This window comes from Hippopotamus amphibius, chromosome 2, assembly GCF_030028045.1.
Source record: "Hippopotamus amphibius kiboko isolate mHipAmp2 chromosome 2, mHipAmp2.hap2, whole genome shotgun sequence".
Classification (NCBI taxonomy): Eukaryota; Metazoa; Chordata; class Mammalia; order Artiodactyla; family Hippopotamidae; genus Hippopotamus; species Hippopotamus amphibius.
Genome location: NC_080187.1, coordinates 102,449,250 through 102,521,338, shown reverse-complemented (window position 1 = coordinate 102,521,338; position 72,089 = coordinate 102,449,250). Strand labels below are relative to the sequence as shown.

Genomic DNA, 72,089 nt, shown 5'->3' with positions numbered 1-72,089 from the left:
GAAGATATTTCCCAGATGTGATTAATATTTTAATCAGTAGATTTTGAGTAAAGCAGGTTGCCCCCCATAAAGTAGGTGGGCCTCAGTTGAAGGCCTTAAGAAAAAAGACTGAGGTCCGCCAAAGACAAAGGAATTCTGCCAATCACCCTGTCCTCAACCTGCTCCCTGCCAGACTGCCTTTGGACTCAAGGATGCAACATGAACTGTTTCTGGAGCTACCATCCGGTCAATCTGCCCTGCAGAATTTGGACTAGCCAGTTCTCTCCCTCTCTCTTTCTCTCTGTGTACACAAGCACACACACACACACCCACACACACACACCCACCCCCTATTGGTTCTGCTTTTCTGGAGAACCCGAACACATATTTATAACAACTGACTCCAAACCTTAGTGGCTTAAAGGCACAAATATTTATCATCTCACAGTTTCTGTAGATTAGGAATCAATCTGCTTAATACCTCTGCCTCAAAGTCTCTTCAAGGCTGCAATCAAGGTGTAAGCTGGGGCTGAAGTCTCATTTGAAGGCTCAGCTGGAGGGGAGGGGGTGCGGTTCTGCTTCTAAGCTCATTCACCTGGTTGCTGGCAAGATTCAGTTCCTCATGGTTGGTTGATCTGAGTGTCCCAGCTCCTCACTGGCTGTTACCTGAAGGCCTCCCTCTGTTCCCTGCCACGTGGGTCTTCCACAGGGAAGCTCCCAACACAGCCGCCGGCTACCTTAGAGTGAACAATTGAGGTAGGAGGTCAGCAGAGACAGAAGGCAGTTTTTTAATAACTTCATTTGGGAAGTAACATAGCATCACTTCTCACGCATTCTATCCTCTGGAAGTCACTAAATGCCAGCCCTCCAAGGGGAGGGTATTGCACAAGAATGTGAATATCTGGAGGGGGAGTGTCATGGGAGGTCATCTTGGCGGTCACCAGCACATTTAGCTTGTTGGAGAATCTGACAGTTGAGGTTTTTAAATTCTAACTTAAAAGCATAATTAAAGAATTGATTTGAACTTGTGATGTATGTTGCAAAACAGGAGAGTTTTTTTTCTAAGATTGTAAAGACTACTGAGATGCTTGAGGGAACTTCAGATTTATCATATTTATGAATTTAATACATTAGGTTTACCGTAGTAGTTTAAATACTTGAGAAAGCACCTGGGGGGAATTTCACTTGTCAGGTCAGGTCAGATCAGGCAACAAATGTATTAATCTTATGAATGCATCCAAAATGTTAAAGGCAATTAAATTAACTAATTTGTAAGAAGCCTGGTTGTTTAGTGAGTTCTATAATTTGAGTGACTCCAACAGCAATCAAAGACCAATTTGAAAGTGATTGTTAAATTCTACTAAATTTATAAATACAAGTATATGATATATATATCATATCATATATGGTATATGATATATGTTACATATATAATAAAATCAAGGGCTTAAGGAAAACTAAATTTTAGAATTTTTTTACTTTAATAAAATTGAATATCAATTTAAGAGAATACCAGTAGCTATGATTTGTCCTTTCTTTGAAAAAAAATTAATGCCCTCAGAGAAAATGAAATCTGACGTTGATAAAAGCAAGTCTTCAGAGAGAGAAAAAGAGAGAAGATTCAAATACATGAGAAGAAATGGGCAGTGTTGATCTTTTGGAGATCTTGATCCCCGGTGTTCCCACCTGCCCTCAGCTGTAAATTCCTGCCCTTGAGTTCTGGAAGATCCTTTGGTGTCCTTATAAGTTTTTTTCTCTTGAAATCAAGAGCCTGAACTCACGTGTTTCCCTAAAATCTCTTCTGCAGAAATGTAATTTGTGAAACACAAACTAGAGACACTATCATCTCTAATACTAGTAACTACAAGAATCAGAAAAGCTCTCCAGGACAGGAATGATGAGACAGAGTTTTATTCCTGAACTGCCATCCTTTTTTTTCCCAGATCTGCCAATTTCCCTATTTATTAAAAATAATTAGATTTGATATTGGGGCCCTGACTCATGTGGCTATGGAGGAAATAAATAATTGACTTCGAAATGTGTTGAAAAGAATGAATCTGGTTCAAGGTTGCTGATATTACTGTTGCATTTCAACGATGCTGGTGATGCAGTTTTAAATTTTGTGGTTTTTTAAACTTTGAGTTGTCCTCCTTGTCACCGCTCATTTCTCATGTGGTCCTGCTGATTCTGATGCCTATCTGTGCCCCTATCTGTGTTTACCTCTCCATCTCCATGGTTACCGCATGTACTAAGGCCGCTATCATCTCTCCTACGGAATTTTCTGATATTTTCCCACTTAGTTACCCAGATTTTCAGGTCAGCTTTTATGTGTTCCATTCTGAACACACTCCAAGATCATCTTCTCAAACACAAATACGTCCATATTACTTCTTCTCAACATCCATGAAAGGTCCCCTACTGTCAAAATAAAGTGCCGACTTCTTAGAATGACACACAGGATACCAGCTTTCAACCTTAAGTTTTATGCTGAACTCATAAGGAACTGATTATAGTTCGTTGAACCAATTACACACTTTCCCTCTCCCTGGGACATCTTCCTTCAAGTTCTTAAGAATCTGTCAAGGCTGGGCGCCAGTGTCTCCTTTTTATGAAATCTCTCCTTCTCTGACCCACTCAAGCAGAGTTTCCTTTGTGGTTTTCCCATCCACCTTGTACATAAATCTGTCACAATTACATGGAATGGTAATTTTTTCCTCTATAAGTTTGTTTCCCAAAAATGATGTGAGCTCCTTGAAGACAGACACATAACTTATTTATCCTTGGCTGCTTGGTATCTAGGGCTGTGCTTGAAACAAGGAGGTTATTCAATAAATGTATGTGAACTGAAGGTAAATCTATTAATATTCTTGGAATTTACAACATTAAAGGTAATTTAAATTTAAAAATTCACTCAGGAAATATCCTACTCCAGAGCTCTAAGAAAATTATTAAACTTTCCTTACAAATTTCTCTTTTATGGGGAGAAAGGACTGGTTTAGACTGTAACAGGGCACTAAATTAAAGTAAGTTTGTCTCTTTCTTGAGATAGAGGGACAGGGAAGAATAGAAAAGTACTTTGCTTTAGTTTTTTTACATGCAGGTTGAACATCATTAAAGTAAGATTTGTCATAAATAAGCTGAAACACAATAGGGTTGATTGACTACATTTAAGTTAAACAAGGGGGAGTTTAAAGAAGGGCTAATGTTCCCCTTTATTTACGTTTTGTTTCTGGGTAAAGGGAGAGAACACCAATGGGGATAGACTCGGATTAGCTTATGATTGAGAATTACCCTGGGGCTGACTGAGGCTCTTCTCTTTTCTATAAAAGGCTTAAGGAGCCAAGAGGAGGTCCATGAAACAAGATACTAGCATTTTCCATTGAAACCCCTAAAAATGAGTAACGTTTTAAAAGAGAAAGCTTTAGAAATAGAGTCACAGATGTAGATAACAAACTTATGGTAACCAAGGGGGAAGGGGGAGGAAGAGATAAATTGGGAGATTGGGATTAACAGACACACACTACAATACATATATAAAATAGATAACTAATAAGGACCTCCTATATACCACAGGGAACTCTACTCAATACTCTGTAATGACCTATATGGGAAAAGAATCTAAAAAACAGTGGAGATATGTGTATGTATAACTGATTCACTCTGCTGTACAGCAGAAACTAACACAACATTGTAAAGCAACTCTACTCCAATAAAAATTATAAGAGAAAGAGAAAGTTTGATTGGAAATCTGCCATTTCTCGTCTTTCTGGCTTTTTTGCCCAATCAAGTTGTGCATTTGTGTGTCTGTGTGTGAAGAGCTCTCCAAATAGTGCTATTCTGCTTAGTTTTTTTTTTTTTTTTTTAAGTTTTGAATATTTTACAGCAATGACAAAAAGAAAAATAGGATTGCTTGGAGTTTCAGCAGTCCTCATTAGTCACTCACCACAGCTGGTAATAAGATGAAAAGATAATGGGAAGCAGAGCTCCAGCAGGACTCTGTCATCCTGTGTATGAAATGATGCTGAGAGACAGAGCAACCCCATAACCCTGGCTCCTGGCTTGTAGATGTTTCAGAACACAAGAAGAAAGAATCATCAGGGATAAAGTCCTATGGTGGATGAGAGAGTTTGGATTAGGACTGATAACCTCACCAACACCCCACAACCACCACTAAACAGTTCAGGTGAACCAGCAAGTTATAAGCACTTAACTATGGGACAAGCACTTAACCAGTGAGGTATTGGGAACCGTGGGAAAGCCTGCTCTTCTGTCTTAGGTGCTGTGATTATAATAAGTAAAGCTTTTTCTTGTTCAATTGCATCTGAATCAACAATGATTACAAACATCTGTATGCAGACAATAAGATTCAGGAATCTATTCCTTATGCTTTTATACTAGGCTAAATATGAAAACCATATTTCTCTGAACATTTATCCAAATTTTTTCCTAGTATCTTTATCCTAAAACTTCCATCATCCCCCTCCCCCCACCCCCAATTTTAATTTTCTTCCACTTGCAGGAATTCTATCCGAAGCATCCCCCTGGAACATTCTCCTACTTCTTTCAATATGGAGAAGATTTACAGATGAGGATAAAAAGGAAAGAGAATAAGCAAATGCTGGGGTGGGGTGGGGGTGGATTTGGGGAAGCCTGTAATTTAATAAGGATGAGCTCAGATAAAGCAGGACTGATGAGTGGTGGTCTGATTGGGAAAGATCTGGAATGTTTGGCTGGAGGTCTGGACTTCATGCCTCTGGAAACAGGAGGCAGAAGGTTCTGAGCCAGGGAGTGACCCAATTAGAGCATGTGTTGCATTACATCAAATCAGTATTTAGGGTTAATAGACTAGGACAGACACTGGAGATGCAGAGCGGTTAATGAGAAAAGTAAAAATGCATTAGCACCTGTGAGATGTTATGAAAACTTGATTTTGGGCAGTGGAAGTGGACCAGAGGGATGAGAAAAACAAAAGATCAAAGACTAGAAAGATCCAACTTTCTGACTCAGTTTCATAAAAGGCAGCATGTTCATCCCCATAAAACTCTAGGTGCCTGCTTCTGTTTTTCCTGTAAACTTATGTCCCCTCACAGATAAGATATAGAAAGAGGAAGTGACAAAAAAAATCATTTTTACCATAATACTTGAGCAGCCATAAGATAAGGATGATAACGTTTACTTAGGAAAACGATGCTCAAAATATCCTCCTTGCCAAGGAAACCTCCCCACTCCCATCCCCGTGGGCAAGAAGAATGGAGCAGGCCATTCATCAACTCACATTTGGTGAATCTTTTGGCACACAATCTGAATAAAATAATCTTTGGATCTATCCAAAATTAGGTGTCCACTGTGATTCATTTAAAAAGGCTCCTGCCATAGGCTGAAAGCAGGCTCCTGGCTGTATGATGGGGTGGAAGAAAAGTAGGGCTACACAGTTCTGGATAGTCTCCTACCAAAATGCTTCATATGTTAAACAGATGGGGAAAACCAGACATTAAAAACAGAAAGGAAGCAAAATAGTGCAGGAATGCCCCAATGACTTTTGACTAAGGAAAGTATCGATATTTTCATGGCTGGTGTTTACTTTGTATAAACTAAACAGCAAAGACTATTATATAGTGCATAGAATAGAAACAAAGCTAAAAGAGGTTTAAAGTTCTTTTGTTCCAATTTCCCACTTAGGTAGAAATGTTGTGCACAGGATCCCTAATAGGTGGCTAGGGAGTATCAGCCTGGATCATCTCAGTGAGCAATGAATTGTCTGTTTCCAGGGAAAATATATTTCATTTGGAGTATCCTGATTCTGATGGTACCTTATACCATATCGCATGGACTTCCACTTATTCACAGTTCTGTTCCTTGGAGAAAACTACGTCTATTCTATCTTCCTTACAATAACGCAACTGAGAATTTTTGTCCTAACTGCAGTGGGAAACCAATGGAGCTTGTAAAGAAAAGTGTAGGATGACAAATTACGAGTTGCTCACTCAGATATCTATTTGTGTTCTATTGGGTTCACCATGTTTTTTCTTCTTTCCTTTGGACTCATCAGCTAATTATTATTATTAAAATTTCTTCACAATTCGCTTGCTAGTTCTACATGATTTTTCTTGTATATTACCCTAGGCATGCTTGATTGATTGATATCTAATATTAATTAGTTGTTTTTACCAAATTTTAGAAACTACAAATACCTTAGAACACCTTCACTGTATTTACTCCCTCTTAACTTTTGTGCTTTCATATATGTTAAATCCTGGAAGTCATTAGCTTTATTGCTTAATAAAATAAATACTAATTTCTATTTCCTCACCTCCCTTTCCTTTTCCAACACCCTTTGTAGCTCCCTGCGTTTCTCTTTCTCCATCTGGGGAACGCTTTCTGCTGCTTGAAAACCCCCTTGCTTGTATTTCTTTGAATGTGGATCTGTTGTGATAAATTCTCCCAGTTTTTTCTTTTTTCCTGAAAATATCTATTGCACCTTCAATTTTGAAGGATGTTTTCCACATTATAGAACTCTAGTTTTTTATTTGTTTGTTTTGAAACTTTGAAATATCATTTTGTGGCCTTCTGACAGTTTCTGTTAAAAAGTCAGCTGCCGATTTTATATTTTTGCCCTTTTGCTTCCGTCTGGCTGGTTTTAAGATTTCTTCCGGCCATTGGTTTCCAGTGGCTTTTACTATCATTTCGCAAGGCGTTCTTTTCTTCTTCTCATCATTTATATTGATTCTTGAATCAGCAGCTTGAATTACTTTTGGAAAATTCTTGAACGTTGGTTTCAAATATTGCTCCTAATTCAATTTCTCTTTTCTTTTTTTCTAGGGCTCTAATTGTACCTGTTAGACTGTTTCTAGGTCTATATCTCTCTTATACTGTTTTCCACATTTCTCATCCCCTTTCTCATTTTGTTCCAGTCTAAACATTTTCTGCTGACCTATTTTCTGACTCAGGTCACACTTACAAATCCGCTCTTCAGTTATGTCAATCTTTCATTTCATCTATTGCTTTCTAAATTTCTGTTATTGTATTTTCAGTTCTAGAACTGAACTCTTCTTGCTAGTTTTTTAGCAAAATTCCCAATCGTGTCATCTAATTTTTAAACATACTAATCATAATTATTTTAAAGTCTGTGATGACTGCGATATCTGGCCCTTGGGGACTGTCTTTAAAAATACATACTATTTTGTCACTATTTTTATGTATATTAATTTGTATTGGAACACTAGAAATGGTGTATGAAAAATTATAGAAGCTTTGGCTGATAATTTTTCTCCAGAGAAGGTTTTTATTTTTATTTTTATTTATTTTTATTTATTTATTTTTTTATTGGGGTATAGTTTTACAATGTTATGCTAGTTTCTATTGTACAGCAAAGTGGAGTTCCCTGTGCTATACAGCAGGTTCTTATTAGTCATCTATTGTATACATATTAGTCAATCCCAATCTCCCAATTCATCCTATCCCCCCACCCCCAGAAGGGTTTTATTAGCTTATGGCAGACAAGGAGAACAGTAGTATATCAGTTAAATCTAATAAGAGATTAAGCTGATTTGAGTCTGGGTTTTAGTCTTCATAAGTCCTGGTCTCTATTTCTGGTTTGCCCTTACTTATAAAGTATAACATTTTGGGGGCCTCAGGTGAAAGCCTGGGCTATTTTCTATGACCTTAGCAGAATAATGGGAACTGACTCTTGTTTGTTTCCGCCTTACCTGTGATACTGATGAGAGCTATTCTTAGCTTTCACTAAGTTTGCCTGCCTCTAAAACCAAGCTGCTTCTGGGTTGTTGAATGGCTTGGTGGTGGGGGTGGCGGGGTGGGGGGAAGGACTGTCTCAGATCTTTGGGCTTTCTTTTCTGTTTATCCTTTCTCTCCAGAGTCCTTTCCTCTTAAATTCTTAAGTCCTGGCTGTTTGGTAGTCCTAAACTCCATTTCCCCCTGCCATGTAACATTTTAACTCTGTTCTATTCTACTTCTCTGCAATTTGGCAACCACACTCTGCTTGGTAAAAGCATCTCTGTGCTTTTTATAAATTGGCGGTATCTCAACAGAAAATGGCAAAAACACCATGCTCATTTCAGTGTGTTTATCTCCTCTCCAGCATCTTGGTTCCTTAAATTCTGATTGCCGGGATAGCTTTCCAATGCCATCAGGGAGATTTTTTTTTGCATTCAATCAAGTTTTTAAAAATTTTCTTCCTCTCTCCCTCCCTTCCTTCCTTCCTTCTTTCCTTCCTTTCTTCCCTCCTTCCCTCTTTCCTCCTTCCTTCCCTCCCTCCTCTCCCTCCTTCTCCTTCTCCTTCACCTTTTTCTTCTCCTTCACCTTCTTCTTCTCTTTCTCCTTCTCCTTCTCCTTCTTTTTTCTTAAAGCCTGTCAAAGCCAGAGGCCACTTGGTAATTTTTATGCTTTTGAACATACTGTATTTATTTTTTTCTGTTTTGGGGAATTTCTCATATTTTTCTATACTCTCTTTGTTTTCAGAGACTTCCTGCATTAGTTAGCATTTGTTGCATAACAAAGAACCCATACATTCATGGATTAAAACAAGAATTTACTTATCTTGTAGTTCTGTAAATTGGATACTTGGGCTGGGCTCAGCTGAGCAGTTCTGCTGCTTTGAGTCAGGCTCCGCTAATCTCTTGGTGGGGCTCACTCACGTCTCTGCTTCCGGCTGCAGGGAACAGGGTAATTGGGGTGTTTTGGCTCCTCCCTATGTGAGGTCTCATCCCCAGCAGGTTAGCCTCAGGCTTGTTCCTGAGGTGGCTGGATTCCGTGCACAAAAGCAGAAACAGGCAAAGACCTCTCCAGAAATCGCACAACACTGATTTGCATTTTTTTTTTTGACAAAGGAGGTCACAAGGCCAACCCATATTCAAGGGTTGGAGAAATAGACTCCACCTCTTGTTGGGAGAAGCTGCAGAGAATTGTGGCCATTTTTCGGTAGTCTACAACACTAAAGTCATCATTAATTCTAATAATTTAAAGTTCTTAGACTTTTGTATATTGATCGTCACATCCATTGCAAACAATGATAGTTTTAGTTTTTCCTTTCCAATTTTTCACATTGCCATTTCCTTTCATTGCCTGATTGCACTGTATAGACCATTCAATACAATTTAAAATAAAAGGAGAAAGAGTGGACATCCTCAATTTTTTCCCAATTGCAGAAGAAAAGATTTTGAAAAACTTTTCAACATTAACATGCTGTACTTTTTGTGAGCACTTTTTGTGAGACTAAAGAAGCACTCTTCTATTATTAGTTTTTTAATATGTTTTTGTGGTCACAATTAAGAATGGATGTTGGGTTTTATCAAATATTTTTTCTGCATATATTAAAATGATCATATGATTTTTAAGATCATTTTGTTAATATGAGAATTTCACTGATTCAATTTGCATATTAGACCAAATTTAATTACTATATTAACCATTTGGTTGATTTCTGTTATTTTTTGATGTAGAAGAATTTTTTTTATTGACATTTAGAATTGTTGTATTTATGTTTATTATGGCACAAGTGTTATTGGTCTACACTTTTTAAAATAATGTCTTCAGCAGGTTTTGGTGAAAATTAGTAAAGAAAAACTTCACTAAGATGGAGTCAGGAAGCCAGAAGGGGGAGCTCTCAGGCAGTACCTCCTGATGTCACTTACAGGAAGCATTGTCCCCAACAGAAGAATCATCAACAGGAAAGAATCATGAATCACAAGCCACAACAGGACAAGATGCACATGGCATCTCCTACAAGGAACTGACTACCCCAGCAACTCAGCCAGTGAGAAACCATTATCACCCTGAGCTCTCACTTTCCTCCAATGGACTTTTATTTGAAATAACCCCTTCCATCTTACTTCTTTTCTCTCTGTAAGATAACATTCTTCTTTGTTGTGTGTTGGACTTGCCTATGGCTTTTGCCATAGCTTGCTTTTCCTGAATTACTATTCCTCTGCTATTCCCGAATAAACCCATTTTTGCTGGTAAAATAACCAACTGTTTTATTTTTAAGGTCAATAGTTTGAAATCAAGCTTATAAATTGTGAATTGGCTCCTTCTGTATTCTGGGAGAGTCAATGTAACATTGGAATTGCTTCCTCCTTAAATATTCGAGAGAATTAACCAGAGAAGCCACCTGCGTAAAGACTTTTTTTTTATGGGAAGTACCTAATTATAGATTAAATACGTTGGCTAGTTTGCAGTCTCTTTAGGAGTTATCTGACTAATCCAATTTTTTTTCTCTACTTGTGTCCATTTTAGTAAGTTGTATATTTCTAGGTATTTGCCCATTTAATGTAGATATGCAAATTTACTATTGTAATTTGTTAATAATATCCTTATACTATCTTTTCATTTTCTACAGAACCTGTTTTTATTCCTGAAGTTGTTATTCATGAATTCTCCTTTTACTTCCAATAGTGTTAGGTGTTTTACCCCAGTTTCACCTAACTTAAACTTCATTGGCAAATGCTACTATTAGCTCCAACTAATCGTAGTTGATAAGTTTGAGTTTATTGGTTATACTTCTGGCAAGAGAGAAATGGCACTCCCAAACTGGACCATCTGAAGAGAGTTTAGTAAAACAGTTATTTATAAAGTTATGTGTGGTGTTCAGGGAAACAGCAAGGGGGAGTGTAGGACCCTGGGGTAGTAACAGCAGGAAATTGTTTGCACCCCTGGACCTGGAGGAGCATAGACGAGAACGGTTATCAGCACATATTGTGAGTAGCTATAAGGAAAGGACTCCCTGACACATGCTGATACCAAAATGAAGCCACGGAAAAATACCTTGACCTCACTTTCCTCTGGTCCTCCAACCTCTTTTGACAGCCTCCTGTTGACTGAACCAAATCAGGTGCTGACAGTCTTTATATATCAACAACCTGGGAGGGCAAGCACAAGATAGTCAACACATTTCGGATAGCCATTTTGTGATACTTCTCAGCAGTTGAGAAACTCATAGACTCCAGGTGAAGAACAACAAATACTTTGGCGAGAAAGCTGACCTTTCTTTGCTTTCCAAGAAATTGAAGGAGGAAATAACAGAGTTGTCACTTAAAATATTTTTTAAAAAACCCTTTATTTGAGGACAGATTACTGTGTGCTTTTGAAATAAAATTTAGAGGGAGTTCAAAGAAGACAACATAATTCCTTTCATTTGCAGCTACTTATGTGAACAAAGTTCCTTAAGTCTTAATGTTATCATAGTAATAGACTTGATACCTTCACTTATTTTATGAACAAGTAATATTTATATCTATCCCTGAATACATGAATAATTTGGGAGAAAATCTCCCTGTATATATATATTTCTAATGCATTGTACTTTTAAGAATAATTACTTGTAAAAATTTAATATACTTGTTATTTTGTTCAGCTATGTATTAATGATTTCAATATTACTAAATCCAAAAGAAATTTTTTTTATCATTTAAAGCTTTATATGCAAAACAAAAATTAATTTTAAATTTGTGTGTGTGTGTATTTACACTGATACAGAGAGTGATGATCGTATAATAATTTCCAAGAAAACATTCTTTAGGGATAAAATTCTGTAGAGGATGTGTGTGAGTTAAACAATAAAAAAGAACAATATAAAAATTTTGACTGTTCCAAAAAAATTTATTCTTGAATTTTAGAGCAGATGATATGTATAAAATGGTTATGGTATTTTTCTCATTCGATATTTTTAAATGCCAATATTTAAAATATGCAAAAGTACATATTTTGTAATGGTTAAAGCTTATACATAATACATATATTTTTCACTACTAACGATTACTGGTTTATTATAAAAAAAATACAACTCAGGTACAGCCAGATGGAAAAGATGCATAGGACGTGGGAAGAGGAAGGGGTGCCGAGCTGCCACGCTCTCTCCAGGTGGGCTCTCTCCACATCTCCAGGTGTTCACCAGCCTGCAAGCCATACATCATATGTTTTTGTTTGGTTTGGTTTATAAATTTATTTATTTATTTTATTGGCTGTGTTGGGTCTTTTTTGCTGTGCGCGGGCTTTGTTCAGTTGTGGTGAGAGCGGGCTACTCTTTGTTGTGGTGCGTGGGCTCCTCATTGCCGTGGCTTCTCTTGTTGTGGAGCATGGGCTCTAGGCACGTGGGCTTCAGTAGTTGCAGCACATGGGCTCAACAGTTGTGGCTCACGGGCTCTAAAGTGCAGGCTCAATTGTTGTGGCGCACGGGCTTAGTTGCTTCGCAGCATGTGGGATCTTCCTGGTGCAGGGATCGAACCCGTGTCCTTGCATTGACAGACGGATTCTTAACCACTGCGCCATCTAGGAAGCCCCATACATCATATGTTTTAACTTTAAAATATGAGAGCAGTATAGCAGAAATAGCTAGCTCTTATACTCCCTTTCCAGAGAGTAGAGTTGTTACTGAAAAGTGGGTTCTCCTGCAGGGGTTACACTCCCCCAGCACTGCACCCCCACCCCTTGTATCTAGGAGTGGGGCATCTGAGTGAGTCTCCAAATGGCTTGTGGGTTGGGGTGGAGGAGAGGCAGGTGCACCTGGCCACTCTGTGAGTAGACTCTGAGGCTCCCAAAGATGTTGGAGATGGAGGATGGGACAAACTGGAATCCTTGACTCAGCCCCTGGGAATTCTGCCCACTCTACACCTGTATTGAATTCTTGTGTCTGGGAGAAATTCCATTTTGCCAAGCCCCTGTGGTTTGGGGATTTATCTCTTACAGCCCCAAATATTACCTTAGCTAATTCACTTGGTACCAAAAATACAGCTGCCAAACACAACAGCAACAAACCAACAAACCTGACATATGTGACATTGGCTTAGTAGGTGGATTCTTAGTGAGGTTACAAAACTGGAGGACCCTGTTAAGCAAAGAGAAAATATTTGACAAGTATATTGTTTTCCCTGCCTTCTCAGGCTGATTTCTAGTTGAAGAGATTGGAAGATAGAATGCTAGTGGTGTCTTTTGGTGTTACCCGGTTACATTTAGCAAGGAATAGAACTTGGAGGTAAGCTCAGACTGGGTATAGGCTAGTTTGCAGTAAAAATGGAAAGAAAAGGACAAGAGAGAATCCAGAAATTTGGAACCTTTTGGGTTGAAAATTCAACTGGTTTTAGGCTCCAAACGTGAAAAGGTAAGATTCAGAAATGTTTTCTGCACTAAAGATCCATTAAAGTCTGACATAAGTCTCGAGTTCTTTCCAAGCTGGCTTACCTCAATGTAACTGCCCTTATGTTGAAAGAAGAGAAGGAACTGGGGGAGAAGATTCAAAGAAATATATCAGGCTTGAGGATTATGACAATTAACTATGACTATTCAAGATATTTGGGTGTTTTTCAGGCAAATGAAATCAACTGGAAGCAAACAGATCAGAAGCCCACTCATTCTCCCGAATCTCAGCTAAAGAAATCTCAAGCCAGACTGAAAAAGCCTTTAACTGTTTAAGACTTAAAAGAAACGCTGGGTTTTTAAACTTGCATTGACAAAATAGTGTGAGTGAAAACTACACCAGTTTCCAGAAGATCTGGTTAAAAAAAGAAAGAAAGAAAGAAAAAAGAATCCAAAAACAAACCAACCATGGAGGATAACACAGCAAAAAGAACTTCCTCGGGGGCAAAGCCGGAGTCCCCCTCCCCTCCCCCTTCTAGCACTCTGGTGGAATTATTAATCCCAAATCGAAGACTGCAGGAAAGTCAAGGCGGTTCCCCGCTTCAGGGCAGAGACATCACAATGCGTACTTGTAGAGTCAAACAAGTGATCCCATTCTTCCCTTTTCCGAATGAGAGATTTGATGGTAGATTTTCTCTCTGCTTGTGACTATAGAGTGTGTGCACAGGCCAGATGAATCGTCCCTTGATCATAAGAAGCCACAGTGTCCTAATGGAGAGGGCAGTGCAACTATTGGAGATCTGGATTTGAGTTGGGTATGGAAACTGCATGGGATTTTAGGAGGTTTCCCTGGAGTGGAGTGAACCTATTCAATGTGATGAACACAAGATTTATAGGGATGGTAGATGTGGCAAAAACAAAAGATGTGTTTGTCCCTCAAAAATCCACACTCCCTTTCCATTGCGTAGAGTGGTTTCTGGGAGGCGTGTACATGTCTACAGCTCCCAGCATCCCTTCGATTTATTAGTAATGTGTATATGGCAATCCCAATCTCCCCATTCATCCCCCTCCCCCGCTTTCCCCACTTGGTGTCCATATGTTTGTTCCCTACATCTGTGTCTCTATTTCTGCCTTGCAAACCGGTTGATTTGTACCGTTTTTCTATATTCCGCATATATGTGTTAATATACGATATTTGTTTTTCTCTTTCTGACTCACTTCACTCTGTATCCCTTGCATTTAGATAGGGCTTTGCCACTAGTTCTCACCAGTGGGCTATGAGTAAAAATAATGAATGTTATTTCCGGGCTGAAATGTTTAAGAAGCAGATATACCTTCTCCATTTTTTCTTCTCCAGTCCACTGGGTAGAATTGAATGACTCCAAAGCTCTATGTGGTGATGCTACAAGGCAGAAGCAGCCTAGACCACCTTGTGGAAACATGCTCACTGAATACCAGCACTGGACTCTTGTATGAGCAAAGAAAAACAATTCCATTGTGTTAAATCATGAATTTCAAGGTTTATCTGAATCTTCTGCTACTCATACTCATTGATTACAAAGTACACATAGTTCTAAACATTACTTTGTGGGTACAAAAGCAAACGTATATCTATATGTCTCTCTATATGTACACTCGAGGTGAGTCAAAAATTATCCGCGCTCTGGCTCTAGAATTTATAGAAGTTTTAACATAACTGGAGCGCGGGTAATTTTTGACTCACCCTCTTATATATCACACATATATAAATTTGAGGGCAAAGAAATAAAAATTTCCTTAAATTTACACATTTAGATTTTCGATAATCGTGTCTGATTAGCAGGCAATTGCTTTAGGGTGACCTAAATCTGGAATTTACCAGTTTATCCTCTTACAATTTAAGCTCAGGAGGTTGAACCTAAAAATGTGATAGGATTTAATAAGACAGTCAATGTGTTTTAATATCATTGTATCTTTCACAGCATCTATACAGTGATGGAGAGACAGTATTTCTTGAGTATAAGACAAATAAGACAAATGCTCTTAAGGATTAGTGATAGGAATTCGTTATAAATCCATACATCCATATGTCTAAATGCATAGGCTGTTAGGTACACATGCAAGATGACTGCAGGGTCACTAGCTATTGTGGAATTGGACCCTAGAATATCACACCATTATATTATTATGGAGGTAGAGTGATATCTTTACATGACTCTTAAAAACAAGCTTTAATTGGTGCTAAGTGATAAGCTCAAATCTATGACTGTAGCAGGGAAAATATCAGATGTATGTCATGCTTGTCGTTCGCCTGTTTATTCTCAAATCCATTCCTTTCCACTACGCTACTTGGCTCTGTATCACAGGGCACTGACCCTGCAAACGACATTTTCCCAACCCCCTTCTCAACTGGGAGACACTGACAGGATATTGAAGGGCAGGAAGATGGGAAGATTTCCTCCCACTCTTATTTGTGGTGGCATCCTTGACAGCAGCTGCCTCCTTCAGGGTTCTAATGCCCAAGGGACAGCCCCTGCTCTGTAGTCCCAACTTTGCGTGGCAGCCTCCTTGGTGGTTCTTGGTGATGCCGATACCCTGTGTCCCACCTGGTCTGGAGGTGGTGGTGCCTTCCTGCTGGTGCTGGGCTTCTTCATCATCCCATGTTTGGCTCCTCAGTTCTTCCAGTACCATTGTAACTAGTTCCTCATATTAGATTCCTTCAGACTTGAATGCTATTTTCCAGACCAGACCATAAGCAATACATGTGTTCACTGATGGCTACATAGAACATGATATATAATATATGTATATAAACTTACCAAAAAAATAATTGTTCAGTGATTATTTGTTGAATGACTGAATATATGTATGGAAGTGTTCCTTGAAAACTGGGGGATGAGGGAGATATTTTAATATTTCAAAATTAAACCTAGAAATCCTTATTAATATTTAGTGTAACTATTATTGAGTCCAAGCTCACACTGCTCGCTGCATGATAGGCCAATAAATCAAGAGATGAGTTATTGGGGCAAGGAATAGTGCCTTTTTCAGAAAGCCAGCAGACCAAGAAAATGGTAGTCTAGTGTCCCAAAGAACCACCTTACCTGAATTAGAATTCAGGCTTCTTTTATACTAAAAGGGGAGAGAGTGTGGCTGGTTGCTGCAAACTTCTTGGTGCCAGAATCCTTTGTCCTTGCAGCTGTCCATGTAGGTCGGGTCACAATGTTCCTATAAGCCTCCAGCAAAGACAAATGTTATTCTCTGTTCTGCAACTTTTTCTTTCTAAATGAATGTAGAAGTGTCACAACTTTAAAGATCAGAGTCTTGAGAATGCACTCTCCTGTATATTCTTTTCCAAAAGAATATACTTTCTTTTACAAAAGGTGCAGAGCCAGCATGACTAAGAACAGGCAACAGAGCACAAAGGTCAGAACTAAAGGGACAGATTTAATACAGAGTCAGGTTTGTTCTTCTCCGTTACGCAACTATATGCTGAGGATGAAAGTTTAGGAAGAGGTATTAGAAATGGTGCTAATACATTTGAATGGAGCTGTAAGATTAAAATAGTAATATAGTCAGAGACTCAAAATGAAAGAGATCTATAGGCAAGAGTTGCAGCCATTATTAAAGCAAATAGATTAGAACCCTTTTACACTTCGATTCACAATAAGAAATATATTTTATATTGAGAATGAGTGCAATCTTATCTGCATGAGATGTCTGCTATATTTCCTGTTCATTTTCTTCTCTTTTCTTCTATCATATCCTACCCAGTGTGACACAGTTCAAAAAACATGGGTCTCGGCATATTACAGGAACCACGATCGTCTTTGAAAATGCATCCGAAGGATTAAGGCATAACTCATCCTTTACTCACTCTTTGTCTTCCTCCATAGTGGCCACCTATTGTTTTTGTTATCTCAGCGTGTGCTCACCCCTTTCCTCTTGGAAGTTATCCCTCTCCTTTTCTTAGTTCCTAGGGCCCAGGTCAACTTCCTGCCCACCAGTCTCCAACTCGACCAGCTCTGGGGGAAGCACGTCATCTGGTTCTAGTCAAGCAGAGCAGCCATCTCTCTGACCACAGGAACTATCTCAGTAGTTAGCACATAAGCTAAGAAAGGCCAATGAACACTGTCACCAAAAACAATTTCTTGTTGGGCCAGAATGGAAGCTGGTGAGAACCAGGCAGTGGATCCCGGGAGCCTTCACATGGGGAGAGCTGCCTAGGAGAGCAGCTACCAAGAGGGACAGGATGGAGGGGTGATGATATTTGTGACCCTGGCTCTGGTCATTTTTCCTGAGCACCAGTAAACTGAGTTCTGAAATTCTAATGTAAGAAAGAAGCTATTTACAAATGATACTTAATTTGTGAAATGACTTAAATTTCATTAGAAATGTACACTTTCAGACCTCCTCAGTGTCCTAAATTCATAAACAGACAGGACAAAATAAGACAGAAATCATCACATGATCACTTGTATTTTAAATGGTACTACAAATATCTAAAATTATGTTTATATGGAAACATTGTGTTGGATATTTCAATGTGATTATCCAGTCTCCTAATCTTTTTTCAGTGCCAACATAGTTTTAGTTTTGCTGCACTGGGAGCCCTACTTCATTTATTAAGCAAATTATGTTTGAAAAAAAATATTTACATTAGGGTTTTCACTGAAAAACTTAATTGAGGAAATTAAGACTCCCTCCCCCCTCCCCCACAAGTTTAATATTTATTTTTTCTCAACCAGTATATAGAGATACCCTAATAACCCTATAGATTTATTTAAAGGTATTTACTAGGTTGGCCAAAAAGTTCCTTCAGGTTTTTCCATAAGATCGTACAGAAAAACCTGAACAAATTTTTGGCAACCCAATATATGATACATTTTAGTGTAAAAATAACTTTTAAAAATATAACACACATTTGGTTTTAGTTCTACTCAATATTTGGTTTTAAATGTCCGCATAGTTTATTGATTTTAAAATAATAATTCAAAGCACAAAGTATATTGAAGGCTGCCAGTGCAAAGACTTATCCACAAATGAAAAGTTCAAGCTATAGCTTTGAACGTTATAGTAGAAAAAAGAATTAAGATAAATGATATTCCTCAAGCCTATATCATCGACTGGTTAGTTACTGCCACAAGGTATGAACAAGTTTGTGTCTAATTACACAACTTATTTCTCTTAGATGTTCACTGATGTTCACGTCTTGGTGTTTTTCAAAGACATTATGTGGGCATCTAGATAACTGTTACATTCAATTCACTCCTTAAAAGTGAAGGCAATAGTTCTCTATGGCAGAATTAAAACAGAGCAAGATCTGACAACCCGCCAATATCTCTAGAAACTCCTTATTAATCTCACATGGATGGATTTTGCTCCCACCTGGGAGATTTGGAGTTAGCAGGCAGAGTGTGTTACTTCTACAATATTTCTATGAAGAAATGATTGATTTGGAAATCTTGTGCTTTCACTATTATTAGCATGAATTATTACTTGCAAATAGTGTTACCCAAAGCAGGTGCATTTAATGATCCTATCTTAAAATACCTGACAGGGAAAATGGCAAAACATCACAGCTATTTTTACCTCTGGTTATTATGGCTTTGAAAACACAAAATCATCTGCAGTGGAGGCTGTGACAAAATTGGTTTCTCCTCCGCAGCTCCACACAGAACACTAAGTAGCTTCTGAAGATTAGGAGAACAGTTTTATTGAAAAGTAGGCATTTTTGAAATTGGTACAAATAAACAAAGAAGTAATCGGAAAAAAAATTACATATGTATTTTTTTAACAAGCGTGTCTTAAATACAACATTTTAGGAGCGCTAACTATCCGTTTTGCTATCACTATTAAAAGTTTCATTCCTGAGATTTTTGGAGTCAAAACTCTTAAAGTAAGCAAAGAAGAAAGAAATGTTTCCCCCAGATGGGAAGCTGAACTGTGGTTTAACATGTAAGCCAGTTAATTTCTGTCACTTTGCCATACATTAGATTTTTCATTTGGGATATATTCACACTGTAATTTATTCCTTACCTACCGGCCCCCTAAGGTGCCACATCTTCAAAGAGCTGAAATATTCAGTTGAAAGATGGCATACAAGTAAAAGTTATTATTCCTAAATATTTGCCATTGCAGGTAGCTTCCTTCTTTTAAAGTGAGAACATAGAAACAAAATGAGTTTTTTACATCTGGTTTGATATAAATAACAATTCAAGTATCTCCTTTAAAATGATGTTCCGAAAAACATTAACATTTATGAATCACAAATTTAAATATATTTTCTGAAGGGCAGAATATTCCTGGAATATCCTTTGTTTTAATCATTACTTAGACTATAAAGATCAAAACCTAGCTTTGGTCCACGTCATATTTTTGAGAGTTCCTCATTTTTTTAATCTATATATTTAATCATTTAGAAAAAAATGAACATCACATGCATGAAAGGAAAGCTTCGAACGATAACATTTCATTTAAAAAGCTATATTCAGACGAAGATATGGTCTAAGTCATTTGTGCTTATTTTCAGTTAGAGCTGACATATAAGATGTTCACTGAGTTTTTGTGTGAAATGGGGTTGTATCATAATCTTGAAAATGAATTCCCTTAGAAGTTGTGATCTTCATAATAGCGCCATTCAAAGCATCATCTTCAATGAGTGTTATTAATCCACTGGCAATCATTGATGGGCTAAAAATAAAGGAAACATCAATGTTTTAAAATTAAAGAATGAAGCATAATTTTCACATCATTCTTGAGTTATTTCTGAAGCATCTATCACCTTTAACATGTAATAGGGAAATGTATATCATGCAGCTATTTTTATCTCCGTTTTTTATTCAGTTAGATATTAACTAAACTGTAAATTTAGAAGTACCTTTCCACACCTAACCTTCTGTTATTTTGATAGGAAGGATTCACAAATTTATATTTATTATTTACACTGAATAAATAATTTTCCCATCTTTAACCTATCAGTAGAATTTAGACTTATCAGATAGAAATGTTATTAGGGTAGAAATTTGAAGAATTGTAGCTAATATTTATTGAACGTCTATTATTTATCTGCTGTTTTAAGTACCTTACATATATCAGTGTATTTGTGGACTTTCCAAAGTCCCCTAAATTTGTTTTACTATTATCTCCATTTTACATGCAAGAAAATCGAGGTACCTAAAGGTTGATGGATAAGTTTGTAGTCGGTGGTGGAGTCAGGATTTGAACCAGATGACTCCATCCCGTGAAATGCTAACTGCCCTTACTCAGTCATGGTTCTCCAAACATGTGTGTTGGTCAGTTGTTTCTTAGGAAAGTGGTTGAAGTTAGGGGGCCATATAAAATTTCACAAAGGGTATACTTGAATATTGTTTGGAATTTAGGCGAATAAGGTATCATTACTTCCAAAGACAACTAAACATCACCTTTTTAAAAAGCATCTGACTGTGGTTGAAGGTATTGATGCATTCTTTATATTTAAAAGCAAATTTCATGATGTATAAACATATTCTATTCAGAAATTCATAAAAAGTATTTTTTTCAGAGATTTTGCCAAACCAAAACTTTGAAGCTTGCATGAGTTTCTCAGACTTAAAAGCTAATGTTTCCCTTTTAATTGCTTATGTCTAGATTGCACTTCGCTCCATCATATAAAGGAAGATAGGTAGAGTTTTACTTACTCCAAAACTCCGTAGTATTTCATCATGTCCTTGATATGATCCGTGTATTCTATATATTGACCCATGTTTTCTTCTTTTTCAATGGATTTGAGGATGGGTGTATCAACGAAGCCTGGGCAAATGGCATTCAGTCTCACACCGCTGTTCATGAGATTAGCAGCCATCTGCCAATTGGAAGTAAAAGATTGCAGGTTTCAGGAGTTTTGTAAATGCATAACATAGGACAAACTGATAATTAAAGCTAATTAAAAGACTCTGATGTGAAAAGTACTAGACAGCTATCCTTCTAGTTATTTAACGATGACAATGGTAAGGCTGACTGGTGGCAAAAAAGTAAAGTGCTGAACTAATTTCCACAAGCCTCACCTAAGTACTTTTTTTAAAAAATCAATATTACTGGGCAACTCCTAAAAATACTTGATTATCTAAAGTGCTCTTAACTACTGAACCCTGTAGGAAGCCGAAGGTAAGAAGCCGAGGCTTAGAATTGATATCCCAAGTTTTCTTTGAAATTGGGGTTGTATTAAAGAGAATACTTACTTAAAAAATACTGTTAGTGGAAAATTTTAGGACTTCGATCAATTCTAAAGACACTCAGTAATTTGCACTATCTGGAAGACAATTTTAAGTATTTTTCAGACTAACATTCTTTGACTCAAGTTTCAACTTGTGGATTTTATTTGAACTACTTGTAAAACAAAATGTAAGTCAATTATTTGTGGACTCCATGTGCTTTCTTGCTAAAATTTATTCATAACCCCCAAATCAATATTTGTGGTGCTTTCAAGGTTTTTGTGGACAAGCACAGAGCAATAAGAAATTTGAGTTGCCTGATGCGGACTAAGGTCAAACAAAACGATGTTCTGCTTTCTTGTTTCAGCTCTTATACCATAAACAACCATCCTTTTTGTGATACTTGCCCATGTTTTTCTCATTTTTGTGATTTTGCTATTTGAAATGCCCACAAGGCATAGTGCTGAAGTACTGTCTAGTACTTCTAAGTGCAAGAAGGCTATGCAATACATATTAAACACAATATATATTAAATAAGGTGTCTTTAAATAGAAATATACATAAAACTAGTCTATGTGTTGGCTGGTTGATCAGAATGACCAGAGGCTTGCAGGAACTTAACCTGGAATTTCCCTTAGGAGCAATAGTTCAGTATCCTTTAATTCAATGTTTGCAAGTGACTTTATAGAACATAACTAATAAATAACGAGCATCAACTGTACAGGTTTCCAGCCTCATAACTGTAAATGCAACATTTCTGGTCTTTGCTTTGATTTACTTTATTTTGTTGTAGTGTTATATGTTCACTGAAAATTGAATTAAAATTGTCTTTACAAATTAAATTAAAATTTCCAATCAATTTCAGTTAAGAGTGTGAGAGCTGCCAATCCTCATTTGTGACTGAACATTTACCATTCACCACCTGCTTTCTCTATCCTTAGCATTTCTTGTTAGACTAACCACTGCAGAGTTCTCCCAAATGTTCATTCTTCTTCTACACTTGTCCTCTCTCATACATTCTTTCTCTCTCTCTCTTTTTGTTTTGTTTTGTTTTTTCGGCCGTGCCACATGGCTTGCAGGATCTTAATTCCCTGACCAGACATGGAACTGGGCCCCCAGCAGTGAGAGTGCTGAGTTCTAATCACTGGACTACTAGGGAATTCCCATACATTCCCTAAATAGCAGCTAGAATGGTCTTCTTCAGATAGAAATATAATCTTGTCACTCCTGTGCAGAAAAGAGCCATTGATGGCTGCATTTAGAATAAAATCCAAACTCATGACTCTGACCCACGAGTCACCTTTGGTCTGACTCCTGCTAACATCTCCAGGCAATCGTCACCCCACTTTCCCCTTGCTCATCAGGCTCCATTCAAGCTGCCCTTTTTTTCTTCTTTTTTTTTCAGTTATTATAAAAAGGGACTTCATGCTATCAATGCATGTGGTCAATTAGGTCTAAAATAGTTTTCTAAGCTCTGTACACTTTCACCCTAAGTCTCCATGGAGACAGCATCCTTGACAACCCTACCAGGTAAACGCTGGGCATATCCCTCCTTCCATCCTCCATGCTCTCAATCATTTCCTCTCTCTCTCTCTCTCTTTATCCACTGGATGAACAATAAATAACCTATTTCAAGCTACAAAATATTTTCAAATCATTTGATTATTTAAATTTCTTTTAAAACATTGCGATCTATGGATCAGTGTTAATGACATATACATAAGAGGAAAGAGCTAACAGAAAAAAATTCTGAAACCCTGAATCTCAATGGTATTATCAATAAAATGTCAGTGGTGATATTAAGTTCAAGAGATAGTGGCAAAGATCAAATACAATTAAATCCCGAACATATCCTCACACGTTTCAGGTGCTGAACTACGGAGATGATCAACAAAACCCCACCCCTTCACTTCCTCTTTCATGTAGGACAGGGCCAGATTAAAGATTTGTGTTTTGCTCTCACTCATTTTTACCATATCTTCAGGGACAAGTAACACCTGGAGCATACTGCATATTCCATTTAAGGAAGTCTGAAGTTAATGACTTTTAAATTTGGAGTCAATTTCAAAAATAAAGAATATCTTCCCATTTTTTTTTCCTTAAGGATATTTTTCAGTAACCTGTCTGTGTTTAGAATCTACTCCATTTTAAAATTATTTATGCTATATTTGGTCCTTTGCATGATCTGAAAACTACTTTTAATAATAAATATTGAAGTAAAATTTACTTCTCTATCTTAAATCCAGATGTACTGAATTCTGATTCTGTTCCCCTCTACTTTATAGAACTCATGTGCACAGAAAGAGAGAAAGAGACACTGCGGTTGTTGTATCCTCACCGCTGCCGAGCGTGTGAATCCAATTATGCCATGTTTTGAAGCACAATAAACAGGCTGCTGTGCAACAGGCATCAGCCCTGAAACAAACAAATAAAAAACAAAAACAATTTTATTAAAAAATAAGCAGACAGCCTAAGGAGGCAAAAGAGCTGTATGCAGAAAACTTTAAGACATTGATGAAAGAAATCAAAGACGACACAAACAGATGGAGGGACATACCATGTTCCTGGATTGGAAGAATCAACATCGTGAAAATGACTGTACTACCCAAAGCAATTTACAGATTCAATGCAATCCCGATCAAATTACCAATGGCATTTTTCACAGAACTAGAGCAAGAAATCTTACGATTTGTATGGAAACGCAAAAGACCCCGAATAGCCAAAGCAATCTTGAGAAGGAAAAATGGAGTTGGTGGAATCAGGCTTCCTGACTTCAAACTATACTACAAGGCCATAGTGATCAAGACAGTATGGTACTGGCACAAAAATAGAAAGGATGATCAATGGAATAGAATAGAGAACTCAGAAGTAAGCCCAAACACATATGGGCACCTTATCTTTGACAAAGGAGGCACGAGTATACAATGGAAAAAAAACAGCCTCTTCAATAAGTGGTGCTGGGAAAATTGGACAGCAACATGTCAAAGAATGAAATTAGAACACTTCCTAACACCATACACAAAAATAAACTCCAAATGGATTAAAGACCTACATGGAAGGCCAGACACTATCAAACTCCTAGAGGAAAACATAGGCAGAACACTCTTTGACATACATCAAAGCAACATCCTTTTTGACCCACCTCCTAGAATCATGGAAATAAAATCAAGAATAAACGAATGGGACCTCATGAAACTTAAAAGCTTTTGCACAGCAAAAGAAACCATAAACAAGACAGGAAGACAACCCTCAGAATGGGAAAAAATAATTGCCTATGAAACAACGGACAAAGGATTAACCTCCAAAATATACAAGCACCTCATGCAGCTTCATACCAAAAAAGCAAATAACCCAATCCACAAATGGGCAGAAGACCTAAATAGACATTTCTCCAAAGAAGACATCCAGATGGCCAACAAACACATGAAAAGATGCTCAACATCACTCATCATCAGAGAAATACAAGTTAAAGCCACAATGAGGTATCACCTCACACCAATCAGAATGGCCATCATCACAAAGTCTGGAAACCACAAATGTTGGAGAGGGTGTGGAGAAAAGGGAACTCTCCTGCACTGTTGGTGGGACTGTAAGTTGGTACAGCCACTATGGAAAACAATTTGGAGGTTCCTTAAAAAACTACAAATAGAACTACCATATGATCCAGTAATCCCACTCCTGGGCATATACCCAAAGAAAACCATAATCCCAAAAGAAACTTGTACCATAATGTTTATTGCAGCACTCTTTACAATAGCCAGGACATGGAAGCAACCTAAATGCCCATCAACAAATGAATGGATACAGAAGATGTGGCATATATATACAATGGAATATTACTCAGCTATAAAAAGGGATGAGATGGAGCTATATGCCATGAGGTGGATAGAACTACAATCTGTTATACAGAGTGAAGTAAGTCAGAAAAAGAAGGACAAATATTGTATGCTAACTCACATATACGGAATCTAAAAATGGTACTGATGAACTCAGTGACAAGAACAAGGAAGCAGATACAGAGAATGGACTGGAGAACTCGAGGTATGGGAGGGGGCGGGGGGTGAAGGGGAAACTGAGAAGAAGCGAGAGAGTAGCACAGACATATATATACTACCAACTGTAAAATAGTCAGTGGGAAGTTGTTGTATAACAAAGGGAGTCCAACTCGAGGATGGAAGATGCCTTAGGGGACTGGGGCAGGGAGGGTGGGGGGGACTCGCGGTGGGGGGGCATCAAGGAAGGGAGGGAATACGGGGATATGTGTATAAAAACAGTTGATTGAACCTGGTGTACCCCCCCAAAAAATAAAAAAAAATAAAAAAAACCATAAAAAAAAAAATAAGCAGATAGTCCCCAATAATGGCTATGAAAACGAAAAATTTGTGCCTGTTCCATTTTAAGATTAATCTAGAAAATACACGAAGGTAATCACCCCAGACAACTTCGTAAAATTCACTAGTCCTAGCACAGTTTATTCCTCCCATAACCTTTATTATACTGTCTAGAATTTACGGTTGGTAAGTTACAGCCTAGGGACACAGCCAAGGGTAATATGTAAGTTCTTCTGCTTCCCTGACAAAGTCAAGAGAAGTTGATGTTATCTAAAACTCTGAAAGAATCATCCTGGAATCCAGTAAGTTACTACCTAATTTTCAGTTTTTACGTCTGGAATTTTAAAAAGTGTATATTCAACATTTTTTAAGGCTTCCAAATGGCTGAAGGAGTTTAAATGGCTTAAGTGGGATTTGGAGGCTATTATTTGTCTTCATTATAAGTTGGAAAGCATTTCCCTGTCACAAATTGCACTAAACGATGCCTCTAAGTGTTTAAGAAACTTAAAAGTTAGCTTCTTTTGATTCTGATCTGTAGCAGAATTCTCGACCTTCTCATCCCATGACTTGGGAAAAGAAACCCAGAAATAAAAATGCTTGGTCCCATTTTATTTCCTTTCACAATTATGTACTCAACAACAGAACTTAAGCAATTTTAGAATTGGCTTAATTTTCCATGTTCACACAATAGTAACTGCTCAAAATTATGGTTAAATCCATGGTATGGAGGAAAAGGAGTATTGGAGCATGTATAGCATCTTTTCTCCCCTTCCACCCAGCCCAACATCACCCTCTCCTCCTACCCAAAGAAACAAAACAAGAAAAACTCATTTTACTGTAATTATTATTACTAACAAGCTTATTTCTCATAATTGTCAATTCTCTATCTCAAGCAACAGTGAAACTTTCAACTAGAGCCATGTGTACATCTTGGCTTTTAACTAATTTCTTGGCTTAACACGTTCTAACGTTTTTAAAGTTTTTGATTTCTCCGAGTTAAGGAGCAGCGATCCCTGATTACTGTAATGTTGTTAATATCAAATGTCATGCTAATACTACTAAATGATTCTGCTAAGACGTGGTCATCTCCACCCAGCTAACTAGTCCCAGAACACCACCGATCGTGAGTGTGTTGTGCCAAAGTTCAGGAATAAAGACGGACTAACCACTCCCTGGGCGCCTGCCAGGTCTCAATTTATGAAGTATGTTTGCTCAAGAGCAGTTTAAATCCCTGGGGATGGTAGATCACACAGAGTGCGTCCACCCAAATGATCTCAAAGTATGTAACATGTGGTTCTCTTTTTGTTTTGTTTTTTAGGTTCAGTAACATGCGTAAGTTAATTAAGTCCGTCAGTGTCAGTCAAAAAGAATTATGCCTCCAAAGGGTATACAGATGTATTAGGAGATTAAGATAAAGAGAATAAACAGGTGCAGCCAGACATTGCTGCTTTCTTGTTCTTGTTAGTCCTTGTTATACCCTCTCCTTCAACGTTTATGAGATCAAGGCAGTGGTTGTTGGTGGCATTCACGGAAGGCAGGAAATGCAGAGTGAACCTGCATCAGAGATGAGCTAGTTGACAGCTACAAAAAACACAAGGATGTCAAAGATGAATGCGCAATGAATTTCTGTTACGTCTGTGGAGGGACTGAACTTCTGAACCCAAACTGGTTCAAAGTGTCACAGCAGTGAAAGAGATCAAATACTGTTGTGTTGGTTCTAAGAAGCCAGCTGCAAAACACATACTTTTCTTTAAAGGTAGAATTGCAGATGCAATCAGAATTTGTTTGCATTTTTAAAGTGGCACTTGGTTTTACGACTCTCATGGCATTCGGATGACATTTTCACTGCAATCCTGCAAAATGTTTCCTCTTGCATTGCTTTCACTTTCTGGTATTAGATCAAAGCCTGCATAAATCCATTTCAGACATTCAGAAATCAAACATCCTTTTAAGATATTTTTACAGCTTTTTGGTATAACAGGCATACAATAAACTACATATATTTAAAGCGTGTGGTTTGATAGGTTTTGACATAGGTCTACATCCACGAAAGGACAGCTATAATCAAGATATGAACTTTTAGCCACCCCCTAAAAGTTTCTGCCTTTCCCCTCTCCCTAAGTAACCACTGGTCTGTTTTGTGTCACTATAGATTAGTTTGCCTATTCTGGAAGTTTTATAATGTAATCATGCAGTGTAAACTTTTCTGTCTGACCTCTTTCACTCAGGATAATTCTTATGGGATTCATCCATGTGAATGTGTATCGATAGCTCATTTCTCTTTTTTCCCTTTTTTTATGAATAGTATTACACTACAAGGATACACCTATCAATTGCATATACGTTGCTCTTTTGATAGATATATTGAGTTTGGGGGTCTTATAAAAAAAGAGAATTCTATTTTTCAATTATCTTATTTAGGCAAGTTGTAGTTAATTTAGTTAAGTAGAGAATTTTTCTTTATCTCCCCACTACATGTAGATTTTAACTGTTGCTTCTTATTTTTCAAACAGGTAAAGATCTGGGCGGCTTTGTCCCCAGCTTGCCAACTGACTTTCAACATAGACATTTGCTTTCTCTCCCTCAGCTTGCTGCTCTAAAGAAGGTGGCTAAAGGGAGAGAAAAAAGCTTTTTTTTTTTTTAAGGCTTTTGTTTTTCTTTCTGACAATGATTTTAGTTGGGGTGGAAATGTTTCAGAAATCCAACATTTTCTATTAGGTCTCACGACCCATTTTTCCCTTCCAAGCGTAACGTCATTGCTCTTGCGGTCAGCTTCAGTATTGGTTAGCTATACCTCTGTTACTGACCTTAAACCCACAGCACCAACATGTAATGTTTCCATGTGCTTCAAATAAAAACCTGTTCTGAGGCTAGTCATAAGGGTCAGTGCAGAGAATAATTCAGGGTGTGTCTGGGATGACTCTGGGGACAACACTCGAATGGTGGTTTGTGGAAATTATGCCACATAGAGCTCCTGCAGTTTGCAACCTGCACAACTATACATGGCAGCCCTCCGTGGTACAGGAGGATGATGGAGCAAGAGGCTGAGAAGGATGAACCAGTGGAGGTGGGAAGAAAACAAGCTAAGCAGCATGTCTTGGAAACTAAAGATGGGGAAGCCTAGAGTGGTTATTCTTATCAAGTGCAGAGTCCAAAGAGAATCACCTTTCTTTGAAATATTAACATCTCAAAATCACTCATCTAAAAATAGGAGATCTCTTGGTTTCACCTCTTTCTCCAGCTACCTCTCCACTGCTCCACAGTGCACCCTAACCAGGCTTTCATCCGACCAGTCCACTCCAACAGATCTTGTTGAGGTTGCCAATGACTGACGTCTGCTAAGGCTAAGTCCTCATCTCTCTTGATACTTTCCTCAGTAGCAACCAACACAGTGACTTATGCTCTCCTTGAAACACTTCCCTCCTAATGCTGGTGTCCTTCCACTTCACACTTACTAGCAGCTCCTCCTCCATGGCCTTTGCTCCTCCTCCTCAACCAGACCCAGACGTAGGTTGGCGGACCCGAAAGCTGGCCCTGATCCTCTCTGCTTTCTATGCACACTCTTTCCCTAGGTGATCTTATCCACTCCTGTGGATGAAATTCATTCTCTCAATGTCTCTTTCATTCTTATTCTCATTCTCTCTCTCTCTCTCTCTCTCTCTCTCTCCTCTCTCTCTGTCTCTCTCTCTCACACACACACACACAATTTTCAAATTTAAATTCCGGATCTTCAGCCAAGATCTCTACTCTGTCTCGAGATTTCCCATTAGTTTTCTTCCCTTAAAACACAGTATGTGCTAATTCAAAAGGTTTTATAGGAGTGAATTCATTTTAGAAATATGTGTTTGGTAACAATTAGGTGCCAAATACAATGAAAACATGTTTTAAATAGTTAGTTGAAATGTATAAAACCAAGGGGAGGATCACCATTTGACCAGAATGTTACTTCTTATACTATTTAACTATTTAAAAGTGTCCTTTTAATTGCATTTGTCAAGAGGGATTATAGCACAGTGGTTTGGATTTTGGGTGCCAGACTGGCTAAACTCAAATTGTGAATCTACCACAATGAGCTCTGTCACCTTTGGAGAGGTTACTGCCGTGTACCATGGTGTTTTTCTTCTGTGAACTAGAGTAGTAATAACAGCTCTCGTGAGTCCTGAATGAGCTAACTTACATAAAATACTTTAAAATTGTGCCTGGCACATAATAAGCCTTACAATTTGCTGTAATTTTTATATAAATACAAATTAAACATTTTTCCTTAAGATGAAACATCTCAAAGTCTATATTTACCAGTTCATCCACATTGCACCTTTTTATGAAAATGTTTCATTTGCACTAAAATGCCACAAATCTGGTGCAACATTCTAACTCGGTTTGGTTTCTGAGCCTTGGCAAGCTGTGGACTGTTGCTAATCCTAATTCAAAAGTATTTACAGAAGTGCATTCATTTAAGAACTATGTATTCAGTAACTTTAAATACAAAGGATAATGAAGTAGTATTCTAAATATGCTCTATTGAAATGTGTAAACCAAATGTGGGGGGTCGGGGGTGGGGGGGTGGGAGCCCGGTGCAGGGGTAAGGTAGAACTGCAGTATTCGACCAGCCAGATCACCCCATCTGACTTCACAGGGAGTTTTTTTTTTTTGCCAGGACAGTGACGACAGGCCCCGTTGCTAAAATGAATTCAGATGTTTTAAAATCTTGCAAATTAATTCCCATATGCACAGCAAAATTATTTTGTATTCATGTTAAAGGAATTAAGAATGACAAAACAAAGGATTGTGACCATGAGAGAACAGTCTCTAAAGAAATGTCATTTTGTTTGATGTTGTGACAAATCCTGAATTGTGCTTAAAAATGGATGCCTTATATTAAAAAACTTTGGAATAGATTTTCAAAACTTATTTATTCCAGGCCCAGCACTGTGCAAGTTTACTTAACTGCAAAATGGCTCTCTCCAAAATACAACACATTTAATTAGCAGCAGGTATATGTCCATCATAACTGCAGATTAAGAGAAATAATATCAATAGAGGGAGAAATGCTACCCACGAAACAAAGAAATATTTTCTACAACCACTCAGGCTAATGACACCAAATGGCACTTACCGATGAGGTAATTATCAAATTTTTTTCAAATACCAGAAAACAACACATGCAATTATAGAACAAGTAAGTCATTCAGAAAAATAAAATATCACTTCCATTTCTACATTAGTTCTTCTATCTCTAATATTCTTTCTACCCATATTTACAAAAGAGAACTGTAATATCTACATTTCATAGAAGGTAAAAAGCTCAAAATTTTGGGTGCAAAAAACTGAAATCTGCTCAGACAGCAACTGTACTGAATCCTCGAACATATTTGCTTTTAAATGGAGAGAAACCACGTAAAACAGACTATCCAGAAGTGCTAAAGAAATTCAGCTTGGGAAAGTAAATTGAGACCTAAGGATACTGATCTTTGCACGGTAAACATGAGCTCAGCAGCTGTACCAAAAAGCAGGAATTGAAATTCCTCACATTTTCTTTATAATCAGAAAAGAAACTGTCTACCCATCTTTCTATGTTTAACCACCACTTCTCTAATAAGGAAAAAAAGAGAACTAGTGAGAAGCCATTTATCTATGTTTGTGCAGGAAGATGACCCAAATAACTGGTGGGCTTCCTCCTTAGACGCTTTTCCACATGATAGAACACCTTATCTGATGCTGGTTTTCTCCCCCTCGCTCTCAAGCTTGCCGTTAACAAATTATGTTTTCAAGTGTGCCATGACATAAAAGTGGCACAATTACTCACAGAAGGACTACATCTTCTGTGATAAAAATCTTCCCAGAAAGGGAATCCCAATAGCACTTTCCAGGGATTGTTAAGTCTCAGAAAGTTGTCCCTAATGTCCCACCAAAATTCCCCATCCTAGGAAACTGAGACGAAGCGAGAGAGTAACACAGACATATATATACTACCAACTGTAAAATAGTCAGTGGGAAGTTGTTGTATAACAAAGGGAGTCCAACTCGAGGATGGAAGATGCCTTTGAGGACTGGGGCGGGGAGGGTGGGGGGGGCTTGGGGGGGGCGTCAAGGAAGGGAGGGAAGATGGGGATATGTGTATAAAAATGGATGATTGAACCTGGTGTACCCCCCCAAAAAATAAATAAATAAATAAATAAATTAAAAAAATTCCCCATCCTAAAAGTTCAGTTCTCACTTACGTTGAGATCAGAAGAAACTGAGATGAGTTTTCTTAGCCACTCAAAGAACGTCCCTGTACAAACTAGAGGCTGGCTCCTCAAAATGTAGGCCAAGGACCAGCATCAGAATTGCAGGATTCACGCCAGATGTACTGAGTCAGAATCTGCCTCTAAACAAAGTTCGTACGTAATGCCTCTCAAGTAGAATTCTAGAAGACTAGAATATTGTTAGTAGTCCTTTACCCGCCATGGCTAAGAAACACTAAATCTTTTATCCATTCCTCAAAAGGCCAATTTTTAATCTTTATTTAATAAACAAACAAATCTTTACTACTGATTTAAACTTTCCTACTGATTCCTTCTAGTGTGTCTTTTTTTCTTTCTCTTTCTTTAAGAACTTTTATTGAGATACAATTGACATACAATAAACTGCATATATTTAAAGTGTACAATTTGATATTTTTTTTCTTATTAGTAATGTATATATGGCAATCCCAGTCTCCCAATTCATCCCACCCCAATGCCCCCTGCTTTCCCCACTTGGTGTCCATATGTTTGTTCTTTACATCTGTGTCTCTATTTCTGCCTTGCAAGCCAGTTGATTTGTACCATTTTCCTATATTCCGCAAATATGTGTTAATATACGATATTTGTTTTTCTCTTTCTGACTCACTTCACTCTGCATGACAGTCTCTAGGTCCAACCGTCTCTACAAATGTCCCAGTTTCGTCCCTTTTTACAGCTGAGTAATACTCCATTGTATGTATGTACCACATCTTCTTAATAATTTTAAGCCATAAGATAGCAAAATGGACACCACAAGGTATCTAAACGAGGGAGGTGGCCCACATACTTATAGCCATTGACATCTGACCAATTGAGATCCAAATAATGCAGATTCCCTTATCACAGTGCCTGGAACTTGGCACTTGCTAAATATATTAGCCCCTCTTCTTTAAAGAAAGAATAGCTGCAGAGGGTCATATCATGTGATTACCTGAAATTTGTGGTCTGTTGTGACATTCCAGTTCCACTGCGGCTCTTCAGGTCACATGAGTCCTAAAGCCTTGCACCTTTCATCGTGTTTCTGTTTCGTGATGAGCTATGCCATGCTAGCTATTTAGTGCTGCCATGTTAAGACACTGACACATAGCTCTTGGGGCAGAAACTTTGCTGGTTACTTTCATACTCCCATTTCCTTTCTGTCAATATTCCACGTGGTTGGTTAACTTGAATGTGTTCCTTAAAGTGGTAACTTTAGCACTTCTACTGTAACAAACTAATTACACTCTTCTGGATACAACTTACAGCTCAAGTGAATATGTCACTGGGCTAGTAGTATAGACACGCTAAAAAAAATTCTAAGATTTTCAACTATTTTCCTGAGACTCTAATGTTTTCAATTCAGAGTACATACAACCTTGATGGTGTCACTCACAAAATGCCACCGAGTGACGTATTTCCGAGGCACAGAGAACGCCCCCAGCAAACACCAAGATCTCAGTAGCTGAGCAGGTGGGAGCAGGGTTGGTGGACAGACTCCTTTTCCTGTCATGCCTACACTTCCTTTCCCATCTTTTAAAGTAACTAAGTATAGAAGAAGCATACTTGACGTCTATGGGATGTTTTATGGGAGCAGAGACACAAGACATTCCATAGGAGTTTGATTATCTGCATTAAACCAGACTTCACTCTTCCTTACTGTTCAGCTTTTCTTGTTTAATAGTTAAGGATGGATGTGGCAAAATGTGTGCAGGTTTATATATTATGTTTACAATGTGGCAAAACGTGTACAGGTGTATATGTTATGTTTATAGACAAAAACTCTTTACAGAAGAGTTTTTGTGGTTAACAGAGGTTGGAACACCTTCCAGGGCTCCAGACTGAAGCACACCCTTCCCTCAACACACTGAAGAATCACTCTCCACTGTAACTACTCCTCTGTTTGTTAAACTTATTAATTGCATCTGATACTCGGTCTGCGTCAGTGGTCATTACTCATTAACTTCTCTGCTCAAACCAGTGTGTCAACTTGAAGTTTTACCATGACACTAAATGATTCCACTGGATCTGTGCAGGAGATCATGGGATGGACTCTGGTTGGGTTGAATATTACCCACCATTCCTTTAACAGAGTGAGCAGTAGGGGGAAAAGCCTGTGGGAAAGGACCATTTGGAAATCACAGAGGAAGCAAGCATTAGAACTACTTTTCCTACAAATTTATTTCTTAATTATATCTCATATAAGCTGAGGAGTTCAAAAAAAAAAAAGAATTACTTTGACTCTGGTAACTCTCAAAGACTGTTTTGGTCATCTGACCTCTGCCAACATGCTCTGATGTCAAGGGAACAAAATTGTTGATGTTATTTTCTGAGGAGAGTGTGAGGATGTGAGATGTCCACATTTATCTTCTGCTACTGTTACAAAATCGCGTATTTTTATCCAACTGATCTCATTATCGGACGAACAGAAGCTCTTGGTGAGTGCATAAATTACAACAATGCATTTTAATACTCTTTCTGAGATGAGGACACCTCAGTGACAAAGCCCAGGGTCAGAGGAGGGGAAGCAGGGACTGTCTGGATTGGCTAGAGGCAACGAGAAAATGGTGCAGATGTCGCAGATATGAAGGACAGGCATTATCAAGGTACCCAATCAAGTATAATGGACAGAGGTGAACCACTGAACCATGATCCATAGAGTTACCCTGCTTGTTGGGAGGAATATCAGAGGGAGGACCACTCTGGATTGGTCTGATATTCACTAGACTGTAAGAGTGCCAGAAGCGTAATTCAAAGCCAAAGTGGTCTCCTCGTTGAATTTATAACCATTCATTGCTTTATCTGCATGATTAGAGAAAGATCCACACATGGTTCCCAACAATGGCTCTGAGATGAGTAAGAAAAGAACTCACACCCAGGATGGGTAGTGTGACAAAGCAAGCTCTTAGCTAAGAAAGCCAAGTGGACATCTAATCGTGATCCCTAAATCACTCTTCTCTATGGCATGCTTTGACTTGTGACGTTGGGAAGCTCCCCAAATGGTTCCAGGGCTTTACTCTATGTGTGTCACATGGGGCAAAAGCTTAAGCTTTCACTGAAGGTTTAGTAAATAGTCCTGAGGTTGAAGTAGTGCCCAAGAGGCCTGAAGATATTAGCAAATCGCACTGGCTAAATCAAGTTACAGAAATTCAGTTTCTCTTTCTTTATAGTTAGGCTAAGATAGACACGGAAAGAGAGATAGACTGACAAACAAACTCACAGATAGGAGAGATAGAATATCTAGTGGTTAAGACGCAGGGGATCTCATATCAGGCTGCTGGCGTGAGAATTCCAGCTTCCCTGCTTCCTTGTGTGTAAGTCTGTGCAGGAAGCTTAAATTCCCCAGTCTAGGTTCCCTTATCTGCAAGATGAAGATGAAGATGATGAAGATGAAGATGACAGAATCTACTTCATGTGCTATTGAGAGTACTAAGTAAGATAATGCACACACAGTGTTTAAAAGAATATTGTGTAAATGGTGAATGCTCAGTGAAAGTTAGTTGTTGCTCTATATTTAAATATTTTTGTTGGAGAATAGGCTGTACTAAATTGCATTTCTCTATTCATGCTCTTTGGGGCAAGTAAGCCTCTTCTGGTACAGAGTCTCTCCCAGAGAGTCTTATATTGATCCAACCTTGAGGCCTTCTATCTCTCCTGAGATTGAAATCAGTGCCTCCAATGACACAAGGTCAAGGGTCTCCCAGGACGGCGTTCATGGTTCTCCAAGTGTTACTATCCCTCTTAGATTTAAGAGAGAATTCATGGATTTATCTCTTGATTACCATCCTAGGTTCTTCTTTACATTTATATTGGTAATACACTATTAAATATTTCTTCTTAATTCTCCAATCATTTATATACTTTTCTTATGATTTCATTTCAAAATAGTGTAGATTTAGCCTTGACAATTTGCCTGTAGGGTTCCAGCCTCTGCAAATCTAAACATCTGCCCTTTCTGGGGTCAAATATTTCTTTTAAGTATTGTCCACACTTTCACCTTTTAACGTACTCTTGGACTTGAAATATTATAATTTATAGGTAGACGTCATGTTAGGAAAAATAACCAGATTACCCTGAACATTTATAGAACTAGGTCTATAATAACTTTAGGGAAGGCATTTTTGTCTTGAAGCAACTCAGAAAATGAGATGCTAGTTTATTTTTGAGAACCTCTAAAGAGGGAGATGCCTAAGTTTCCACTTGTGTTAAGTTCACAGTGGTTTAAGGACCATCTGACAATGATTCCCAGAGGAATGAGAAAAACATTGAGTCTCAGACACTAGTGTGGTCACAGGTACCTCCAAATGTGATGCCCCCAATGCTACTGGAGCTGGGAGGTGGAGGACAGGATAGTGGGGAACACTGATTCTGCAATTACCACAAAAACTGAAACCAACCAGATAACTGAAGAAACTCTCATGGTTTTTTGGACACGAATAGTTTAGATTTGCTGTCAATATTAGTCAGGCTTCTAAAATTTCATGATTTCACTTGAACTATTCAAGACCCATTAATGATTTTTTCCTAGAATTTTCAAAGTCTTTCTGCTCCAAAAGTTCCTGCCAAAGGTTTATGGCTAATCCTGAGTAAGATGATATCAGCTGATTGTAAATCACACTGCCCTGAATAAAACACAGTTTGGATTATGCATTGCAGCAAGGATGACCAGCTCTCCTCTGACATCCACCCTCAGGCACACAGCTAGACTACATTTCCCAGACTCCCTGTTGTTAGGTGAGCCAAGAGGTCAAAGCCTGTACGGAATGGGAGCAGAGTGAGGTTTGCCATTACGGGGCTGGGATTTAGGAGAGGAGCCACACCTCCTCAGGATTCTCTTGCTGTTTCTGCTGGAGGGAAGGGAGTCCCCGCCCCCACCCCCGCCACCAACCAGCGCCAGCATGACCTCGGAAACTCCATGCTGAAGAGCTCCTGCCAGCCTGCTTTCCCAAAAGACTGCACACAGAAGAGGCTCCCTGCAGCAAGGATGTTGCCCTGGGCTGACACATGAGTGAGGAATAAGCTTATGCTATGTTTAAACCATTACACATTTGGGTCTGCTTATTACAGCAGGTTAGCACTGAAGGGAGGAGGAATATGCCTTGTCCAAGTACATCATCTGGGCATAAAGGTGATTTTGAGCTAAAGGCGCTTGTAAAACAGCAGGTGCAAAGGAGCACTTTAATCTCCCTTTTCTTCCTGAAAGCAGGACACAGAATTCCCATGTCAGAGATGCTGTCCCGGTTCCAAGAGGAAAGAAACCTTATCACCAGAGACTGGAGTCAAGGCCAAGAGACATCTGTACAGACCTTGTTAAAATAACTCTTTATCTTGCTTTAGTCAGCCCGTATATTTTAGTTACTTTCCCACAATTCCCTCAGTTTGTTCAACCTAGTTTACAAACACCGAGGGCTTGCCATTTCTTGGGATCTTCATTTTCCTATGGGAGCTCTCACGGACATGTGAAAACCTGTATGGTTTGCTCCTGTTGATCCATCTTATGTCAATTTCATTCTCAGGCTGGGCCAGAGATGCTGAGAAAGTAAAGTCTACAGTATATCCCAACTAACTATGTATGCCATATTTTAAAATTACACACTCTTACTAAAATCACACAGGAGTAGAGACACCTTAACTTCATTTTAGTCCTTTTTAGTCTATTAAAGGTGCTTTTACATGCTTTACTGCTTAGGTATCTCACAATAACTTGAAAAATAGCAAAGCTGGGAATATATATATATATATATATATATATATATATATATATATAATATATATACATCTTTTTTAAAATAGTACTACAGTTAGATAACTTTAAAAAGTCACAATATACAATAATAGAAGTAAACAGAGTTTGAACTTCTGATATTATACAGAAGTTTCATAAAACCAGTAAAAAAAAAAAAGTAAACCAAGTTTCAATTTCAAACCTGAGTTGATAATAAATACACTTTAAAGAGCTACTTTTGTGGTCCAAATTATCAGTAATAAATCAGTGTTAACATGATAATTGTCCTTACCTGCTAAAGAGGACATATTAATAATGATGCCACCTTCACCTCCATTTTGCTTGCTCATGTAATCCAAACCCAGGTAGGTTCCACTGATGACAGAAACCTAGTCCAGGGGCAGAAATCAGAAAAGCAACAGAGCTCCATTACACTTTACCATATAGTCACACACCAAAGTTTTTATTGCTATCCCAGACATTGAGGGAGATTCCTGCAAATGTTATCAATGAAAGGTTTTGAAGTGGCTGTGTTTTTTTAAACACATTGACTGGATTCTCTTTCACTTGCTTAGACTTGTAGATCTCACCACATCTCTGCAAAACTTTACTTAGTTGCCTGATCCGAGATTTTATGATACAGGTGATATTCCAACAGTCTTGTTACTTTCACTAATCCTCAGCATCTTCAAGAATTCTATACATATTTTTTTCTTTTCTAAATACTGGATACAAAATTTATTCACCCTTCTTAGCACCTGGTTCTCTTGTCCAACTATTCCACATCCATCTGCTCTGTTTCATTCTCTTGGATCTTGAAGCATATAACAGTGGATACCCTTGATTTCCTACACAGTTTTCATTTCCTTCCTCTATTTTATATTCTTATCGACTTCTTCTCCATGTAATACAGAGGAAGGCGATATCCCCTGCTTTAGTGCAAACAGTGGTTAATCTAATTCAGTCACAGAAATCCCATTTCCCTTGCCCGTGACTGCTTTAGGAGCTGAATGTGACCTGTTTCTGGCCAGTGAGACCTGAGAAGCAGTCACTGGAGGTGGGATCTAGGTTGGTGAGGGTGATAGAAGAAAATGCTGCAGAGAAACCAGGAAGAAATTATTGCATTACTCCTTTTTCATTGCTTTGTATGGACACAATGGCTGGAATGAAGTTATACTGACAGCATCTTTAAGAGGAAACCACCATGAAGGATGTCAGATGGGAGAGAGGAAAAGAAACTGGTCCTGAGTCAGGGAGCTGCAGCATCAAGCAATCCTGAACTCTGTGTCCTTTGAGATCATGTAGCTGTTTTACCCAGTTTGAGAGAGGATTTCTGTTCCTTGAACACATGGTCTTCAGTAATGAAATCATTTAATTTTGTTCATCACTCTTGCAGCAGTCCTTTTGATAGCTTACTCTGCTCTACCATTCACATTCATGTATAGGCACCTTTTCGGTTTTATTCTAACATTTAAGAATTGACCACTATCAAAAGCAACTTGTGACATGAAACATATTTGAAACCTCACATTGTCTTTTATTTTTTTCTTTAAGAACTTTTATTGAGATACAGTTGACATACAATAAACTGCATATATTTAAAGTGTACAATTTGATACTTTTTTTCTCATTAGTAATGTATATATGGCAATCCCAATCTCCCAATTCATCCCACCCCCTTTCCCCCACCACTTTCCCCACTTGGTACTTTGCCTTTTAGATTTAAGAACTCCTCTCCCTTCCAAAGCAGATTTTTAAAAGGTGAAAATTTGCTTTCGACATCTTAATTCCTACATCTCTCATTCTTTACAGTACTGCAAAGAAAATGATACAACAGATAATGAGATAACAAGTCTGAACCTGAGGGCATGTATTGGTGATTACCTTCTTTTTACTTTAAAAAGTCCTTTTGGAGTTTTCTTGACAAGCATACAGAGTTGCCTCTCTACATAACAGTAGTTCTAGCACAAAAAAAAAACTAAACTGAAGATTTTATTCACTTAAGCCATGCATCAGTTTGATATTAAGTAGGCTTAGGGAGAATGAGTAAAACCTGCATTTGATTCCTTTTAAAAAAGACAAAAACAAAACATTAATGGTTTATATAAGAAGGAAAAAAAATGTAGATGGCTGAAATTACTGAAGTCAGTTAGATTCTGTGTGTTTCTGCCCAAGTCTCCAGCATGTCTGAACAGAATTTCTGTTTATGTGTATTGGTGCTATGCTTTTGTTCTCAGGCATTTACAGCTTTGCTGACACCTGCTTTTGTATTTTCAACATCTACAAGATGCAGCCAGATAGAAAATTTGGGAATGTTTTTAATTTTTTTTTAAGTCAGATTTATTTCCTGGTTTTTGATGGAGAGGGACAAAGGAGCATCTTGCCATCTGTTATCAGGTTAAGAGCTGAGTAACTTTTCAAATGAAAGCATTCTTAGGATAAATCTGAAAGACAAAGCCTAAGGTTTTAGCTGTACATATATGAAATTTTCACCTCTTCTCCTTTACTATGACAATCTCTTCTATATCCCAGATCACATATTAAAGGAATTATTAGAAGGCTGTAGAATAAAAATGTTTCCTAAATATATTTGTTGCCTTTTGGCGATCTTTATATGTTAGGGATTGGGTCACTGTAATATCAAGTGTCTAGGGAAAAAAAGAGAAAAAAAATTACAGATATGGTCTAGCTACAAATACAAACAAGCTGGAATCTATAGTATTATATTATTCCATTTTGTAAAGGTAGTTAAAATTTTGCATTTGACTCTCAAACAAAAAAAAAAAAAAGAAAATCCAATGTCTATTTTTATATAGGGAAAATAAATAAAAATTCGACTACTGACAAAATACTCTAACACACGCTTACTCAATATTTTTGGTTACGAAGAGACAATTTTTATATGTACTGAAATTGTAAGGTTTGTTTTTTCTCCAGACAGTTCTCAAGGGATGCTAATATAGATGATCATGTTTTTCCCCAGAAATCTTTTTTCATCTTTTATTCTTCCTCGTTCAATCTTAAATTTCTGCTTATTTAGAGGGTAAATATGATTGTCTTCCTCTTGTAGAAGGTACTTATAATTTAGCAAGCTTTGCCTAACTCTAATATTTCAATGGGACCTTTAGATATGATAGAGTAGCAATAATAGAAAGTAGTTATTAATTTAAGTTGTAATCAACACCCTTGGGAACCAAGAAAAATGAGTACACTTGACAACACTGTTTCTATCCATTTCCTCAACTCTTCATTAGAGGCAGAGTAGAGCAAAGGAATCTACCTCATTTAGAAACGAGATCATGTGAATGAAGAAAATGTAGGTTTTTAGTCTCCAGAGGAGAAACGCAATCTATTGAGTGACCGCCATGTAGCAGCACTGTGCTGGACGCATCACACAAATGATGGTTTACTGAAGCTTAACCAACCTTAGAGCTAAAAGGAGTATCTTCATCCTTTCACAAACTGGGAAATTCAGAATCAGAGAAATGAAATAAAAGTTCATGAATTTTAAATTCAAGTTTGAAACAAATCTTTTAAAAACTCCCCAACAGTAGCCATCTATTTTGTTTAATTTTTATTTGAACATACGAAAGGAGTCAATGTTAAGTTAGTCACATGTCCAAATTAGGTTACAAGTCCCACCTCAGTGGGAATGAGCTGTTTGGGTTTATTAAAGCTTCCAAAAGTAAAATAAATACATTACCAAATGGCCTTATCAATATTTAAAATAAGTCTACCTCTGCCCAATGGCCAGAATAACCTTTGAGAGTTATACAAAGACTCATTCTTTCCTGAACATTCCTTGTGAGCCTGAGCAGCTATACATAAGGCTGGTTTCAGACTGACGAGGAAGCACAGAGGAGCCTTTTGGAAACAAAAGACGGGGAAGAGGTTTACTGTATCTCTTGTGTGGAAAGAGTGGTGAGAGCTGCTGTCTGAAGAATAAAGAAGGGGCGAATTTGGTAAGTAGTAAAAGTAGAAAGACATACATACTGTTTACAATATATATACTGTCATATACTGTTTGCCACACTGATGTATTAGGAAACCATCCAAACACTGTACTGAAACACAGAAAAATGAATATCCATGTATGCAAAATATCATAGAATAGCAGCTTATTTTTCTAATGCATTTTTAATAGAACACCTACGACGTATGCAAAACAAAAATTTTCTGCCTTGAAAGAACTTACAGTATACTAGCATGTTATACATGTATAGAAATAATTCTAATAAAATTAAAAAACTTAGCCCTATAAGGATGGTATAAATTATGTACAAAATTTCAGAAGAGGGAAAGGTATGTGGTGAGGTCCTTTAAGCGGTTTACTCTCTGACATGGACAAGAACATGGAAAAACATGCAAAAGACCACCCATGGAATTGTTCAAGGAGGAAAATTACATCCAGAGCAGGGTTGAAAAAAATTATTCTACAAACCACACACAAATATTTGCATTATGCTAACACAGATAATCAAGTTATAAGGACAATGATTGGTCAGACTCTAATCTACTCTTGCAATGGGTGTTGTAGGTAGAAGGGGAAGTAACTTGTTTTTAAGTTATATATGGGTAACAAAGGTTATAGCTTGTTCTCTTTATTTAATATTAAATAAATGTCATCAGTCCCTGGAGTTAAGGTAAGGAGTGGCCTTTGTCAGCAGAGTTCAAAGAAAAATAAAGGCCCGCTAAATTTTAATGAGGAAGAATCCAGGAGAGTGAGTTGTAACCAAACAGGGCAAATAAAATTCCCGTCTTCCAGAATTTTCTACTTGTAGATAATGCAGGAACTTTCCAGCTTGATGCAGGTGTTTATTCACCTATATATTTATTATATTAAAGCAAACATGCCCTCTCTGCTGGATGCAGACAGATAATTCAAATACCTCTGTGAAAATCTCTTCACTATTTTCATGTTCTTTATATTAATTCTAATCATTGCACATGTTTTCTGACAGCTGATTTCTCAGAGAAAAGACACAGTAGGGGCCCATTATGAATGCAATGAGTAGAGGAACTTTATACCCTAGGGACCTCTATCTATACAATATCTGTAGTTTTACTGATGAAACTAAAAATAGTAGTGATGTTCAAGGGAGAGAGCTGCTTGTGTGACTTTTCATTAGCACAGCTCAATTCAAATAAAAATCTTGTCACTTCATGTAGTTTTGGAGAGTGGCATAAGTTTATAAAAACATATATTTTTAAAATTCCTGCAGTTTCCAATTGGTTGCATATTCCAAACAAATTTTTTTTAAAAATCTGGTAACCAAAGGATATAATGAAGTATGGTTCATAATAGGCCTGGCATAACCACCAAAGATTACATATAAAATGTATGGTTTTCTTACCAGCTGAAGAAAATTAAAGCAATCCGATGGAATTTAAGACAAGAATGGAAGAAGAACATAAACAGAAAGAAAATTTAGTGAACCTAAAGTATGAACTGAAGTGGAAGGAATAAGTCCTAATAGAAGAGTAAAAATAAATATGAGTGGCTTAAATTCACAAATATAAAAAGCATTTGTTCCTAGATGTGATATGAAACATAAGACCTCATATTATACTGTTAGCAAGAGACAAAATTCACATAAAAGGTTACTTTCATTTTCAAAATAAAAAAATAGAAGAAGATATGCCGGGACTTCCCTGGTGGCGGAGCGGTTAAGAATCCACCTGTCAATGCAGGGGACACGGGTTCGATCCTTGCTCCGGAAAGATCCCACAAGCCATGGAGCAACTAAGCCTGTGTGCCACAACTACTGAAGTCTGCGTGTCTGGAGCTTATGCTCCACAGCAAGCGAAGCCATCGCAATGAGAAGCCCGCACACCACAACAAAGAGTAGCTCCTGCTTGCCGCAATTGGAGAAAGTGGGCATGCAGCAACAAAGACCCAACATAGCCAATAAGTAAATAAATAAATAAATTTATTTTTATAAAAAGAAAAAGATATACCTAGGTAAATGCAAATCAAAAGAAAACACAGGGTACCAATCTTATATCTGGAAGTATAAAACAAATCAAAAATCACAGGTTGCAAATGGGGCTACAACTTTAAAAAATCAAAGATCAATAAATTATAGTCACCAACCATTTATGTAGAATTCAAACTGACAGAATGACTGAAAGAGGTAGGCAAGTTGACATTTGCCATTTGAGTTATAACTACACGCTATTCAGAAATGGACAGATCAATGAGATAAAAGTAAGCAAAGGAATAGCTGACAGCCAAAGCAAATAGAAATATTTTAAGAAAATTATAAGCTCTTATCATTTATAACAGAGAGACACAAATATAAAATCAAATTAGATATTAACTAAGCAAATTCGATGGTATCGTAGACATTGACATACCATGATAAAGTAAGAGTTAGCCAAGAGATGTAAGTATGGTTCACAGTATGAAAATATTTCATTTTATTTCACTACATTATTAGCCTAAAGCTAAAGAAAATCATGGAATTTTCTCAACTCAGGAACAGCAGTTGTCAGGTCTCTAAACACACACACACCAGAAAGGTTTTGAGGGACACCTGACAAATAAGCTTTAAAGTTATTTTGTACTATAATAATAACCAGCAACACTGGAGACAAATTTTATAAAGAACTGGAAGGAGGGTGTTTGTACTTTGAAATAGTACATTTTGTTCTGGGTCAAAGGATTTTAGGCATCTGTTAAGCTAGGGGAGCAACTTCATACCTTATCAAAGTGGTGCTCACGGATCCAGCTTTTTGTGAGTTAGGGTAATTCTCTCTTTACTGGCATCAAGTTATTACAGTTAAGTCATTACTCACGAGAATGTCAATTCAAGTCAAACATTTATTGACTAAGCACTATCTTCAAGATACTGTGTTGATTACTGACAGAACAAAGAAAAATATCACATGGTTCCTGTTTTTAAGGAGTTGGGTATGGTGAAGTAGGGACCACTCCCTGTGCATTTATACACACACAGCAGCCCCTCTGTACTTTACCCTTGCTTGCTTTATAAGACTAGTGAGAAAGACCTTACCAAAGACAGGGTGACCCCATGCCTTGCCCAGCTCTAACATTTAGCTTTAGCTAAAGTCTGAGTATTACTAAACCTCAATATGTTATGTCAAGTGTGTTTATAAAATGGGATAATCAGGAAGGTTGTGATACAACAAATAAAACAAAATTTTTTTTTTCCTAGTTGTACATTTTTACAATTCAAGGAAGAGCTAAATAATCATCAAACATTTCAGGAATTACACACAGGCATGCACACACACACTGACATTCAGGATAAAAATCTTAATAATCACATAGTCCAACAGTCATCACTTTAGCCTCGTTTTCTATTATAGTCTTGCAATTGAATCCAGATTTATTTTTTAAGTAAATAAGTTAAGCCAGGGGTTGGAAAATTTTTTTTCTATAAGAGTCAGATAGCAAACATTTCAGGCATTGCACATCATAGGGCCTCTGTCATGATTATTCATTTCTACTCTTGTAGCATGAAAGTAGCCAGAGACAACATGTAAATAAATGACCCAGGCTGTGTTCCAATAAAACTTTATTAGACGCTGAAATCTGAATTTCATATATTCATATATTTTAGTTTTTCTTCTTTTTCCTATTTTTTCAACTGTTAAAACACATAAAGACCATTTTTAGCTTTCAGGTCAGACAAAAACAGGTGGCAGGCTAGTCTGGCCTAAGGGCCACGGTTTGCCAGCTCCTAAGTTATACAGTAAACTATGTCTTTTTCTCATATTTCCTTTTTGTATTTTAAGACAGATTTATTTTCATAATTAAAAACCTCAAATGTCTTCCTATTTGTAAAAGGAAATGCTTTTTTCCTTAGCTTTTTATAACTTCCCTTTTTCTATATGTAGGTCATTGTATTGTTTTCCTGAAAAAAAAAAAACCTTTTTTCCTTTTAAAATATCACTTTATGAAATAATTGTAGACAATGAACATGGCTAAGGCAGCTTACCAAATTAATCTGCAGAGTTTTTTCCCAGTTTTTCTCATTATTCACTCCAGCATTATTGACCAAAATGTCCAGTCTTCCAAAGTGGTCTACAACTTTCCTAAAAGTAGCTAAAAAAAAAAAAGACATTATAGATATGTTCTTACTTTCCACACACACATTTACCACAGTCTATGCCCTGAAATGATGTTTTAATTTATCCAGCCTCCTCATGAAAGTTACGCTCTTAGACTATGACTTCCTGCCTTGCTTCTCAAGTGTGGTTTGTGAGCCAGTAAGATCAGTATTACCTGGGAACCTGTTAGAAATGCAGAATCTGTGGCCACCAGAGACCTACAGAATCAGAATCGTAAACTTAATAAGATCCGCAGATGATTTGTACGCACATTAAAGTTCTGTAAGCGTAACTCAATGGTGTCAATTTTAGAGAACTGAGCATCCTATGCTAAGAGCTCTTAGAAGTCAGTCTGGGCAGCCAGCATTTCTGTCCCTAAGAAGTTACTGAAGCTCTGCAGCTTAGACAATGACAAGCATTCTTTTGAAAATGAGCCAGACTATCTTTACAAAGTGTCATATTAAACATGTGTGTGTTCAGCTCCATTATGATCATTTCAGTGCATCTGGATATCCTAGTAAGTCAGTCTATTCTTCATTCAGTTGATTTCATTTGATTACTATAACTTCAATGTCTGCCTTTTCTTTTTCTATTATGACAGTTTTGTATTGCTAGTTTGTGTGACAACTGTGTTCAACCAAGGTCAAGTCTGCATAGATTCTGAGGCCTGAAGGTCCCTCATTACGTTGTCCAACCACATTTCCAGTCCTTGCAAACCCTCCTTGACCAGTTAAAATTAGGCTTTACCCCTTTGTATTAAGAAACATTATTTCTCAAAGTAGCCTTTTACATAGTTCTATTGTTTCCCTGGGCCTTTTACCACTGCTTCTAGTTCTATTACTTGAAACTATAGATAACAATGGTGGTTATTCTTCCAAATGATAGAAATGTGATCTCAGGTCTTGGGTCCAACATATGAGTTCCTTGGAAAAAAAAATAGATCCACATCAACTTTATATTGATTGAAATAAAATTAAAGAATTATTAACAACCACCAGCCATACTGAAGAGGGCACGGACTAATTTGCCAAATGGATAAATTACTATGCAAGTTAACTGCCAAAAATATTGCCAAGACTTTCTAATATGTACCCTTTACAGTACCTCTTACTGTACTGGAATGGAAAACAGCAAAATATATAAAAACAGTTCACTTTTTCAAAGAATCTTTAAAATGCTTCTTAAGATCTCAAATTGATTCCAGAAAAGGCCCTCCAGTAGAAAACATCTAAGGAATATTATTATCGTTAATTTTTGCATTCCATCTTAAATATGTTCTACTCCGGAACTCCACATCCACCTTATAGGAAATTAGGTTGTCAAATACAGATGTCTAATTGCTTCTTTATTTTTCTTTCCTCTTTCTGGTGTCCACTGTATTCCTTATACTCTACCCTTACCAATGTGTAACACACCAAATTATACATCAGTGTATTCTTCTTTACGACATACCACTGAATTTTGGGCTTAAGCAACTTGCAATCTAGCTCTTGCTGCTAATATGCTGTGGTACTCTTTGTAATTTGCCTAAACTCTTCGTGTTGCATTTTTCATTCCTAAGTCATCGCCAAGAACTTTTTCACCTCTGTATTTTTATGATTTCAATGAAGTCTCTTTGGCCACACGTCTAACCAGTTTTAAAAGCTGTAGGCAGCATTAAATCCTGAAACTGGAAGAGCCAATGCCATGTTTTCCTAAAATGCCATGTTTCCAAATAAACGCTGATGTCCAGACAACACGTGGATTTCTCATGACCAGCGTGCCTTCTGCTGGTCACTCATTATGTGTCTGGTTTCCTCCTCCACAATCACTTATCCTTAAGGAATGTGTTTACAGCCAAGCTACTAATTTTAAATACTGGGAAGCAAAACAATTAAGGTTAAGTGTCACATGTGAAACGACATAAATTCAGACAGAAATAGCTTTTCAGGTGATCTATACTGTTCCCTATCCCATCAGCACGGCTGTTGGGATGTGACATGACTTTATCCCTGATCCAAAATATCCTGTGCAATGAGCAACACTTTATCCTCTGGCAAAATATACTCCACTAGCACTGTTGCAGGCCTCTTCTCCTCATGCTTGTAATCCACGTTACAAGTCTTTATAACATTTTCAGATTTTAATTACATAATTTCCTTTAAAACAATTTCCCTGAACAGCAGTTTGTCTCCTTTTAACATATAGCTCCATTTTCACTCTCTCACAGAACAGCCCAAACTTTACAAAAAAGCACACATCCATGTTAAGGACAGAAGTACCAGAGAGACTTTTATGAAGATTTTTTTTGGTCCCTTGACTAAAGATGTGCCTAACAATTTACTTAGTCTTTCAAAAAAACTTTGTGAAATACGAATATTTTGTCTTCCCATTTTTCCCCAGAAAAATATGTATTTTTTCATACAGATCTGCTGGGCTTCTATATGACCAAATCTGTTAATTGTCTCCACCAATATTGTCCCTGCTGTTTCACAACTAGATGGGTCTATTTTACGTGAGTAGACAGAAACAGGAAAGTATTGAGGAAAGTCTGGTAGAAACTTTTCTTCTGCAATTCTAACACTGCAGTACAGCTGCTATTATTGTTTTTAAAGTATCATTTCATAAGGGAAAAACCAGAGAGAACATCTGGTTAAAAGCATCCAGCATGTCTGTGATAACAACCCTTGACCTTACATTGCAGTACGTTCCAAAAAGAAACATGCCGCATTTGATTGTCACTGGACTCTGTGTCTTCCAGCTTTCTGGGAGAAGTTGTTTGCAATACTCGCCTAGCCTACTTTATTTTTCCCAGTTCCATCCGCAAGTTAAATCATTTAATACTTACTGTAGCAGCACTGTCTTGCAATACACCAAGGAATTTTGATTACATGATGTGCTACCCAATGACTAAAATAAAAGGATTTCTCAAGCATGCTTGGCTTTTCTTCCCTCTTAGTTTTTAGGGCTGTTGGGGATGGCAGAGGAAACATAACAGCCCCCAGTCATCTCTTGGAGCCCGGAGGTAGCTGCTCTCCGGGAGGTAGCCCGCCGCCCGCCCCAGGCTGGCTCTCTGGCCTGGGCTGCCTTCAGGTTGCTGCATGCTCAAGGCGCGCTCCACACTGATGGGTGGATTCCCCTCTCCTACCTCTCAGTTGTTCCTGATCGGCCACATCGCACTGGATGAAGAGAGTCTTCTGAGGTTCAAACTGCTCATCCAGGGCAGCTTTACACTCTATACCTGCTTCAAGATTCCAATCGACAAGCGCTACCTACAGACAGGAGGAAAGGAATCGAGATCCTGCGCGGCTAGTGAAATAGACCAACAATGAGGCGACACCCGGACGCTCTCCTCTTTTGGACCTGAGATAGGGCAGTTTACAGTTCAGGTTCTCTCCCAGCGGGTTCGAGGTCCGCTCGAGCACGCCAGCCTGGGCAGCTGTGGAGGGGGCACCGCGGGCACCGGGGAGCGAAGCCTCGGTCGCTCCCCCCCGCCCCCGCCCCCGCCCCCCGCCCCGGGGCCCCGGCTGGCGGGCAGATCTCGGGTGGACAGGCGAGGTTCGCGCCGTGCGCCCTGCCGCGCTTACCTTGGCGCCCTTGAGCAGCAGCGCCTCGGCGGAGGCTCGGCCGATGCCCTGGGCCGCGCCGGTCACCAGCGCCACTTTGCCGTTCACGTGCATGTCGCCGCCTGTGCGCGGTGGGCGAGCTCCGCGTCTCCGCGCGGCCGCAGCTTTTAAGGACCCTGCGCGCGCGCCTGCGGCCGGGCCGCGTTCTCCTGCCAGTGGGCGGGGATGAAGCTGTCAAGCAGCGCCGGGCACCCGGGATTGTGTCACCTGGCCTTGAGCGCCCAGGCTCCGCGATCTTTGTCTTCCTGATTCGCAGCCGAGCCCAGATCGGAGTCTCCCCTCCGCCTATGATTGCCTGACTGGCGGGGGGTGGGGAGTGGGGGCAACAAAGCAGAAAGATTACTCCCCAAGAAGAGCTCCCTTCAGTGCGCTGAAGACCACCCCATAAAAGAAGGGCGGAGGAGAGGCTGAGAGCTTGGTTCCTCCTCTACGCCCAGATCCTCCCCTCTCCTCTCCCATCCTCCCTCCCCCCCCCCCCAAAAAAAAAACAATGGGGAAAAAAAAAAGCAAAAAGTAAAGCACAATTTTAGGTATGTTGCTTTTTCGCTTCAATGTCAGTTTTTGTCTGAATTCCCATCTTCTGGACATTGGAGTGGGGATGGAGGAAGCAGAGGTCACTAACACCGTTGCGGTGTTTTTTGTTGTTGTTGTTTCTTTCTTAATTGTGTTTTGGATAAACCTTTATAGATACTGGAGATGAAAAGTGCACTGTGCTCTGAATGAAAGCCCTGGATCCTGTCATTTCAAGGCTGGAAATCTTGAGTCTTGGAAATAAGAGTCTTATTGGCACTTATGTTTCAGATCAGTGTCAATTCTAGGTCATCCTGAGAGCGCCCAGCAAGAATTGTCATCACTGATTGCACAGGGCTTCCAGACTCGCTGTCAGCCTGGTGAAGTGCTGGTTCAATGGAATGCTTGGCCGTTGAGTCATACTCGTTCTGGAGGCTCTGAGTTAAGTATGGAACAGAGGTTCCTGGTCCTCCAGGAACTTGAGCTTGAGCTGTGCACTGAGATGCATTCAGCTGGGGGTATTCAGCCCACCCAGTCTGTCTGTCTGTCTGTCTGTCTGTCTCTCGTGTTATCACCTGCAGGCTTCAATTCTAATACTGTAAGCTTAATACCTGCTTGGCATTAGTTTTCTTGATCAAAGAAATCTAAGCATTTGGGGGTCAGGCAAAAAGCTTACACAGCAGAATGAATCCTTTGTGTACTTCTTCATCACCAGCAGATGAGGTGACTGGCAGGGCTGGCATGTTTGGGGAGATTGTGTGAAATGTACGTTGTCAGTAAACCACTGAAACAGAAGTCTTCATATTGACAGAGAACAGCAGAGGATTGAAAAAAAAAAAAAAAAAAGGAAACAAAGGAAAACCCAGCACCTCTAGGGGCATGCACAGAACATAGAAGAAAAGGAGCCATTTTTCGTTGTCAGGAAAGAACTAACATAAGAGCCAGAGAAGGACTTGCTGGAGTGACACAGGGACGTGTTGGGAAAACAAAGTGTTGCAGCTCATACGGGAAAAGAGTTTCAAGAATAAAAGGAGTCGTTACCAGTGCAAAGTACTCTGATGTGCGCAGGGAAAAAGGAAGGAGGAAATGCTTTGAATTTTTCCAATTAATAATCAATGTCAGTACATTTAGATGGCACAGAAACCAAATGGCTGAAATTTAAGGAAAAAAAAATCTGATGAGAAGATGAATATTGCAGAGATTCCAGACCAACATGACATGGAAAGCAATAAATTGGACTGCAGTTGGAAAGATTAGTAAGAGAGTAAGTTATTCTTTTAAGAAAGGACAGGGATTGATTCAGGTTAAAAGGCTGCCAGTCAGGGAGAGTGAAAACCAGAAAACAGGAAGCAGTAAGGGGGTGGGTGGGTGAGATGGAAGAGCATCGGCTGTGATTCAGACAAAGCCGGTTTGGGTCTTGTCTCTCTGCTCCTGCCTGTCTGTGATCTTGGGCAAGTTGCTTCAACTCTGTGCCTCAGATTTCATGCGACAATGAAATTATGTCTGGCACGAAATAATTACAATATTAGTTCTAACTAATTATTTCTGGGTCATTAACAAATAATACATATGAAATGGAGAAAAATGTGAGAAACAGTTTTATTAGTACAAAGGAAGGACTGGGATGCCCTCAACCCCTTTCCTTCCCCTTGGTTTCCATGACCACTGCCTTTGTTCAGAACCTTATACTTTTTCCTGTGACAACAACAGCAGTTAGACTCCTCAATTATTTCTTTGCCCCCAGATTTCTTAGCTTCAATTCAGTTTTCACAGTCCTCCCAATAAAAGTTCTAAAACACAGATCTGATCATGTTTAGACATTGTGATGTTTAAAACCCTTCAACTATCTCAACCCCAAGGCATGGCATAGGAGGCATTCCGCGCCCTGTATCTTTCTTGTAGCCCCTCTTTACAGCCTCGGAAGGCACATCAGTTAAAACCTACCCCACTGTCCAGGCTCGGGGCTTTGCCATACAGTATCTGCTCACCTGAGTATAGTCCCCCCCCTGCTTTCTTCACCTGTCTTCCTACTGAGCTAGAGAACTCTACCTTGGAAACGGTGCTCACATGATTGTAATTACCTTCCTATCTCTGAGTGTCTTCAAGGACAGCTGTGTCCTGAGCATCCAGGGCAGGGTCACCCAAAGTGTGTACTTAATGCATGTTGAATGAAGAAAAGTACAGATAAATATGAGATACGTGTTTGAGAGGAGATGGAAAATTTGAACTAGGTGGTGAGAAGTCCCATGTACTGTGATTATCATTTTACATAACTTAAAAGTAAGATTGGAAAAAAATACATGGGTATGGTATTTTTGAAGAAGAATGTTTTGATATCATATTTTGTATTAAGCGTACATTTTGACTTAAAAATATCTACAGGACATTATGTATAGTATATTTGAAAGCCAAAAAAACACTCCTTACTCAGTAAACAAATTCCCCATTCCTCTGTGAGTTTTTGATAAACATTTCTCATCTTCTGTGTTCATAACATTATTTAATTTCATCTGCATTAACTCTGTAATTCCATCATTAATGTAGTTTGTATAATTACAAACATAATTCTTAGCTAAAACTAGGTTAAATCTGAAACAAACCATCATTCATTATAATTTTGTGAAAGTATTCCTATTTATAGGTTATGTTTTATTTAGTTTGTTGTACAAAGTTCTCGTAAAAACAAAATTAATTAACAATCAAATTAAAAGAGATCATTTTTCCTTTAATGCGATTGCAGGTATTGGATATATACTCAGGGGTGGGCATCCCATAAAGGCTAAAAGCACAGCCTCTGGAATTCAGCTCCACTACCTGCGGGCTGTGTGACCTTGGGCAAGTGGCTTAACTTCTCTGAATCTCAGCGTCCTCATCAGGAAAATGAGGATGATAATAGTACCTATTTCATAAAGTTGTTGTGAAGACTATGCCAAGTTAAATAAATACAAGTCAAGTGCTTAAGCCAGTAACTGGTACATAACAAATGTTATGTAAATGCTATTATCACTAAGCACTGTACATAGGTAATTGCATTTATTATTTACAACCAAATTGCGAGGTGGTTATTATTGTGATTATTTTACAGAGGAGGAAAACAGGTTTGGGGAGGTTAGGGAATTTGGCCAAGGTCACTTATCTAGAAAATAGAAGAAGATGGCTTTGACTCCAAGTGTGGCTGACTCCTGAGTCATACTTTTTCTTCTCTTTTTTTTAATTAAACTTTTTATTTTTTGAGATAATTGTAACTAAGCAGTACTTTTCTCCATGACTGAATAGCAATTTCTTTAAGAAAGACAAGTTAAAAATAGACTTAAATACAAATCAGAATTCCTTGATCACGTTATGTTTTCACACACACACTAGTCTTTGTTGGCTCAGCTCTGACTTGTTAAGACGGGCCAGTCTCCACTTGACTTTCCTTTGCCCTGTGCTCAAGGGTGAGCACAGACATCCCAAAATGCACCCAGTCACAAGCTCCAGCTTAGACAGAAGCAGATCAGTCACCTGATAGATAAATCTTATTTAATTTTTAAGTGATCACATATAAATCAATGCAGAAATAGGCTTTTTCTTTATTAAAACCAAAAAGACATGCTGAAATCAGGCAGTTTCTGCTGATACCTGGGTCAAAGATTCTTGTCTTGGCTGCAGTAGAGGAGCTGACCACTTCTGAATATCTACTTGTTTTTCTGCATCTTATCTCCTTTAACCCTTTTTCCAATCCCACAAAGTAAGTGTTACTATCCTCGTTTTACAGATGAAGAAACTGAGGCTCATGGAAGACAAATAATCTGTGCCAAGGTCAGACTTTGAGATCTAGCGACACACCTGGGTTCAAACCCAAGCCTCTGCTCCTTCTGCCAAACTCAGCTCTTAGACAGATGTGCGTTCAAATGTCATCCCCTCCTTTGTGCTGATGGTATGATCTTGGGCTGGTTACTCAACCTCTGTGGTCCAGAGTGTCCTGGGCTGTTAGGCGGAGGATAATTGGCATCCTGTGAAGCATCCATTACCAGCCCTGCCGCATATATATTGACCAATGAATCCTTGTTATTAGGTTCTTCCTTAATGTTCATATTTATTTCTGGATTTAGAGATAAAAGACAGTTTAAAATGGAAAAACAAGGCCGATAAGGGTAGACTTTCAGCTCCAGAATACAAGTGAGATATTTCTAACTGTTCATAGTGTACTAGTCTGGGTCAGCTACCATAACAAAATACCATAGACTCTGTGGCTTAAACAACAGATATTTATTTCTCACAGCTCTGGAAGCGGGAAGTCCAAGGTCAAGGTGTTGGCAGGTTTGGTTTCTTCTGAGGCTTCTCTCCTTGGCTTGCGGGCGGCTGTCTTCTCCTTGTGCCCTCACGTGGTCTTTCTCTGTGCATGTACATTCCTGGTGTCTCCCTGTGTGTCCCAACTTCCTCTTCTTATAAGGATACCACTTATATTGGATTAGGGCACCACGCTTATGCCCTTATTTTAACTTAATCAGCTCTTTAAATGCCCTGTCTCCAAATGCAGTCACATTCTGAGTGACTGGGGGTTAGGGCTCCAGCAGATGAATTTGCAGGGGGTGAGGGGACACAGTTCAGCCCATAACAGATCGGTTTGCCAGTTTGGAAATGGAACTCTGTTTATGAACTACACTAAACTGGGGAACCTTGTGGATGCATTTTGGGGTTGAGTTAATTTTGTGACTTCTAATGGACAAGGCATCCCATTTTCCTCTGAATGGTAAGATCTGGGAGGCGAGGGAAACAGCAGAAGAGTTGAATGGTCAAGGTCACGATAGCCAAATGCTCAGGGGTGGTGCTCTGTGAAGGCGGCAGGGGTGGGGGTAGCGGGGGAGAAAAACAAATTCCTCACTTGTAAATGGCCTTGGGATTGAGGAGGAGGAATCTCTGAATAATTGCTATACCATGCCTTCCACTATTGGCTGACATCAGTTGTAAACTACTGCTCTAAACTCACCTTACTTAATATGTCACGCCTATATAACTTGTACCATTTAGTCAATAAATGTTTCTTGGGCACCAAAGATGTGTCCTGCACTAGAGCATGAGACATGAGGTAATAAAACAAATAGTTCTGCCTCCGTGGTGCTTGTAACCTAAGCTGTCTGGGGAAGCAGATGATAATTTGGACGCAGGCTGGTTAAGGAGCATGTGTCAGAGGGCTTGACATAGCAAAGTAGGGTAGGAGAGGCAGTCCTCTTGGGAAGTACTGTTTCTCCTGAAACCCGACCCATGTTTAGGAGTAGTGCAGAGGGGTGGAGAAAGGGCAGTGCAGACAGAGAGATCTGAAGTTTCTAGCAAGAACAATTAAAAGAAAGACTAGAGTTTGGGATGATGGTGGGGGATGAGGTAACAGCAGAAGGTGAGGCCAGAGGAAAAGCCAAGAGCCAGACCCCAGGAACCTTGTGAGTTGTAAAATGAACATCAGATGTCACTCTCAGACAACAGCAAGTCACCCAATGGCTTTACAAACCAGAGAGCGCTCTCAGATTTAGGTGTTTAAAAGTTTATCTTGGTTCTCTCTGGAGGATGAGTTGTAGTCCAGGGCAAGGAAAGGAGATCAGCTGTATTTATCCTGTTTTATTTTGATAGAATCTAGGGGTTTGGGAGGAACAAAGGAATTCAAGCACATGAATTGGTGGGACAGCAAGAGAGCAGAAGATTCCTTCATGACACTGAATATTTCTTCATGCCAAGAATCCACCTGGCAGGACAGAACTGGGGGAAGAGAGTCAGTGAAACCTCCGGTGACAGCTACCCAGTCACATTTGCATTGGATTGTTCTCTGTTTTTGAGTTTGTAGCACTCTTTATAACAGTGAAAGAAATATGTCATGTATAATGCTGGATGTTAGGGCTTGTGCATCTGGTTTTTAAATTTGGGGAAGGAAGCTTCTTTGTACTTGGCTGAGCTGTTTCATCTTTGGGAGATTATTTATTCATTCTGAACCTTTAGGTAGTGTCCTAGAAAATCTTTCAGGACTAGCCCATTTTTAAAAATGCGTTATTTATTATTTTTTTATTGAAGTGTAGTTGCTGTACAATATTATGTAAGTTACAGGTATACGATATAGTGGTTCACAATTTTTCAAGGTTATACTTCATTTATAGCTATAAAATATTGGTTGTACTCCCTGCATTGTATGATATATCCTTGTAGCTTATTTTACACCTAATAGTTTGACTTTTTTTATTTGGCAATTTAACCATCTTGGTCACAGAAGTGTAATCAGATTAGTCTTTTTTGCATTTCACGGTATGATGGGAGGAATGAAATGCAAGTTTCCTGCACTGAAGGGATTCCGTGTAATTTTTAGATCCCTCCATGGCCCGTGGGGAAAACAACCTCTCCCATCCTTGTGGTTATCTGATAGGAAGACATATCAGGAGGATTTCGGGAGAGTTCCAGCAAAACTGACCTACTTCAATATGCTCAAATATACAACCAAAGTCCTTTTTGGAGGAAAGATTTAAAAGTCCAAAAGTGCCTATGTTGCTGATGTGTCTTTGGTGATTTGAGGTTTTTTCAGCTGTCAAAACAGGCCCAGCTCTTCAGTATCTAGAAGACTAGTTTCAGAGACACCCATTGGCTAGACTTGCAAAAGACATTTTTAATATATAATTTTCCATGTTTCGTAAATTCTTAGGGTTTTTATGGCAGTCAATTTAATAGCCTTTATAAATTAAGGTTGGAAAACATTCATCAGTGAATCTATTTTTGGTTCTGAGAAGTGGAACACACAACAGAAAACCAGAAAACTAGATTCAGAAACTTTTGGGATCTATGACTTGGAAGGCAGAAGAATTTGCCCTCGTGTAGGCTGATGTGAGTGAGCTTTGTGGGCATTTGCAAACCAAATCCTCAGGTTTCTCATCCTTAAAGTTAGGGCTTGGGGAGATGAGAGAGCCCCTCCCCAATCCCAGCCTTCCTCCCTCTCTCTCTCTCTCTCTCTCCCTCTCTCCTCCCCCTTCCCCGGTACTCTTTCTAAGCCAGGCTAAGCCTTGAAAATAGGAAACAAAGAATGGGAGTAGGACAGGGAAGAACTGGGTGTCATGGGGGCTTCTTTCTTGGTCCAGAGGCTCTGTGTGTGCAGGTGCAGGACTGAACCCTCAGAGCCCCTTGAGTCTGTAAGCTGGGAGGTGGAAGAAGCCAGTGTGGACCAGTGTGGAGAGCGGGGCAGAGGAGGGTGGAGCACAAACACAGATTGTAGGGGTTCACACCTGCCCATCTCACTTACCACGTGCTCTCCGCCCTTGAAATATTGGTGAAGATCAGTGATACATTATAACAATGCATTTAAAATCATTCGAAACAAAAAATTAGGAAGGCTGGATATAGCATTTGCTAATACTTTGAAACCTGCAGTGTATGTCTCTGCTATCTTGGGGCTAATAAGACTAACAAACAGTATATGTTAGGATATGGATTCTGGACTGGCCATCTTTATGTCAGAGGCCGACGAACAGTCACATTTATCTCAAATGGGGACAACTAGGCTAACTTTTAGGTTGAAAACAAACATATTAAAGTTATTGCCCTTGACCTGGAACTATCTTATATTTATGAACTGACTTCCTCAAGATGACCTAACAAATAGTTAAGTGCTTTATAATTTATTGGGTACATTTCATGAACATTCTTTCATTGATCTGGGAACACGCAGAAATTTCTGGAGCTTTATCTGATCAAAGCAGCCTTCTACCTTTTCATTTGTTCTTTGACTCACAGAAGGCTGTAAATCACTGGAGAAGTTAGGCAAGTGTATTTTTCCAGAGGCCCCTTAAAAATGTTGTAGTTTATTTTGTTTTTAAATATATTTGGACATATCTAGATAACTCAAATGATCAGGCCCTTCAATTGAAAAATGACACTGAAGTTGTCTTTTCAAGACTTTAACTTTTGGGTAAATATGCTAGCTTGCTTTCCCTCTGCTTTGGAATTTGGTTTTCCTAATTGATGTCAAATTTTGGAACTGATAAGGTGAGACCTTTTATTACACAATGTAAATAGCAATAGAAGCCAATGATAGAAAAATCCCTACTGACAGGCCTTATAGATTTTTAGCTGTAACTATGCAAGTAACCTTGGTATCTTGTGGAATTAGGGGCAATAGTCTGGCTTAGAAAGTGAGAGATTGAGGACAGAGCCAGAGACTGAGAGAAGAAGGAAGGAAGGAAGGAAGAGAGGGAGGGAGGGAAGGAGGATAGAAAGATAGAAGGTAGGAAAAGAAATTTCAGAGAAAGAGGGAAATAATTAGATAAAACTAAAATCCAGATACTTTGGAAGGGTTTCCTGGTAACTCTTAAATGAAAGCAACAGAAAAAAGAAAATGCAAGTGATTTTGACCATCAGTTCCTCCCATCAGGAAGCACCCATGAGCCTCCTAGATAGCTTCCTCCACAAGAGGGCAGACAGCAGTATCAAGCAGTATCAACAGTATTTTGTCTTGTGGAACTGAAAACCACTGCCACAGAAAGATAGAGAAAACGAAAAAGCAGAGGATTTTGTACCAGATGAAGGGACAGGATAAAAACCCAGAAAAAACAACTAAATGAAGAGGAGACAGGCACCCTTCCAGAAAAAGAATTCAGAATAATGATGGTGAAGATGATCTAGGACTTTGAAAAAAGACTGGATGCAAAGATCAAAAAGTTTACCAAAGACCTAGAAGAAGTAAAGAGCAAACAAACAGAGATATGCAACACAATAACTGAAATGAACAATACACTAGAAGGAACCAACAGCAGATTAACTGAGGCAGAAGGGCGAATAAGTGACTTGGAAGACAGAATGGTGAAAATCACTGATGTGGAAAAGAATAAGGAAAGAAGAATGAAAAGAACAGAAGACAGCCTATGAGACCTCTGGGACAATGTTAAATGCACCAACATTCACATTATAGGGGTCCCAGAAGGAGAAGAGAGAGAGAAAGGACCCAAGAAAACATTGGAAGAGATTATAGTTGAAAACTTCCCTAACATGGGATAGGAAATTGCTACCCAACTCCAGGAAGCACAGAGAGTCCCAGGCAGGATAAACTCAAGGAGAAACACTCCAAGACATATAGTAGTTAAACTGACAAAAATTATAGACAGAGAAAAGTTATTAAAAGCAACAAGGGAAAAATGACAAATAACATACAAGGGAGCTCCCATAAGGTTAACAGCTGATTTCTCAGCAGAAACTCTGCAAGCCAGAAGGGAGTGGCATGATATATTTCAAGTGATGAAAGGGAATAACCTACAACCAAGAATACTCTACCCAGAAAGTATTTCATTCAGATTTGTTGGAGACATCAAAAGCTTTACAGAGAAGCAACAGCTAAGAGAATTCAGCACCACCAAACCAGCCCTACAACAAATGCTAAAGGAACTTCTCTAAGTGGGAAACATAAGAGAAGAGAAGGACCTACAAAAACAAAAACAAAACAATTAAGAAAATGGTAATAGGAACATACATATCAGTAATTACCTTGAATGTAAATGGACTAAATGCACCAACCAAAAGACACAGACTGGCTGAATGGATACAAACACAAGACCCATATATATGCTGTCTACAAGAGACCCACTTCAGACCTAGGGACACATACAGAGGGAAAGTGAGGGGATGGAAAAAGATATTCCATGCAAATGAAAATCAAAAGAGAGCTGGAGTAGCAATAGTCATATCAGATAAAATAGACTTTAAAATAAAAACTGTTACAAGAGACAAGAAAGGACATTACATAAAGATCAAGGGATCCATCCAAGAAGAGGAGATAACAATTATAAATATATATGCACCCAATATAGGAGCATCTCAATACATAAGGCAAATGCTAACAACTATGAAAGAGGAAATGCAAGGCAGAAATAGAGACACAGATGTAGAGAACAAACACATGGACACCAAGTGGGGAAAGCGAGGAGGGTTGGGGGGGGATGAATTGGGAGATTGGGATACCAAATTGTACACTCTAAATATATGCTGTTTATTATCTGTTAACTGCATCTCAATAAAAGTTCTGTAAGAAAGAAAGAAAGAAAGAAAGAAAGAAAGAAAGAAAGAAAGAGAAAATGCAAGTGATTTTGAGTAATGAATAAAATGAAATTTAAATGAACCAGAAATAGGTAAACTGGATCTCCCTTGTCACTGGGAGCTACTGAGATGGCAGTCAGGACTGGAATACGCAGGATAAAGGCATCTCTTGTAATAAAGAACTAGATCTGAGAGCAGGGACAGGGGAGTAGACAGCATGTGCACAACTGAAATTCCGAGAAACTGAAGGAGAAACGATTGGGCCAAGAAAGAAGGAAAAAGAGAAGTGTGAAATTGGTCATTTTATACGATACATACTGCAATCCAGCTTGGGTATATCAGAAGGTATATTCAACTCAATTTAACTTAACGTTACTGTTCCCACATATAGTCAGACTCTGGTGCCCGGTGGCTAGGATTTGAAAAAATGAAGAAACGAGTCCTGACTCTAAACAACTTACTCCCTGGGGGCTGTGAGTAGAGCAGCGGGGCAACAGTCTCACAGAAGGAAGATTCCATGGTGATGGGGGGGGGGGGGTGGATTTTGATTTTACAACTGAAAGAGCAAAACATGTGAAAAATATTCGACTTCATTGTCATTTTGGATCTCAAAAGAGATGAAGCTCAAGAGAAGGACAACTGCATTGCATCCTAATCTAAAAGGAAGAACTGATTTGTATACTGAGACTTTATAATAAATTGGGCATCCAGTGTTCATATTGGCCAAAGAAAGAAATACTGGAATTAGAATTAGTCTTTCAAAAGCCAGATTATGGAAAATTCTAAGAAAATATGAGAAAGATACCATGACTAGAAGTCAACATAAAGAAATGTTATTGAGGGACTTCCCTGGCAGTCCAGTGGTTAGGATTTCGCCTTCCAGTACAAGAGTGTACGGGTTCGATCCCTGGTTGGGGAGCTAAGATCCCACATGCCTCAGGGCTAAAAAAACCAAAACATAAAACAGAAGCAATATTGTAACAAATTCAATAAAGTCTTTACAAGTGGTCCACATCAAAAACATAAAAATAAGAAGAAATGTTATTGGAAATATTTGTGAGGCTTACAGTAATAATATTTTGCTTTACAACTACAAGCAGTCACTCTTATAAATACAAATTTGGAAAGTGTCCCTGAAAAGCCAGTGAAGAAGCAATAACCCACTTCTGGACAGAAGGCAGATGACATCAGCTTAGATTCCCTTATTCATTTAACGAAGGTTGGTGTTCATTCTGCTCACGCTAGGAGGGCAACTCTAGATGTTCACATCTGGCATCTGTTCTGATCGTCCAGGTCTGTGCTGTGCCTGTTAATGTTTTGAATATCAGCACTCTATTCAACAGATATTTATTTGATACCTACTGTGTGCTTGGGTCAGGACTAAGCCCTAAGGTGACAGTAGGATTCCTGCCTTCATGGAGCTCACCTTCTGGCTGGAGACAGAAAGATAACTATTGCAGGTAGGAATAAGTGGTACCAAAACAATAAACCAGGATTGGGGTCCAGTGACATGGGGGGGGGGAGGTGGGGGAAGGATTCCATGAGATCCAGGGGTGAAGAGAGGCCTCTGAGGAAGTGCTCTTGGAGTTGAGACAGGAATGAGAAAGAGGAGCTGTGTGAAGATCGCTAGAAGCGAGAGAAGAAAGGTCCAAGGTGTGAAGAAGAGTTTTATGAAGGTCAAACCTCTAATGAACTGAGATTTCTAAACCATGGATGGGTTATAAAAGTTCTCTTTAAAATATGTGAAACAAAACAAAACAACACACATGTATGTGTATATTTATGTATAGATAAATACATATACATAAAATATATAAAAATATAAATATATACATATACATAAATAAAGATACATGTAGACACACATATGGAGAGGAGCTAGAGTAGCTGATGTAACAGATGATGGTGAACACTTGAGTACCCATAGCGCTTCAGTGATGCTATTTTGTTTGCAGCCGTCTTTATCCAGGAGAGCATTATTTAAACTAGAAAGAGTAAAGCAAATGTGGTCTGAAGATCACACGAGGTTTAGAAGATTGAAAGGTCTAGTTTTAAAATGAGTTAATTGTTAATCCAAACAAATGACATTCTTCAATGTCTAAGAATTTTCTTTTGAGATTGAAGAGCTGCTGAGAATAACCTTGCCGGGGAATGTGACAGGTGCCAGACACCCAGAAATGTACAAAGAGCTGTGTTTTCAAAGGACAAGTCAAGATGAGGTTGGGGAAGTGAGGCTGGGGAAGAAGGTAGCATAGGTGCATTCCAGACGTCGAGTGGGATGACTTTGACATCCATCTTCAGCATACTTTTATGCTCAAACATTGAACCAATTATTTTTGAGCTCTTAGGAAGGCAGGATGCCTACCACTAGGAGCCAGCTTGGGTTCCATGAGGATCCCTCATGTCAAACTAGTCTAATATAATTTCCAGACCCAAAGTCAAGTAGGCAAAACAATTCTAGATTTGAGAAAGGCGTATGAGGGAAAAGTGTGGCTTCATAACTTGATTTTTTAAAGTTATTTTGCAAATTTTTCAAATTCATTTATTTTCCAAAAAATGCTGCACAGCTACATTAGAAATGACAAATGTATTTGTGGGTAGTAAACTGTATAATTTCATTATTAATAGTTCTCTCTCTCTCACTCTTTCATTTTAGTGATTTACATTCCAAATAAAATGCAAAAGGTAAATGGCACCCAGAAATTGTTTTCAGTAAATGAAATATCCATTTTTGTTTTGTAATAAAGTAACGAATTCCAAATTTGCCTTTGAAGACTAAAAGGATAAATCTATTCATAACGAATATGTGACTGTATCTACACCTGGTAAAACAGTGTGTGACCCTATGAAACAATGAGTTTATTTATTCTTTGAAACTGAAAACACCCTGACAAGATGTGGAGTTAAATGATACATGCCAACCAGTTATAAATAAAATTATGTGCAGAGGTGTCATCTGTTTCGTGTGCTAGTGAGCTGTGATGTTATACATGTGATTTATGAATGAGTTCACTTGGTAAGGTTTTTAAATTAGTCTTCATTTTGGAATAATCTCAAACTTGGAGAAATATCCAGAAAATAGAACAAGGAACTTTTTTTCCCAGGACCATCGGAGTTGGTAAGTTGTCAACACATTGCCCCATCATCCCATAACATTTTGGGCCAATAAGCAAGGACATTCTCCTACATAAGTACAGTATAACCATCATATTTAAAACTTAAGATCTAAGGTGTAATGGATCAGTTGCAAAAAAAAAAAATGCAGAAAATGCTTTCCTGCGTACTCTACCCTATAAATACTGTATTATCTTTATTATTATTATTATTATTAACAATAATCATTTTATAAATGTCTTTGTACATGTATATTTGTAATTCCTTTTTTGATTATATTTTTGTAAACATGATATATTTCAAGTGTCTTTCTGTTGTACTAAATTCATGTGGTCTCCAAAGCATATAATGAACTGAATATTGATTGAATTACACTGCTATAGACAAACTATTGCCAACACAGGCGTGACATTGCTGACAGTATAAAACCAATTGCTGACATTTAACCGTACAAGAAAGTCAGTCCTACTGGCATTTACACAAAATGTGATCCATAATGAAAAGTCATATTTTGCTAATTTTACCATTTTTGTCCATGTCAAGTGAAAGTAATTTATAAGGTTTGTTAAAAACTTGGCCCATGAATTGAAATGCATTTGCTATCCTATTAACAGCAGTATTTTAAATGATAAATATTATTGCACAGAAGGAAGTATCTTATTGTTGGGCATTTTGATTATTTGCATTTTTATTTTTTTAAAAATCCTTTTCTAATCATTTCCTTAGTTTAAATTCCTGAAAGTTCTGGGTTATAAGGATATACCAGATTCACCTTCCAAAAATGTGATACCAATGTATACTCCCACCAACTAGTAGCAAAGTGACCATTTTCCTACTAACTACCTAATACTGTCACACTTTTAAATATTTGTCAAATGTGGGCTAAAAAATTAAATAGCTGGCTGTATTTGAATTTGTATATCTTTATTGCTAGTGTAGTTGGATGTTTTTCTTAAGTTTATCGGTCACTTTTCATTTCTTGTTTTGTTTTTTAATCCTGTGAACTGTCAGCTCCTTCACCTTATCCATTTTTGGTCATAGTCTAAATATTTTTACTTTGTGTGATTGTTACTAAGGTTATGAAGTTACATTTTAGAAATGCGTCCTGAAGAGGTTATGCATTGTGACAGTATGTCTGGGATTGTAAGTAAAACAATCTCGTAATGGGTGGAGACCACTGAAACAAGAACGGCCATGAGATGACACGATGCGGACGAGGGCTTCATCGCTCATTCGTCGCCATTTGTATGGACATGAGAATATCTACTCATGTGAATATCCTCCGAAATGTAGGATGTGTCCTTGTACCAATAATTTTATAAGTCACAAAGGATGGATTAAAAAGGCCAAAAAGAAACTTTTGGTTTCAAAGGTTTAAGCATCTATCAAAACATCAAATTGTACATTTTAAAATTTTCACCTTTATTTGTAATAATCCAAAACTGGAAACAGCCCCAATGTCCACTAAGAGCTGAATAAACAAGTAGTGGTATATCCATACAATGGAATACTACAAAGCAATAAAGATAATGAACTATTCATGTAAATATTGTTTATGAATCTTAAAATAAATATGAAGCATGAAGGAAATCAGAATTTTTTAAAAAAGCAAACGTTATGATTCTAGTCATGTGAAATTCTAGAAAATCCAAACTAATTTACTGTCAAAGGAAGTAAATCAGTGGTTTCCTGGAGGCTCAGTGAGGGCAGGGAGAGCTTATACAAGGGCACAGGGTGAATATAGGGGTGATAGATGTGTTCATTAGAATGGTTACAATGGTTTCATGGGTTTATATGTACATCATACAAATCCAATTGTGCACTCTAATTATGAGCAAACTATAGCATGTCAGATGTCAATAGAACTTTTTACAATAGCCAGGTCATGGTAGCAACCTAAATGTCCATCAACAAATGAATGGGTAAAGAAGATGTGGTACATATAAACAATGGAATATTACTCAGTCATAAAAAGAAATGAAATTGGGTCATTTGTAGAGATATGGATGGACCTGGAGACTGTCATACGGAGTGAAGTAAGTCAGAAAGAGAAAAGCAAGTATTGTATATTAATGCATATATGTGGAATCTATAAAAATGGTACAGATGAATTGGTTTGCAAGGCAGAAATAGAAACACAGATGTAGAGAACGAATGTCTGGACACCAAGGGAGGAAAGTGGGGGAGGCGGGCTGGGATGAATTGGGAGATTGGAATTGACATATATACACTAATATGTATAAAACAGACAACTAATAAGAACCTGCTGTAGAGCACAGGGAACTCCACTTCACTGTACAGTAGAAATTAACACAACATTGTACAATAACTATACCCCAATAAAAAATAAAATAAAAAATTTTATGACACTAAAATTATATTTCTTACATGATGAACAATCAGTTAATTGTAATTATGTCTTTATCCTTCAAATTAACTTTGTAAAGTACTGTTCAGATTCCTGGATTTAAAAAAATAAGAAAGGTTCAGTAAAAAGTTGGATCTACTTTTTTTATTTTTAGAAACCAGAAGCTTTTGCAAGCTTATATTGACTTGACCTTCTGTCTCTCCTGCCTTGGGAAGGGCAGCCCTCCTTAGTGGTTAGCAACATTGGCAAGCAGTAAAGATCATTTCTATCTGAGTCAAAAAAACTCTGGATGGATGATAAAAGATTATAGGAGTTCCCTTTCTTCTATTTTCATTTTCTTGACTGTGCACTAATAGCCTTGAGGTGAACAGTTCAGAGGCTACAGGAGTAAACAAACTCTTATTTTCTCTGACAATGACCTCAACTCCAGGAAAAGCCCCGGTATGATGTGTACACACTCATCTCTTATAACCATAGTCATTAGGACATCTGTGGATGCGCTTTCAGAAAAGGCACCTTCTCTCTAGTTTAGCGCAGTCTCCTCTAGACCCTATTAATCACACACAGTGTCTCTGTACCCATTATGGTTTCAACCTGGCCCCTGTCGTCTTACCACAAGTGACTCTAGCAAACCAAATTCTGGACATCAGGGTGCATGTTCCTTTGCCGTAAGTGGGAACAGCTCCCCCTCTATATGCTGGGTGTCATGTGACAACCCTTGGAAAAAAGGGAATCAATTCTTCCTTCTCCCCAAAGCACTAGAGGTTGTCACAACAACCTCCCCCTCCTCAGGGTGACCCCTGGACCCACAAAAATCCCTGGCATCTACACCATAAAGTAGAACCACAAAGCTCTGTAATCTTTCCTAGGTGGCCTTTATCAGCAACGCAAATTGGATCAAAACAGGGAAAAGATGAAATTCTTTGCAAGTTACCAACAATAGCTAGACTGGGTCTTCTTGGCCAAAATGGGGTTAGAGGGGAGGGAACGAGGTCCCCCTAAGGGGTAGGTTAATTGTATTAATGCATTTTTGACTTATGATATTTTCAACTTATGATGGGTTTATCAGGACGTAACCCCATTGTAAGTTCAGGAAGATCTGTATAGTTAACCAATCTTTGGCAAAGGAGCAAAGGCAATATAATGGCACAAAGACAGTCTTTTTACTAAATAGTGCTGGAACAGCTGCACATCCACATGCAAAAAATAAACAGGAACAGACCTTCATAGTACCCTTCACAAAAATTAACTCAAAATGGATCTCAGACCTACATGTAAAATGCAAAACTATAAAATTCCTGGAGGATAACATAGGTGCACATCTAGGTGGACCTTGGGTTTGGCAATGACATTGTACATCCATCACCAAAGGCACAATCCATGAAAGAAAGAATTGATAAGCTGGACGTCATGAGGCTTTCACACTTGCATCTCCAGATCTGCGAACATTTTCCTTCTTGCCTGTCAGCCTCTCTTGCTTTTTCTCTGTTGCTCATCTTTTCTAGAACCCACAACCCATTAGTGCATTACCTTCCTGCCAATTACCTTAGCGCCTTTGTCCATCTACTGGATCTATAATAACACCTCCATCCAACTTCTCAATTTTCAAATTCAGGCGGCTAGGGTGCTACGAGGACAAATCATAAACTCTAGTGATAGGAGAGGCCCTCTTTGCTGTCCTCTCTCTCATGACCGATAGTAATTAATTCAAGCATTCGAACACTCTTCTAACCGCTTTACCGTTTTACTTCTCCTTTCACTGTCAGGAAGAGAACTTTCACTTTCCCCGAAAGTATAAAGTGGAATTTCTTCTATTATTATCAACATACCTGTGACTGTTTCCTTTCTCCTTGCATCCAGATAACGCTAGCAAAGTCACTTCTTCGGCATAAGTCTAATCTCTCCATCTATACTTTGAAATCTAGTCCTTTCCCTCTTCATGGCAATGCTAGTTCACCATTTATCTGCTTTCTTTTCCCTTCATTTTCGGTTCTTCTTTCTCAGCTAGCATCAATCCTATAGGAAACTTTTCCAATTTCTTTTCCTTTGAGGTAGAAACAAATCTCTTGCTGTCATATTTAATGTATTTTGATATTGTTATATATTTGTGATCTGAAATCCATCACTTCCCATTCATTCTTCAATCCATTAAAAAACGTCTGTCTCCCCTGCTTCTGGAATGGGTGCACCATGAGGGCAGGGGTTTGGGTTTCTTTTGTCTTTGATGTATCCCATGCCTGAAAGAGCTCACCTTTTCTTTTGAAAGAACTCCGTTTCTTGGGACATAATAGACTTTCAATAAATGTTTTTTGAATGAGTGAATGGATGGTGGATAATGAGGTGGGCACTGAGAGTGGGCAGAAGAAACAGAACCATCTTAAATCCTTTAAGATGACAACAGCACCCACACCACAAGGCCTGAGCACACTTCAGTCTCCGTCACATTTACTTCTCGTCCCCACCTGACCCTTTTTATCGCTCACCTCTAGAAACATTTCCTTACCTGGAGTTTCCTGACCTTGCACTCTATACTTTTTTTCCCTTTAATTTTTGAGCCTTTTCAGGATTCTTTGCAAGGTCTTCTTCTGTTAACCTGGTGATGTCAACTGCTAAGCGTTAACACCTTCTCTTATTTTCACACTCATTAGGCCAACTCCCCGGTTATGCATGTTCACTTCCTAGCATCAGTTTTATCTAAATGCAGACCATTCTCAAATCTAAAGCCCAGTTCTTGTACCTGAAATTCTGTCTACATAGATCGCTCTTCCCTTCTCACCTCCAACAGGCCCCAGAATCAGGTCCTCCTCCATGTGCCATGTCTTCATCTCCCCACTTTCCCAAGTCAGAGACAAGCATGATATCCTTCCTATTCCTTCATCTTTCCTTTCCATTTAAAAAAAAAATCATTTTTCTTATCAAGTTTATTTCAACTCTGCAATATCTTCAGACTGACAATAAAAGCCATAGGTGTGGGAACAATTTCTACTCAGTAAAAATCTTAAACTTCCCCATTATTGTAGAAATAATTGTACTGTGTTATAATTGCCTGTTCATTGGTCCCTTTCACTCCAGAGAGTGTAAATTCTTCATGGCAGGAGTGTTCTCTGTTGTCTTCCCAGCTTCTCACACCTGGTCAGGAAATTGTGTAATTAAAAACATTTGTTGGAAGGATAAGAGATTCTAGATAAATTATAATTTGAAATAATTTAATGATTTCAGTATTTTTGAGTGTAATAGTATTGAGTACACAATAGCTGAAAGTATATATTGGGGCCACCTATTAAAGATTTATCTTGATAGAGGACATAGTCCAGTCACTATAGATTTGAGTCAAAAATGTACTATTTGAATATAATCTATTAGTATAATAATTCATTATACAAGTTATAAAAACTTCACATAGAATCCTCAAATAAATACTACTATGACTACACAAGAAACTCTTCTCTTGTATGCACATATACTTTAAACATTAGCAGGCTGCTGACAGATAGAAAAGTGTGTTTAGAAGTAGGGAAGATTTCCTAAGGAGAGACTAGCTTTGCCAAGTAATGATTATCGGCAATGTGTCAGAAATGTAAAGAATCTGAGACATTCAAACTACAGCTTGGCCAAATTAATCTTAATATGCTGGCATTAGAGTTTTTAAATACTCTAATGGCAGCTGTAAAGTTTGAGAAAAAAATTTAATACAGCTAGGTCACACGAGACAAAATTGTGACGCCTAAACATTCTATTTTGCGACACATTTTTAAAGTGAGTAGACTTTAATTTTTAGAGCAGTTTCAGGTTTATAGAAAAATTGAACAGAAAGTACAGGGTTCCCATGTAGCACAATAGAAACAAATTATCTGAAGAGGTGGGTAAGTGGAGGACAGTTTAGCTGTTTCCCAGAGGAAATGATTTCTAAGCTGCGTTCTGAGAGGATGAGGTTTTGCCAGAACAAAAGAGTCATCCATCTCTAGTTTCTTTATTTTGACAATTTCAGGAGCCGTTTACACTAAGTACATTTCATATGTACAGCCACTTGAAAACCACTCCCCTTCTTATATCCTGGATACAATCTAGAGTTATAGTAGCAATGTAACCTGGGCACAAGACAAATAGAAACAGAGGAGCAGGATTTAAAAGACTTGCCATGAATATGCAAATCATGATGTCATTATTTCAATCTGCTTGTACTTTGACTTGTTTTTCTGTCACTGATGATAAATTTGTGACCAATACAGCTGGAATCCTTTATGGGTGTTGCCAGAGATTATAAAAGAAAATCATCTGTCACACACAGAGGCTAAACATATGACCTTCAGTCCTATGCCAGAATAAACTGTCAAATGGCTTAATGGTTGTTTGTTCAAACACAAATATACGCACATACAGGCACAATATGTGGCCAAAAATATTCCTGATTTTTCCTTTAGGCAAATTTCCACCAAATTACAGAATTCTACAATTTCTGACAAAATTAATCCACTAAATGATTATAGATTATTTGAATTTTTTTTAAATTTCCTTGCCCCCTCAGTATGTTTTGGGTGTCTGTAATTACGAATGTGAATTGGATGAAAAACCTCATAAATATTTGTAGGATGAAAGCAGAAGTACAAGGTTTATAATCCAAGGAATATAAAATGTGAAACTTAATATCACATTGAGATTTTTAAAATTTTTTGATATTTCCGTTAATGCCTTATTCATCCCCTCTTCTTTAGGCCATATAGTCTAGATCAATGCAAATAACTCTGAAAACATGAAGGGGTCTTATCATCAACCTATTACTTCAGGTAATTGAAGTAATAACTCTTTGGGTTACTGTGCACAGCAAGCTCATGGAGAAATTTGCAGATGATGGGCCCAGCTTTAATTGGCTATTTGCCTCAGATCTAAAAGACTCAACCTTTAGTCATGCTTTAAAGAAAAAGAAATACAGAGTGGCTCAAGTTATTTCCTGTGCTTAAAACATTTGGCAAAACTGAGTTCCAGGGTTGTTAAAGCTGGTGTGTTCCATTTGGACAGCTTTGTCCTTAGGGTACGTTGTAACATCTGTATTCTACAGTGCATATGCTAATCATGTGAGGCCTTGTCTTATAATTGTTTTTTTTCCCCATCATTAAATATATAGGAAAAATAAAATTCACACAAACCTTTTAGGATGATTTGGTAAAATTATCTGTTTGCAGCCAAGTTTGGGAGCAACACATTTTTGTCTCTTTATTTAAACCCCAAACATATGAATCGAACACCTACAAAATAAAATTTCATTTTTTTCCATGCAAAGACCTTAATAAAATGAAGAAATAATACATTTCCTGATTGCATGATTGAGGACAGTTTGTGATGACCTTGAAGGGTAGCAGAATATGCTACCCCAAAATATGTGCCTTTGGCATAAGCATTGGTTAGATCTGAAGGCAACAGAAAAGGAAAAGCTCTCTGCTCTCCCATTATTTGCCCAAGAGCAGGACATTAATTTGTAAAGGTGTCTCCTCTCCCCTTTCTACCAGGAAGAACAGGAAATAATCACTGGAGACAATCCTAGACCCATATCAGCCCAGAGGCAGTACCAGAGGAATCTATATAACAAACTTTGCTAAAACCACTCTTATCTAGCATCATCTTCCCATATATTTGCCTGCCCAGAATTTGCTGCCCTTAGAAGCTCAGTCTTTGTATTCTAATTTGCCATTTCTCTTATCATTCTTTTGCTGAGATGCTGTATAAGTCCAAGTTCTAACCACCACTTTGAGTTACTCATCACTGGGTGCTTCCATGTATATGTGCAATAAACATTTTCACAAACTTCTGCTGGCGTTTTTCTTGTTAATTAGTCTTTCGTCAGTCTAATTTACAGAGCCCTAGCCAGTGAACCTAAAATGGTAGAGGGAAAAGATATTTTTTCTTTTCCCTACAAACTTAACTCCCATTGATATACCTAGAGTATCAGTTCTTAAGAAATTTCTTCCCAGACCTGGACACTTCTTGTATCTCTAGCTAGGAAAGATGAGCCCCCTGAGACACAGGAACCCTTATGCAGCTGTTTTTGTGATTATAAAAGAAACAGCTATTCTATTGTCAATGAGCTATATGTTGAAGACAAATTACAAGCTACTCACTTGCAAACAAAAGTCTTGGGTTTTAAAAAGCAACTTCTCTCATGGTCTAGAGAACAAGGAAACAATCTTTAACCCAAGCATCCTACAGCCCTGGTGTACGTGTACGTGTTATGTGAATTAAACTTCATATAAGTAAGATGTCAGATGTATCGTTCGCTAGAGTGTCATATATGCATATATTTACTAAACACTTATTTTTAAAACAAATGTCATTTTTGAAAACAGTTTTAGATTTATAGAAAGGTGTGACAGTACAGAGAGTTTCCAATATACTTTGCACCCAGTTTCCCCTATTATTATCTTATATTAGTAGGGTACATTTTTTACAGTTAATGTACCAATATTACCTATTATTATTAATAAAGTCTGCATGTTATACAGATTGTCTTAGTTTTTAACCTATTTTCTGTTTTTGTTTCCAGGATCCTATCCAAGATACTACATTACATTTAGTTGTCAATGTCTCTGTAGCTTCCTTTTGGCTGTAATAATTTCTCAGACTTTCCTTATTTTTGATGACCTTGGGAGTTTTGAGGAATGCTGGTCAGGTTTTTTTGCATATTTTTTTCATTAATCACTCTCTTAAAAAATTACTTTGGTTGTAGCCAGTGGGTAAGTTTCCCTTTGTGTAAGTTTAAGGATGCAGTAGGATGACAGAAATTTCCTCGAAGTGAACCCAATGTTCCCATTGCCAGATCTCATTTGCAAGAAGCCTTTTTGGTATAAAAGACTAGATA

General features: G+C 38.2%; 1 protein-coding gene across 2 annotated transcripts; it reads right to left on the bottom strand.

Annotated features, from left to right (window-relative positions):
* Window positions 1-17,992: 17,992 nt before the first annotated feature.
* HPGD (15-hydroxyprostaglandin dehydrogenase) lies at window positions 17,993-49,552 on the bottom strand. Of its 2 annotated transcripts, XM_057724037.1 has the most exons (7): window positions 49,174-49,540; window positions 48,735-48,858; window positions 45,496-45,602; window positions 37,824-37,920; window positions 23,572-23,648; window positions 20,721-20,884; window positions 17,993-19,734 (listed from the first exon to the last, which is right to left on the bottom strand). In XM_057724037.1, exons 1-7 carry the CDS (start codon window positions 49,264-49,266, stop codon window positions 19,596-19,598), a joined length of 801 nt encoding a protein of 266 aa, XP_057580020.1. In that variant the 5' UTR covers window positions 49,267-49,540; the 3' UTR covers window positions 17,993-19,595. The 2 variants fall into 2 exon arrangements, with proteins under 2 accessions (XP_057580020.1, XP_057580023.1); XM_057724040.1 differs by lacking the exons at window positions 17,993-19,734; window positions 23,572-23,648 and having other exon boundaries at window positions 20,743-20,884; window positions 49,174-49,552.
* Window positions 49,553-72,089: the final 22,537 nt, after the last annotated feature.

Coding starts and splice junctions, on each gene's coding strand:
- HPGD (XM_057724037.1), bottom strand. CDS start 49,266: ATGCACGTGAACGGCAAAGTGGCGCTGGTGACCGGCGCGGCCCAGGGC. Junction 45,603..48,734: donor CGATCAGGAACAACTGAGAG/GTAGGAGAGGGG, acceptor TTTTTTTTTTAG/CTACTTTTAGGAAAGTTGTA. Junction 23,649..37,823: donor TAATATGTCCTCTTTAGCAG/GTAAGGACAATT, acceptor TGTTTGTTTCAG/GGCTGATGCCTGTTGCACAG.